The 60948-nt window shown below is 46.7% G+C and overlaps 1 protein-coding gene across 1 annotated transcript; it reads right to left on the bottom strand.

Annotated features, from left to right (window-relative positions):
- Positions 1–1800: 1800 nt before the first annotated feature.
- CYSTM1 (cysteine rich transmembrane module containing 1) lies at positions 1801–44203 on the bottom strand. Its single transcript, XM_030319617.1, has 3 exons — positions 44127–44203; positions 27937–28158; positions 1801–1984 (listed from the first exon to the last, which is right to left on the bottom strand). The coding sequence occupies exons 2-3, from the start codon at positions 28136–28138 to the stop codon at positions 1872–1874; spliced, it is 315 nt and encodes a 104-aa protein (XP_030175477.1). The 5' UTR covers positions 28139–28158; positions 44127–44203; the 3' UTR covers positions 1801–1871.
- Between the last annotated feature and the right edge of the window lie 16745 nt (positions 44204–60948).

The following is a 60948-nucleotide window of genomic DNA, read 5'->3' as shown; positions in this document are numbered from 1 at the left end:
CCTAGAAAAACCCACGCTTATATGGTCAATTAATTTATGACAAAGGAGGCAAGAATACACAATGGAGAAAAGACATTCTCTTTGATAAATGGTGCTGGGAACATTGGACAGCTACATGCAGAAGAATGAAACTGATCACTTTCTTACGCCATACACAAGAATAAACTCAAAATGGATTAAAAACCTAAAGCCATAAACTACAAGAAAACACAGGCAGTAATCTTTGGCATCAGCCTTAACAACATTTTTCTGGATATTTCTCCTGAGGCAAGAGAAACAAAAGCAAAATTAAACTACTGGGATCACATTAAAAGAAAATGCTTTTGCACAGCAAAGGAAATCATCAACCAAACGGCAAAGCAGCCTACTGAATGGGAGAAGATATTCGCAAGTGACATATCCCAAAAGGGGTTAACACCAAAAAGCTACAAAGAACCCATACAACTCAACACCCAAAAAATAATTAACTCTATTAAAAATGGGCAGAGGATGGGGCGCCTGGGTGGCTCAGTCGGTTAAGCGTCCGACTTCGGCTCAGGTCATGATCTCACGGTCTGTGAGTTCAAGCCCCGCGTCGGGCTCTGTGCTGACAGCTCAGAGCCTGGAGCCTGTTTCGGATTCTGTGTCTCCCTCTCTCTCTGCCCCTCCCCTGTTCATGCTCTGTCTCTGTCTCAAAAATAAATAAACGTTAAAAAAAATTAAAAAAAAAAATGGGCAGAGGACCTAAATAGACATTTGTACAAAGAAGATGTACAGATGGCCAATGGACAGATAAGAAGATGCTCAACATCACTAATTATCAGGCAAATACAAATGAAAACCACAATGACGTACCACTTTATACCTGTCAATATGGTGATCATCCCCCAAAACAAGAAACAACAAGCACTGGCAAAGATGTGAAGAAAACAGAACACTTGGGGTTCTTGGCTGGCTCAGTGGAGTTGAGAGACTCTTGATCTCAGGGCTGTGAGTTTGAGCTCCACAATGGGTGTGGACAATGCTTAAAAATCTTTAAAACAAAGAAAATGCAACTCTTGTGCATTGCTGGTGGAAATGCAAACTGGTGCAGCCACTGTGAAAAACAGTATGGAGGTCTTTAAAAAATTAACAATAGAATTACCATATGACCCAGTACTTCTCCCACTGGGTACTTACCCAAAGAAAACAAAAACACTAATTGAACTATGTTTATTGTGGCATTATTTGCGGTAACCAAGACATGGGAGCAGCCCAAGTGCCCATCTGTAGATGAATGGATAAAGATGATGTGGCACATGTAAAAACACCCCCCCCCCCCAGAGACACGTATACTCACGTACATACACACAGCGGAGCATTACTGAGCCATGTAAAAGAACGAGGTCTTGTTATTTGTGACAACATGGATGGACTCAGTATTACGATAAGTGAAATAAGTCAGATAAAGACAAATACCAGATGATTTCAACTTGCATGTAGAATTAAATAAACAGTCTTAGAGAGAAGCGCTGGTTGCAGGAGGGGAGGTGGGTGGGGAGGATGGGTGAAAGAGATAAAAGGATTAAGAGGTACAAACTTCCAGTTATAAGTTAGTGGCAGAGATGAAAAATACAGCATAGGGAATACAGTCAGTGACAGCATATTAATGTTATACAGTGACATCTGGTGACTGTACTTATTGTGGTGAGCACTGCACAGTGAATAGAACTACTGAGTCACTATGTTAAAAAGACAGTAAGATGCCACTTCACACCTGTCATAGGTGCTAAAATGTAAGACTGTAGGTTAGGTACTTTTAAAAGAAAGAAAAAATGGAAGTGGTGCAGCACTAATTGTTTATTCCAGTAACAAGGCAGTGGGCCTGGAGGGAGCACTTGGGTCCCAACTGCTCAATTCAAGTTGTCCAGGAGGCAGCAGCAGCACAGAGCAGTCCAACACGCAGCCAGGGCTGCTTGACACCCGGTGTCCACGTCCATCTTCCTTTCCTGTTCCACCACGTACACTGGGGGCAAGGCAGGGGCAGGGGAGAGAAAGACCTAGTCAGAGGGGACTGCGAGTAGCAGCATCCTATGCAGGTAGTATTTAGCACAAGCCACGGAGACTCCCACCCTCTCCAGAGGGTCAGAGCCATGCCTGTCTGCTTCCCTGCTCCATCTCTGCTCCAGTGTCTGGCACACGTCAGGCATTCACTAAACATTTCTTAAACGTGTGAATGAAGGGGACGGCTCAGCAGCTGTCAGACCACTGTGTCCTGACGCCTCCCCTGCCCCAAGCTGACAATGAAACCCAACCCGGCACCTAACTTGAGGCTTGTCCAAAGTGGTCCAGTTTGCAGTGAGCCCTGTTCTCAGCCTGGTGTGGCAGGCACTGGCTGAAAGCTTTATGCATTATCTCATTTAATCCTCACAACGGCTCCAGCATCGTTTCTAATTCTGTGTCACCAGCATCATTTCTAATTCTCAAACACTATCAGCAAGTGTGAACTGGCAGAACCTATTTTATTTATTTATTTATTTATTTATTTAAAAAAAATTTTTTTTAACGTTTATTTTTGAGACAGAGAGAGACAGAGCATGAACGGGGGAGGGGCAGAGAGAGAGAGGGAGACACAGAATCTAACACAGGCTCCAGGCTCTGAGCTGTCAGCACAGAGCCTGTCGCGGGGCTCGAACTCACGGACCGCGAGATCATGACCTGAGCTGAAGTCGGCCGCTTAACGGGCTGAGCCACCCAGGTGCCCCTGAGCCTCCCAGGCACCCCGGCAGAACCCCTTTTAAAGAGATAGGGGGCAGTGCATATAGTTCTGACTCATAAAATCCACACTGAGGGTTTTTCCTACAGAAATAATTGTCCCAATGTTCAGATATGGGTATAGTGTGTCTGCTATATCAAAACCCCAAATTAACAATGACCTTAGTATCAATGGGACACTGATTAGCTAAATCAACACATACTGTAAGACAGAAAACTAAACAGTCTTTAAAAAGAACTAGGTAGGGGTGCCTGGGTGGCTCAATCAGTTGAGCGTCCGACTTCCCCTCAGGTCATGATTTCACAGCTCTTGAGTTCAAGCCCCGCGTCGGGCTCCGTGTTGACAGCTCAGAGTCTGGAACCTGCTTCGGATTCTGTCTCCTCTCTCTGCCTCTCCCCCGCTCCCACTGTGTCTCTCAAAAATGAATAAACATTAAAAAAAAAAATTAAAAAGAACTAGGTAGTTCTTCCATGTTGCCAACAAATTAAGCAAGGTACATGGCATGCCTTATTTGATCTGTACGAAGAAAAGGATGCACACATATACACAAATAAGTTTCCAAAAGGATACAAGAAACTTAAAGGTCAGGATGTGGCAAGGGGTAGAGGATTTTACATCTGCATTTTACATTTTCCTTAATCCAGGAAAGTGAGTCTTTGATTCCAAAGCCACACTCAAAGCTTGCTTCTTCTGGACTGTCACTGCCGAGTCCTACTGGCAGGAGGGAGGACCTGTCCATTTTCAGCACACCTTGGACCCCTACTAGCCTCTACCACAAGTGTCTGGGGGCAGTGGGTATTGACCACCCTGGCTCCCTGGTGGCACCCACCCCAGTCCCAGACTGTCTTCCCCGTGTCACTGTTACTTAGTGCCACCCTCACCCCAACCCTGGCCAAACTCCACCTAACGTGTGCTCCCAGTTATTTTTGCTCCTCTCATAACCTGACTTTGCTCCTGTGACCCATAGCCCTCCCTATCAGTGATGTCTTCAATGCAATTCTGACTCCTCTCAGGCCTTGCTGACTCTCTCAGGGCAAACCCAGTGAGCACCATATTCAAATCACTGCTCCCCACTCCCTCCAAGGAGCTCGGAGACCAGAGAGCACCCCCGAAACTGGTACAGTTCCTAAGGCTGAGCCCCGTGCATCAGAAACAGGCCACTGCCAAGGTTCCTCCCTCTCCACCATCACCAGCTGGTGGCATTTCAGAAATCACCAAACCCCAGCCTCTTCTGTTCCTCCATGTTGAGTTTGGGTTTAGGTTTGGGCAGGTGTCAGGAGCCCACCTGAGCCCAGGCCTAGAGAAAGAGGGCACCAAGGGAGAAGGGACAGCCAGTCCCTATGTACACCCCAGAAGATTCCATGATCTTCCAAGGGGCGTCTTCAGGTCCCTTGACAACCCCTACGGCTCCGCTCTTTGCTCACTCCTGGAGGTGAACATCATGCTCTTTCTCTTCTGGCTTCCTCAGCAGAGCCCCTCCACCCACCACACCCCTGTCTGTCACACCTCAGCAGTATACCTGTCAGAAACTTCAGTGCCTACCCATCTGACCCTGAAAATAGTGCCCACCTCACCCCTTGGCCCTCTTTTGACACTGGCAACAAGGTCACTGGGCTCGTTCATCTTCCCTTTCCTGGAAACATCCCCTCCACTCTTCTGCTCTGCCTTTGGGGCCTTATAACACCCCAGATTGTTGGGACATGGGATGGACGCCACCTCAGCCAAGGTACCAGTCCACTGCTCCTAGATTCCACCCTCATCATTCCTGTCTTTGTCATCAGACTGAAGTCTGTAGAGCCCTGCATATTCCCACGTGAAGAACACACTGTGGTCCCATTTTACAGAGGAGGGAACTGCTCAAGAGAAGTCTACGTGGTCTGTCCAAAATCAGCTAGAAGGTAGCATTCACATGTCTATTTCCTGACTCTCCTCTCACGCAGCACACACCCACTGTTCTGCACATACCTGCCCAGCATGTCACTCCTTTGCTCAAGGAGCAAGGTTCCTCCTTCCTATAGCACTTTCTCCTTGGCTATCTGGACTGTTCACAGTCAGACTGCATGGACCCCAGGGGTGTGTATCTGCCCTTGTTCAGCAGCCCTGCTACCTAGCCTGTTGAGGGCCTCAGGTGCCTTGCCTTGCTTTTGCAGACTCAGCTGGCCTCACGTATCACAGCTCCTTTCAAGAGACCTTTGAATACTGTGTGAGAGGTGGGGCCAGTGCTTCCTCTCTGACTGTGGGGAAGCCACCTCTAGGCACATGCACAGTGTAAAGGGTAGTACTTGAATGACTGATAATCCAAAGAAAAGTGTTAATTCTACGTGGTGAATTTCCTCTGGGCTTCAAGCACCAAGGCCTGTATTGGGGTGGGTGCAGAACTGTGGTCCCTGGAAAGCTGGGACAGGACAGCTCTGCGGTGAGGAGGCAGGAGCCCACTTAAGGTTGTACACACAGAGCAGAGAGAGGTGCCCTGAACCTCCTGCAATACTCACTGCCGCGGTGGGCAAGCAGTACCACCTGTCCCGTGGACAGACTGCCCAGCACAGACCAGGCCAGGCCACGCAGGAGCTCGATTTACTCTATGCCCCACCCTCCAAAACCCAAAACACAGCCTGCAGAGGGCACTAGCTGTGTTCTCAGAAAAGTTCTGTCCCTGTCTCCCCAGCCTCCTCTCTTACAGCTGGCCTCAGCTGTTCCAACATCTCTTCCCAGGAACCTGAACCTGAGGTTCAGCAGAAGAGTGAGAGAGATTGAGAGTGAGAGTGAGTATGTGTGTATAAGGCAGCAGGGTTCTCAGATTCCAGACATGGGAAGTTCAGAGAGTAGCAGAGAAGGCACCCTTCCCACCTGACACTGCCTCTCCAATTCTGGTCACAATTCCCAAAGACACCCTGTTCCAATTTAGTATTAGGCACCACAATTAGGATTTTAGAACAAAGATTTTCATATGACGTTATCCAATTGGATTTAAACTAGGCTCATCTACACATTGGCCACATAACCTTGGGCAGGTGACCGCTTCTCTTAGCCTCAGTTTCCTCTGCTGTAAAATAGGACTACATTGATAATCTACACCCCACCGATTGTTGAGAAAATCAGGAGACCAGGCACATTATAAAATACTTAGCACAGTGCCTACCACATTGTAAAGCTTTCGATCAATGTTCCCTGATATTATCACTATTATTCAAGTGACCATGACCCTGCAGGCAGACCCCTCCCCTGACTTAGTGGGCCTCTTTCAGACAGGTCCACATAGGCAGAGAGAAGGGGGCTCTCACCTGACTCTGGGGAGAAGCATCAGAAAGAAACCAGAGGCCAGGGAGCAGAGTCACAGGCTGTTCTGGGAGCAAAGGACCCTAAGGCCAGCTGGCTCTTCACTGTCTGGAGGACAGGACAGGTCCAGCCCCAGGCAGGCACGTGCCCAAAGCCACTCTGAGGGAAGGGGGTGAATGAACAGAGCCAGGCCCCACTTCTAGCAGACCCATGGTGGGAGAACATAAAATGTTGGAGGGGGAAATGCCAGGAGCACAAGGCCCTGCCCTGACCCCAACTCATGTACATACATACACCACCCCCCCCCCCCCACACACACGCACTTTTCTTTTTGCCTCAAACACATGGCATCAGAGCTCAGGATCAGGGGGACATGGTCACATCTTTGGCAATTATGACCTTGGGAAACTCCAGCAGGGCCCAGAACAGAGCAGCTTCCAAGAGCAGGGGACAGGGAGCTGGGATCCCAAGTCTGGGACAGAAGGACCTGGCCAGCATGGGAACAAACAGGACAACAGCACAGGGCCTGTAATCCAAGGGCCAGAGACACTTGTACCCTGTCAGGCTCATGCCTAGTGACAACCCATCCCCCCGACGGGAGTCCTGGGCACACTGGGCTCTGCGGCCACCCATTCCAGCAGTGAAACCCCACTGTGGGTTTCACAGGCACCTCCAGCCCTCAGGCTGTACAGACAGTGACATCTGTGAATGCAGACAACAGCCCACCTCCAGGATCTGTCTGTGTGCTCCTTGAACCAGCTCTTCCTTCTCTGTCCCTGCCCGAGGAATGGCTCGCCTGCCCCGGAGCAGAGGAGCATCCCCTTTCCTCCACGTCAGCTCCAGGAATAGCTGCCTGATTCATTACCAGGCCCCTCCCAGGGTTTAGGACAGAGACCTAACTTGAGGTTGGGTTACTGTGTGAACGGCTCTTCTTCCACGCCCCACCCACATCTTTCTGATCCTCTGAGAAGCATCTGATCTGCTCTCTGGCAAACTTGTCCCTTCATCCTCCAGCATCTAAAGCACAGCCAAATAAAGCAACTGTCAGGAGACTAAAACAATGGCCACAGTACTAAGCATGTATTGATGCCTTCTCTCAACTCATCTCCAGCCCAGACTCCTCTACACTCCCTTCCTTCCTTCTTGATTTAGGCTCCAGGGCGGCTTGCTCTGACTCGGCCCTCCCCTTCACCTCTCAAAACCTCAGTGTCCTCACCTGAAAAAAGCAGGGTTGACAGTGCTATCTGTAAGCGAGGCCCCAAAGAGATGAAAATGCATTGACAAGATACGGCTTGATCCTCCCCTTCCTGGGCCCTGCAGCCATGTGCCAGAGCAGAGGGTAACAGCCCTAAGAGCAGAAAAGTAGCAGAGAATGTTCTCCTCGTTCTCCTGCTGGGCCAGACGCATGAAGGCCAGAGCAGGGTGGATGGGAACGAGGAGCATGCAGTCTCCATTAACCTGCACCAGCAAAAGCCTCTCAGCCAAGGATAAATGGCTACAGTGCACAGAGACAGGGTCCTGGCCCCATTTTATAAGGGCTGCATGGCCCACGGTTTTATCATGTCGTGGGCTCAAAGTCCACCGGGGCACTGATTCTTTACGTCCTTAACTATGCAAAAGAGCTGTGGTTGGCTCAAGTGTGGATATGGAGAATTTCTATTAAGAAATTAATAAAGAGAATAACCATATAACCATCAAGAAAAAAATTCACAACCAGCCATCTCTACTTCCTAACTGAACTGACCTGGCAGTCTGGCCTAAAGAAGTCTCATCAAGAGGTAGAGACCCATGCCAGGACCGCTGAATCCATCAAAAGCCCATTATCCCCCAGGTGTGTACACCTCACCAGTTGCCAAGGGCTGTTGGACTAGGTTTAAACTGGTACAGGGAAAACCAGTCCCTGTGGCAACCCCAAACGCCAAAGTATTTAGAAAAATATTGTACTCCCCCATGAAAAAAATTTACATATAATTCTAATAATGTTAAATGCTGTATAAGATCTGGATGAAATAAAGACAAATTACAAGAACCAGCAGAGATGGGAGAGAATACTGTGCCTCACAAAGCTGCCACGGGTGGAAGAAAAATGGTCTCAACAGCCTCAGTTGTCAGTGGGCTCAGGGTTTCAGGTCCCCAAATGGAGCCAGATCAGAGACAAGGTCAAAAGGCCAGCCCAACTTGGGTCAGGAGGGGCAAAGTCAGAAAGAGCATGCACCCCTAGAGCAAGCCAGCTCTAATAAGGACACTACCAACGTCCACCAGCAAGTGACAAGGGTGCCCCCACAATCACAAAGAAGTGGCCAACTAAGTTGGAGTTGTAATGCGCAGTAGAAGCCTATCAAATATCAAAATGAAGCTTGATGTTACAAGTGGTGCTTAAGTTGGAGTCTAAAATTAGATGGTGAGTAAAGCTAACTTTTGGTCTGTAAGCCTAGCCCTCAGTGGAGAAGGGCAATTTATCAGAAAATGACCTTCAAAGACATCTTGCTGCTTGTGCTTTAAAACTTTGACCCATATGAACTGAAAGCATGAACTTGAACAGGTATTTATGCACCCATGTTTATAAGCAGCATATTCACAAAAGCCAGAAACGGAAGCACCCAAGTGTCCACTGACGGAGGAATGGATAAACAAAACATAGTTAATACATATGATGGAATAGTATTCAGCCTTAAAAAAAGGAAATTCCAACACATGCTATGACTTGGGCTAACCTTGAGGACATGATGCTAACACATATATGGCAATCACAAAAGGACAAATACTGTATGACTCCACTTACAAGAGATACCTAAAATGGACCGACTTCTAAGGCAGAGAGTAGAATGGTGGTTAGGAGTGGCTGGAGACGGGCTTATTGTTCAACAGATATAGAGTAAGTTTTCAAGAAGATGAAGTAAGTTTTGGAGATGGATGGTGGTGATAGCTGTACAATACGACTGTATTTAAGGCCAATGAACTGTCTATTTAAAAATGGTTAAAACGATACATTTTATGTTCTGAGTATTTCACCATATACAAAAACCCCTACATTCTTAAAAAAAAAATTTTTTTTTAATGTTTATTTATTTTGAGAGAGAGAGAACGTGCACGCAGTCAGGGAAGGGGCAAAGAGAGAATCCCAAGAAGGCTCCGCACTGCCGGCACAAGCCTAACACAGGGCTCGAACCCACAAACCACGAGATCATGACCTGAGCTGAAAGCAAGCACTGGATGCCCAACCGACTGAGCCACCAGGCACTCCCCAGACCCCTACATTCTTTAATGCTTTGCTTACTCATGAGGACTCCAGGCACCTCGCCGCCCTGGGAAGGAGACACCAAGGCTGAGCTTCGCAGCAGGCAGAACTCCAAACACGAGCGGTTCAGGAGCACTTACTCCCACAGCAGTTTCCCGCGGTTGGGTAGTGCCCACCGACCCTGGGCCCTCCGGGGCCAGCCTGGACCCGGCCAGCAAGAGGCACATCGTGCTCATAAAAAACCCAAGTCCACTCTGCCTGCCATACGTCCACCGGCCTTCCTCCCTAAACACTCCCGCAGACGGCTCCGATTGTGCGGCACCACCAGAGGATGTGGCAGACACTGCTCAGTCTCCCTCCCACCTCGTGTAGCCTGCCTCTCATTTTTCTGACACAGCCCTGCAGGGGAGTCCAGGAACAAAAGACACCGTACCCGACTCCGGGAGCTCACAGACCACTTGGAAAGAAGAGCCAGAGACCCATCTGAGGAGCCACACAGGGACATGCCACACTGGGTGGGACCAATAATAAACACAACTGGCATTTGGAATCAGGACATATCCTTTCAATCAGCTACAGGGAAAGTCATGTCCATCTTATTAGTGCCCCATCGTCATGTCTCTTTCTCTTCCACTAATGCAAGAAAATTTAAAGAAAAGATGGCTACTGAGTGTCTCATCAAGAAGTGGGCGTCACTTTAGTTTGGACCCGGCTTCTGACTGAGTCATCACAGCCCGACTCTCCTTGCCCCCAAAAGATGGCAGACAAGGTGGTTAATGCACGATCTGCCATTTCATACCCTGCTAAGAAGCTGGAAAGATGCCTGGAACTAGGGAATTGCAGAAACAAAGCAAGGAGAGAGAGATCAGAAAACAGAAACTCCCAATGTCCCTGGCTCTTGAATATGACAATGACTGTTATGACTTTGAAAGCTAAAAAGAAATCAGGAAAATTATTATTTTCCAGGTTTTCAGGCACTGGGTTACAGAAAAAATTGGAGAGGTAGTATATTAAGGGGAGCTGGCTCTTTGGGACTTGTCCAAAAGGGCAGAGATGGCCAAGGAGGTAGCTGCTGGGTTCTACCAATTAGTGTCCAGGCACAGACAGGCACAGGTTGCTCTGTTATCAGCAATGCTTGTCTGACTCACACTGAATGACGGCCTCAGGAGTTTCATTCAAATAGGACTTGCTGCATTTTGTAACAAGGTAAACACTGCCATATCGTTTTTACTGAACACAAAGTGTGTTTTTATCTTAGGTATACAGACCATAACTGGCTTCTACACGCACCAGATTCCTGTGTTACTGATTAACAGTTCTAGCAGATATATTTATGCAAAACACCCCAGGTTGTTTCTTCCCTCCACTGTCTGGATTAATTTTGCAATAGTAAAAGACTTGTGTTTTCAGGTGACTGTACCTCAGTTTCAGGCCCTGGTGAGAACAAGGTGAGTTCTCAGGTCAGGGATAGAACCGATGACCACTCTCAATAAACATGGTGCGGTGATTCAAGGCAGACCTCACTTTCTAAGGACTGTCCTGCCTCCCCAACTCCCTGCCCACCATTTCAGAGCAATAATGGTCATCCCTGTAGATCAAGAAAGAACTGTATGGGGTGCCTGGTCCCCACTAAGTCATCCACAACAATCTCTGCTGTTCTGTAACCCCAACACAGCAACGTCAACCCAAAAGGCAATGACAAAAAGTCCTCACCCACTGTGGTGAATGTGAGGCCAGAGAAAGGGAGATAGAGGTGTGGCCTTCCTTGTCTGTAGGGCTGTGACTAGAACCCTGCCAGGCTGGAGACAGGTCTGGGGTTTAGGGAAACAGCTTCCTTCTGTGGTCATCTGATGAGTTCTAGCTTGCTTGTCCAAAGAAGCCTGATAGAAAAAAGTCTCCAACATCATGACCAACTACCTTTCCACTGAAACCATGAGAGATATGCTAATCCTTGCTAGGAAAACCCTAAAGTGGTAAAATGAGTGGGCTTAGCCTTGGAGGCAGAGTGGCCATGCAGGGAGCCGCCAATGTGTCAGGAATGACAGAAGGCATCTGACCACTCCCCATCCACCGAACAGAGTTCAGCGGCCCAAAGCAGTGTGCTTATTTACAGCACCACCAGTGCGGAGAACAGGAGGCTTCTCAGCAAACTCTGGAGGTCCAGCACACTCAAGCCAGTACAATCATCACTGGCAGGAGGACCCCTCCTCAGGTCACAGCACAAGCAGACCCGAGTGACTGCTCCTGGGCCTAGCAGCTCGCCAAGGAACACTGGAGAGAGGAGGGGAGGGGGCCTTACAGTTGGATATCCTGGGGTCCACTCTGAGTGCCACCTGGAGGGCGTGATCACCTCTCCTGAGCTCAGGCTCCTCGTCTACAAAATGGGGATCATAACAGTACCTATTCCTTCACTGTGTTCTTCAGTAACTTAATGAATTAATCCACATAGGCCAGGGCCTAGTGTACAGCAGGTACTCAGTATATGCTAGCTGCTATTATTCCTCCCAAGACAAGAGACCTGAAGGTTGGAAGGCAGGGCTCCCTAATTGCTGAGCACCTGGCAGCAACATGGGCCCAGTGTAAAGCTGGTAGGGAGATCCTACAGTCAGTTTCCACTTTATAGGAGCAACCAAGATCTCTCTGAAGAATAAACACAGGATTCAGAAATGGGGTAAAAGAAGCATCTATTTCCCGTTGGTACTGCCCAAGCCCAACTGCTTGTGGACACCAGGCTGCTGGGCAATAACTGAGAAAGGCAGGGGCAGTGTCTCCTAATGATGTTTGCAAGCACACGGCCTTGGTACTTACCCATCCTCGCCCTTATCGGCAGGATGGAGCTGGTGACCACCCAGAACCCTCTACCACTACCCACCTTCTCCGATGCCTGACCAGGGGACTGGTCAGGTATTCTTTTTCAACCTCCAGGAGGAACTCTGGTGACCCTTAGCTCCTGATTCCACCTGGATAAAAATACTGAAGACTCCCTAGGGGTGCCTGGGTGGCTCAGTCAGTTAGGCACCTGACTTGGGCTCAAGTCATGATCTTACCGCTTGTGAGTTCGAGTCCCGTGTCAGGCTCTGTGCTGAAAGCTCAGAGCCTGGAGCCTGCTTCCAGTTCTGTGTCTCCCTCTCTCTCTGCCCCTTTCCCACTCATGCTCTGTCTCTTTCGCTCAAAAATAAACGTTAAAAAGAATTTTTTTTAATAAAATTAAAAAAAAAACTACTGAAGACTCCCAATGTCACTTGCAGCTCTATTTTCCTAGCCTAGCCCAAGGCACTCAGGAGTCCTGGCATATAGGAGATATGGAACAAACCAATGAATGAGTGAACAAATGAACCAACAATTTGCCTCACACATTACACCTTGGCTGGAAAAACCGTTTCCAGCCTGTCTTGCAAGCAAGCTGCAGGTTTGGGCTTAGCTATTCTCTGAAGCAACAGCAAAGCAGTACTAAGAAAAAATACGAAGGTCCTATCAGTTTTAAGCTCTAAAGGAAGGGGGTCACTCCCTCCTCTATCAGCTCAAACCCTTCAAGAGACCTCATTCAGCCCAAACTTTCTTGTAGTGGCTGAGAGAGCAGTCTCTGGTATGGTAACCAGCACTTTATCCCACAGGGGATTGAGCTGACCAGGGGGAGACCTTGGGAGTCAAGCGAGTAAAGGGAGCTCAGGGTCCAGAGGCTGGTTAGGCTAGGGAGAACGGGCCCCATGGAAGACACCTTCTCCCGAGAGGCCTCTGGAGAGCCTTTACTTCAGACGTACACACCCAGGGCATCCTGCCCATAGCCTTGAGGAGCTCATAGTTACCTGTGGCTGCCCAAGGGTACTTGGACAGGGCTTTTTTTGGGGGGGAGGGGGGGTGGGGGGTGCTGACCCTTCATGAACTACGCATGACACACATCCCACCCAAAAGCAAAAATCCATTTTTACCTATTAAGAACTCAAATACAATCTTGCACTCTCTCTAAAATCCTTCAGGTTGTCCTCCAGACAACCAAATGAAGTCATTTCAAGGGTAAATGGAAAAGCTCAGAGGGAACCGAAACACTACTGAAAAAAAAAGTCTACCGGCCATTTTCCCCCATCTTGCCCTAGAGAAAGCACAACTGAAAGGCATTGAGGGGCACCTGGGTGGCTCTGTTGGGTGAGTGTCCGACTTCGGCTCAGATCATGATCTCACGGTTCATGAGTCTAAGTCCTGCATTGGGCTTGCTGCTGTCAACACAGAGCCCGATTCAGGTCTGTCCCCCTCTCTCTGCCCCTCCCCTGCTCTCTCTTTCTCTCTCAAAAATAAACATTAAAAAAAATTATAGAAAGGCACTGAAAACATTCCCAGGCTACTACTCCCAATTTATGGTCTTTAAGCAGGTACGTCCTTGAGAAGAGGGGCAGATGCCTGGAACCCCAAGGAGAAAGCTCTGTCCACATCACCCCGCCCCTGCCAAGTACATCCCTAAAATCCCTAGAAGGAGACTGTGTGTGCCTGCACATGTGGGTGGGGGTGAGGGGGCGTTGAGTGGGGAGAAGGCTCTAGTTTCTTCTCCAAGCTGCAGAAAGCCTCTTAATTCTAAGGGCACCCTGAGGAAGTGTGCCACCTTCCCGTTCAGGATCTCAGCCTGGACACACAAGTCACCTTTGATCAAATGAGGAAAAAGGCCCTGAGCCTCGCGGTGGGAAGAGGAGGGGAACGGTACTGGCCTCTCAAAACCCAAAGAGCTGCAGCCCTGATGGCACACATCAGCAAGCTTCCTGCTGTAAGCTGATGAGCCTTTCCACAAGAGTCCAGAGCAAGGTGCATGTTTCCTGGAAGAGGGGAGCCAGGCAAGTGTGTACAGAAGACCAAGGCAGCCTACAGATACGGTCAGCACCCATTCACTGGTCTGTCTCTGTGGGTCTGTCAGCCGCCCCCAAACTGTCGGCTCAGCTCAAACAGCAGGGGAGCAGGGTCCTCTCCACTGCTGTACCCGCCACAGGCCAGCTCCTGCAGACACAGGTTCACCAGATTCGGGGTGTAGGCTTGCTACACCTGGCACGGTCCATTCGAATAAAACGCAACCCCCTTACCCTCTCTGTGGCTTTGTTTCCTCACCTGAAAATGAGACAATAGAACCCATCTCTTAGAACTGTTAGGAAGAGTATATGATTAATTCTTTGAAAAGCAGTAAGCACAGTGCCAGGCACAAAGTAAATGGACAATAAATTATAGCTGTTATGTTATGAACTAAATAAAAGGCAAAAAGGAAAAGAAAAGCAATCTATGTTAGAGTTTTACACTGTTTTGAGATTTTTCGTAACAACAATAACTCGGGGTGGGGGCACACTCCCGTGTGAAGTCAGCAGTGCGAGACTGACGTCTAAAATGGAGCCCTCGATGACAAGTGACCACCACTCCTTAACGTGCATAGTCTACAGGGCCAGATGCAGCAGATGATATATAGGACCTAAGGAATTGAAAATGAGACTAACATACTAAGTGAATTTCAAAAAGGGCTGCATTAAAAAAAACTAAACACGGCACAAAAGATTCACACCAAAATGTTAACTCCTATCTCTGGGTAGCAAAATTAGGGTATTATTTACTTTCTGTAAGTAAGAGCTATCTCTGCAATTTAAAAAGGTATTTTCAAAACAAGGCCATGTGTCTGTGAGAGAATGGCGATATAACCCAGGAGCAGCAGCTTGCAGTGGGGCAGATGCCTTAGTCGGGGTGTGGGAAAAGCCATTCTCCTGGGCCCCAATCATTGTGGATGTGGTCACCACAACAGTGTTAGTGGTTGTTGGGCTGAGCCCTCATCCAACGATGTGGACACTGAGCCTCATCTTCACTGTTAGCATTTTCATTATAATCATCCTATGCCGTGTCCTGCTTTTTAGAGCACCTCAACTCTGGGGAGCCACAATATAAGCAGAATATAGATTTCCCCCCCTATGGCTAACCACAGTGACCACTGGAAAGCAGGCGCTAGGTATGTGCAGGCACCGTGCCACCTGCTGGGGGTGCAGGTAGCACCCTGGAGCCGGCCTCTCCAGCACAGCAAATGCCTGCTACTACTTGGAGGGTATGAATGTTCTAGGGAAAGACTCCTGCCACCGTAGGTGACCCCACGCTGACGGGAAAGTCCCAACACCAGGGTCTTGGCTCCAATCCTAGGGACTGACCGGCTCTGTCCCACCTGCACCTTCCAATTTCCCTAGACGCCTTTTACCCAAAGCAGTCTTCCGGTTTTTTTTTTGTCCACCAAACCAATTTTTTCATGGTTATATCAATGTAACTTTAAAAAGCTTCTGTGAGAGGTGAAGGGAATGTATAGGTCCCATGTGAAGACTAGGTAAAAGGAGTATTAGAGCAGAAAACCGAGGCCACACCCGGGTGGAAAGGGGCAAAGAACAATGAAGCAAACTGGTCTGGGAGTAGGTAAGACTCCCAAGATCTTCTGTCTCCCCAGGCCAGCCAGGTGCGACCAACCGGCCTGCTGTGTCAGCAGGCACTGAGCACATCCCACCAGGCAACTCAGTAAACTGGATCTGCAAAAAGCAGTTTCCTTTTTATACTCCAATACCCCTGAGTGCTGGGCAGGCCAATGTTTTTGAAAAGGCAGAATAGAGAGTTTTGCAGAAAGTATGTGACCCAAACAGAATGCATCTCTCAATCCAAGAAAACAGAAAAACCTGAGGCCATCTTTAGGGGCCTATGGTTCCCATGTCTTTGTGACCAGACTGTCTTCACACGATGCCCAGGTCCATGACACCTACAGCAGTTCTTAGAGGGACTTTGTTAAAGCACTGGGCCTTGCTGAGCAGATCTGCCAAATTAAAGCCTGAAGTCACGATTGTGTGAAACAAGAGTCAAATTCGGTACCAAGAGCCCAGCACATTCACTCAAGGCCAATCTCACGTGCTTTCGTGAAAAGAACGGAATAGAGTTGCAGTTGAGTGTCCCCAGAAAGAACACGTCTTACCCGTAGAGCCCACTTCCTGTACCACTCCTCACCAGCAGCTATTGCTAATTTTGAAGTATTCTAAGGATATTCTCTAATGGAATGCAAAAAGAGCATAAAAGTTAAGAACATGGTGTGAAATCAAGCAGACCTGGGTTCATTCAGTTCATGGCTCAATGAGTTACTTTATGACTTTAGGCAAGTTATTTCCTCTCTCTGAATCTCAGTCTCCTCATCTTTAAAATGGGAAACCACCAAGACTGCTGTAGGGATTAAACGAGATAATGTTGACAGACCACCTGAAGAATAAGATCTAATCAGAAATATTTAACATTTGGGGCGCCTGGGTGGCTCAGTCGGTTAAGCGTCCGACTTCAGCTCAGGTCATGATCTCACAGCTTGTGAGTTCCAGCCCTGCTCGGTCTCTGTGCTGACAGGTCAGAGCCTGGAGCCTGCTTCTGATTCTGTGTCTCGCTCTCTCTCTCTCTCTGCTCCACCCCCCGCTTGCAGTCTGTCTCTGTTCTCAACAATAAACGTTAAAAAGAATTTAAAAAGAAAAGAAAAGAAAAGAAAGAGTTCACATTGATTTAGCACCTGACACAAGGGAAAAAGGAAGATGAAGGTAGAAAATTTGTTTTCCTCATTCATGGGAGGCCACGTGACAAAGGGAAGCACTGGGTCGGCTATGTGGGGGCCCAGGGGCAACATATCGTAACTCTAAGACTCTGGCTCCAGATCTGTAAACTCCGGGATAACTACTCAGCCTGAAGGACTACTTTGAGAACTGAAGCCAAGTCCACAAAGCTCTCAGCCCAGCATCAAGCACCTCACTAGGTACCCAGTAAATGGCAGCTGCGGAGGGGCATGGGCCTTGGGGTTGGATTGGGTTTTGAATCCCAGCTCCACCACTTCCTAGCTGTGCAACCATGAAAAAGTTAAGTTAGCCTTTTTTTTATGCTTCAGATTCTTCATCTAGATGATGGGGATAGTTAAGGCCTATCTCAGAGGGGTGTTCCGAGGACTGAATGAATTAATATATAACAGCGCCTGACACACAGCAACCACTGAAGTATTAGCTCTGTTCTTTAGCTAGCTATTTAATAATTAACAATTAACAGTAAATATTTAAACATTTGGACCACTAGGCGCGCCTAGGGTGGCTCAGTCGGTTAGGCTTCCGACTTGGGCTCAGGTCAGAGTCTCACAGTTTGTGATTCTCAATCTCGTGACGGGCTCTGTGCTGACAGCTCAGAGCCTGGAGCCTGCTTCAGATTCTGTGTCTCCCTCTCTCTCTGCCCTTACCCCACTTGTACTTGGTCTCTCTCTCTCTCTCTCTCTTAAAAGTAAACATTAAAAAAAAAGCCACTTAAAAATTTGGACCACTAGACTCAAGCTCTTATTGTTCACCTGTTTTTTTGTTTTTGTTTAAGATTTTGTTTTTAAGTAATCTCTACACCCAATGTGGGGCTCGAACTGACAACTCCGAGATCAAGAGCCAAATGCTCCACTGACTGAGCCAGCCAGGTGACCTTCTGCTGGTTTTAATATAGGGACTGGTATCAAACACCCAGATTCTCCAGTCTTGGACTAAAGAGAAGCTCAGAAACAAAGCCTGTCCAGCCAGAGGTCAAGAGGGAGTTCAATATAGTTCCAAGTTCCCGAGCCTTCCTCCTGGGCAGACCACTAGAAAAAGGCATATATTTTTCAGCTGCTGATGAAACTGTTTAGGAATGCTTTTCCTCCACTGGGTTCAAAAAACAATGAGCAACTTAAATTTTTCATTATGCAGACTCTACTGCAGTGGCCCTCAAAGGTGATTTGGGTCCCTAGGGGGGACTCTGGTAACGTCTGGAAACGTTCTGGTTGCTGTAACTGAGCAGCCACTACTGGCATTTAGTGGATAAAGGTGAAGATGCTGCTAAGCATCCCACAAAGCAGGAGACACCCCACCCACCTCTAACAAAAAGTATCCAGTCGGGGTGCCTGGCTGGCTGAGTCAGTAGAGCATGTGACTCGATCTTGGGTTTGTAAGTTCAAGTCCTCTGTAGGGTACAGAGATTACTTAAAAATAAAATCTTTTCAGAGAGCTTTTATTCATTTTTTTTGAGAGAGTGAGCAAGCAAGTGGGGTAGGGGCAGAGGGAGAGGAAGGGAGAGAGAATCCCAAGCAGGCTCCATACTGTCAGAGCAGAGCCCGATGCAGGGGTCGAACTCACAAGCCATGAGCTCATGACCTGAGCCGAAATCAATAATTGGACATTTAACCAAATGAGCCACCCAGGTACCCCAAAAATAAAATCTTAAAAAAAAATTATCCAGCCCAAACGTCAACAGTGAAGTGGAGAATCTTGCCCTATAGGGAGGTTGCTTCTGATCAAGTAAAGGAAGGAAGACAGTATACGCAATGCCCTCTGCACTACAATGGCAGCCAGGTACAAATGACACGTGCATGTAAGCAAGAACTGCCTGGGAAATAAAAATGCAAAAATGATTTGAGACGATGGCATATCTGGACTATGACCGGAATTTAAAAAATTGTTTTGTATGTGAGTTGTTACTATGTTTAGGGACCAGCGAAGAAGTGAGGGCCAGCACTCACGGAAGCAAAAATGACTCAACGCTCCATCTCTCAGTTGTGATCATTCCCATAGCTGATCGCAAGTATTGTTAACGGAGCTCCACCCCCTGCTACACAATGAATTTTCTGCTCGGGTAGCGCCTGGGTGGCTCAGTCAGTTGAGTGGCTAACTCTTGATTTTGGCTCAGGTCATGATCTCAGGTTGTGAGATCCGCCCCAGGTTGGGCTCCATGCTGAGTGTGAAGCCTGCTTAAGATGCTTGCTCGCTCTCTCTCTCTCTCTCTCTCTCCCTCTGCCTCTCTCACTCCTGCATGCTCTCTCTAAAAGGCAATAAACAAACAGACAACACGAGGGAGGGAAAGGAAGTGCAAAGTCTTTTCTGCAATTTCAAGCCCAAAGTTGAAAAACTTGAAAAAGCTCATTCCAGAGTCTCACCTGTCCCCTCTCCTGCCTCTCTCTAAACTCCTCTTCATCTTTCATCAGTCAATAAAACAATTACTGGGGACTCAAACAGTCTAATTAGACAAAGTCTCTGCTATCATGGAAGACCTTAATTCTATAACTACAGCTAAGATAAAAAAAATTACAAACCAGTGGAGGACAGAAAGCTGACCCAGACTAGGGGGTGGAAAGTAGCATTCAACGTCGCTGAAGTGCCACATGAGCAAGATGGGAAGGATTTAATAAGGGTTACTTGAGCCAAGAGAGGCGTCAAGACTTTTCAGTCATACAGAGGAAATACCATTTACGAAAGCTACGTGGGAAGAGAGGCCTGGCGAGGCTGAGGAAATGAACTGGAATCTGGTAGCAGGGCCAGAACATGAACGACCTCAAGCCTTTTGGAATCCTGGCCTTTATTCTAAGAATAATACCAAACCATTAAGGAGGGAGAAAGAAATGTTGAAACCCTCACCTTGTGTAGTTCCTACTCCGCCATGCCCAAGGGTTAGGGGAGGAAACTGCTGCCACCAAAACCTCTTTACCCTCAGTGAAATCAAAACCTCTGGCCTCTCACACAGAAACCCAAGCTAGTAGCAAAGCCTCCAAACTAAATGGAAGCCATCAGAACACTGCAAAGAGAAGGAACAGCTTCTCCTCCAAAGCAAGGCTCAACAAGTTCTCAGGTCAATGAGCCATAAAGACCCATGCCATCTCTGAGGAGGGAAAAGAGACCCTCAAGATGGCTGAGAGAAATAGTTGATGTCAGAGCCCTTGTCAAGAGCCACAAATACCAGGGGGACCCCAAAAGGAGCCCATCTTCCCTTAGTTGAGGGGCCGTGTTCAGGCTGCATCAGGCCACAGTCAACTCCCGTCTCTAGGTGTGCACTTTCATCTGCACAGGGCCTGGGGATTCATTCTGTCAGGAGATCTTTCTCAAGTCCCACGACCAGCTACTGTGCTGGGTCTGGGAAACGAACTGTGTCCATCTCCTACTCCTTCCCTGTTCATCTTCCTCCTCCTCTCTCTCTCTCTCTCTAGAGGCCACCATCCTTCTGGCCACTGGATCTGTCTCTTCCTCACAGCAAAGAGTATATGTGACTAAGCCCACTTCCTGGGTCAGAAACCACAGCTTCTCAATTATGACAGGCCTGGCTAATTGTTTTTTAAGTTTACTTATTTTGACAGAGAGGGTGCGAGCGGAACAAGGGCAGAGAGACAGGGAGAGAGAATCCCAAACAGACTCCACGCTGTCAGCACAGAACCCAGTATGGGGCTAGATCCCAAAAACCGTGAGATCATGAACCGAGCCAAAGTCAAGAGTTGGACACCCAAACGAACGAGCCACCTAGGTGCCCCTGGCCTGGCTCGAGTCTTAAAGACGCTGGCCCAGTCCCATGTGAAACATAAGGGCATTCTAAGGAATTCCATGCGAACACCATTTGGGCACCAGAAGACTCAAACGAATTACCTAGGGTCTGGGCTAAGAGATGTGAGAGGAAGGCCAAAGGTTAAATGGGCTAAACAAAGAGAAACTGAGGATAAGATGTAAAGGAGTGTTTTGTAAGGCAGCCAACTCTTGCCACGAAGAACCAGGAGGCCAAGATAAACGAGGAGACCAACAAGGAAGAAGCACAAAAGAGGCACCAAGTACGCCGAGTGCAGACCTCAGGCGATGAAGGCAGCAGCGGAGCAGAGCCCACTGGCGCGGACCACCTCTCCTCGAGCAGAGCCGGTGAAGCAGAGACAGGCTCCAGTGAAACTGAGTATGAGAACGCCCCACCACTCACTAGCTCCGACCTTGGCAAAACCCCTCCTTTGAAAGGACCCACCTCCCAGAGCAGTCAGGCCAATTAAACAATAAAAGATATACAGCGTTCAGCACCAGGCCCAGCACACAGCGGCTCTCAGGACCACTCCCAGGATTCTCCCCAGAAGAGGACTAAAAGAACCCCAGGTAAGGCCTAAAGGAGAATGACTCACAAGACACCTGGGCAGGTAGAGGATATCAGGGGGGAAGAGGACGCTCGATCATTCCACAAATAGTAGGAACTATTTGAGTGAACCTAACATACAAAGGGGCCGTACATATATGTATGTATAAAGGAGCTTATATTCCGGCAGGAGGAGAGAGGCAGCCAAGGAACACATAATAGTACTACATAGGGAAAGGAGATGAGAACAGGGATAGAGAGTGCCCGGGTGGGGTGCCTGTTTAGGCAAAGGGTGAAGGGAGGCAGCTGGACGGCCTCTATGACTACGTGCCTGCAGACTACGAGAAACGAGAACATATTCCTTTAGATTTCTGAGAAAAGGCAAAGCCCTGGAGGGGAGTGGACCTGGTGAGTGAACGGGCAGCCGGAGAGGGCGGGGCAGAGGGTGCAGGGGGCAGCTGGCTCTGAGAGGGCCTTGCTGGTCACTGGAAGGTCTCTGGCTTTTACTCTGAGTGACATGGAAAGCAATTAGGGAGTCTGAACAAACAGAAAGCAGACAGCAGGAGCGAGAGCAGGGAGGGAGACCGGCCATGTGGCCATGACTGCAGAGGGCGACTCAGGAGTTGTCCCAGGTGCCTCAGGCCAGTGGGGATGCTCAGGGGAGACCCAAGTGACACTCAGCAATTGGCTTTCCCACCTCGCCCCTGAAGGCTTCCTGTCTTCACCACCCCCATCCACCCATAAGCAAAAATTCAGAAAATTTACGTGGGCTGAAGGAGAAAACTAAACTTCCTCTCTGCCCACAAACGTGCCATAAACTGTACAAGGCGTATTACTTTATTCTACATCACAGTCCTGTCATCCCAGCTTTACAGAAAAAAACCCGAAGCCCCGGAAATGAGAGACACTCCACCTAGATTCCTAAGCCAGTGCTGCTTTTGGTGGCACCGGGCAGCGCCCTCGCTGGGACATTCTGTCATCTGATACCTGGCAAAGGCGGCTCTGAGCTGGACCTTATGCTGGAAAGGCTTCCCAGGGCAATGAAAACGCCCGATCGGAGTTTCTGATGAAAAAAGGCATAAAAGGCTCCAACAAGCCAGGCTGTAATTCCACACCTGAAGCCAATTAGCCAGAGATGCCAGACCATTAAATTCCTTCCTCTTCTATCCTCACAATGACTGATGAGAGCAGTGTCAGACACCAAGAAGAGCATCCAGAAGGAGAAATATGCCATTCGATCACCACCCTCCCCCCAACTGCTGACCTTGGACTAAAGGAGAGGCCACTTTGAACTTCTAGTTGGTTGGCCAATGACCCAGTAGGGCACTCCTGGAACAGACACTCTGCTTTTGCATCTTCAAATTACAAAGAACCGTACCAAGGTCACTTTCAGTTCCTGATTTGCAGGCCTAGAAACCCAGTTCAAAGGCCAATTGGGCTTTTGAACTCCATGGGGACATCCCAAGGACTCTGCTGTAATAGAATTTCTTTCATTTTAAATCAATACCTTGCCTGATATTACAGTCCTAACCCAGAAGAACATGTATAAAATCCCAGTATCTGGATTCGCAAGAGGTAAATAGCATGGGAAGGAGTGCAGAGGGAAAGGGACCCAGACAACTCACCTGAATTCACAACCACCTTTCGAAATGGCGGCATTTCCATTCCACCAACACACATTTACTGAGCACATACTATGTGGCAGCACTTCTCTAGGTGCTGTGGGAGGCAGAGGTGAAGGAGAGAAAGCCTCTGTGACGCTTCCAAGGGGAGGCAGGCATGCAAAGATCACCGCGGTTAAGTAACCTGCCCAGGTCCCTGTGTTTGTGGTGGCTGGGGGTGGGGTGGGGTGGCAGTGGGGGAGTATGGAATGGGCTGCAAAGGTGGGTATTTTCCTGACGTGGGAGTCTGAGAACTGCTGTGAAACATGCGGGCCCATAGCACTAGGATGAAATGAGGAAAAGCACTTAGCTTGGAATCACGACTACATCCTTCTTGAACTCGCTGACCCTGGGGAAGTCACTAAACCTCTCTGGGCTTTGGTTTAAATCTCTCTAAAAGGAGGAGGTTAGCTTACAAGGAATGGTTAAGAGGCTTCATCTCATCCAGTTCAACTGGATTCAAGCCTATTCACAGCCACTGCCTAGGGCACCGTGGTAAGGAGGATTGTGAGGTCACATTAGGGCTAAGCAGAAAGGACCACATGAGACTCCGAGGTCTGCCATGAGCTTGGAAGGTGAGTAACCAGGCGAGCACCTGAGGACCTCCACTGCTGATGATCTGAGGGTATCTTGAGGGGGTGTCATTTTGATTTTGGTGGCAGCATTTTAAAATGTCTCTTCTTTCACGACTTTCTCACCAATTCACAGAAATCTTCCTTAAATCGATTTTCTAAGACTGGAGATACTGTTTTGTTTAAATTTTCACTTTGAACAATTCTGTAACTACGGCACGGTCAACAAGAGCCTACCAGCAGTTTTGTTAGAATGCCTCACTGAACAGGAGTCTACCTATCACCACTGGGACTTGCTGTAGGGCTTGCAAAGGTCCCCCAACACATATGCCATTCTGCAGTGTGGCTTTGCCACTGTCCTCCCAAGCACTGAACTCTGTCTCGCCCCCCTTGAATCCCACCCACACAGACCCATGACTGCTTGGGCCATGGAGCGGGATCCAAGTGCTGTTGTGAGTCTTCCGGGCCTGGGCAGGATGGTTACACGGTGGTGATATAAGGTTTGGGGAAATCTGGGTGAAATCATTTGTAGTATTTCTGCATCCTTTTTTTAAGTCCGCAACTGTTTCAGAACTAGAAATTAACTAAAGTCTGTTTCCTTTTTCTCTTTTTTTGCACACGGACACTGAAGGAGTCCCACTTCCTGAGGCCACTGTGTTGTCAGGATGCCCAACTTAGTCCCACTGAGGAGCCAAGTGGAGGAGAAGAGGGAAAGAGAGACATCAGATGCAGGGTTCTGTGGGGTTTTTTTGGTATTTGGAAGAGCAATTATTTGTTATAATGAACCGGAAGTACAAGATTTCACCAAAACAGCAACAGTTGACAGAATATGGCTGAACTTAAATGAAACTTTCAAGGGAAATAAGAGTGTGAAACAAAGCCCATAGGAGTGAAGAAGTGCACTGGTTAGGAACACATGTAAAGATAGTAGCGTCTAAGCGTGGGTATCTTCTGACTCTCCCTCTGACTGCAGTCAGACTGCCATCACGCTCCCACAACCCTCTCCCTTCTGAAGCTTCTGCAAAACCACACGGCTTCTCTGTACTGCAGATACAAGCCAACCCAAGAGCACCCCTTTAGGCATGCTGTGTAGAGCCAAGAGGAGAGTTCATAAATCTCATAGCCAACCAAGGGCCTCGATTATCATCTATGTTCCAGCCCCAGGAGATGCCATGGGGAGCAGAGATTTCCACCCAAGCCCTTTCCAAAGTACAGAATCTCTAACTTGGGGTGGTTGTAACATAGCACTATGTCAACCTTTCACCTGTGGCAAAAAGCCTTCAATTCTGGTTTGGCAAGATCTAGCTATCTGAATGAGTCTTTTGGACCTATTCCTTGGGCTGAGGTTGGTTTCACAGTCTTCTTGGCTAAATGCTTTTGTTTCCCGAGTTCCTTTTTATATAGCATCCCTATTCTTATTTCATTAAGATTTATCTTCCCACATATCTGAGGCTATTAGAGACATTTCCCCCCCTTTTTTTCTCACAGGTTTTTTGTTCCTTGTGTCATCTCTGTCCTCTCAGAGTCCCTTTTTTGTGTCTGTGTTGGTCACTGTCATTTTGCAGCCTCTACTCAGGTCTCTGGCAACCCTCTACTGTTGGTTAATTTTTAAGGCTGAGATGCTGTCACTTGCAGTCTTAAGAACCTTGGCGAAACGTAACACAAATGCTGAAAGCCTGCACTAAGACGGCACCAGCTAAGTTGACTGAATTCAGACATTAAGGAGGTAAACTAGACAGAACACAAAAATTAACTTAATTCAGAGAGGAGGTGCTCTGAAAGAAGTCTGTATAGGCTGCAGCTGAAGCACATGGGATTGGTTACTTCTACCATAGAGGTGGGATACCAAAGGGGAAGCTTCATAGAGGAGTGACATTTTGTTTCACCCCTGAGGTGTGCAGGGTGGGGCAGAGCAGAAATGCAGGGTGGGCAGTCACAGGAGCAGCGTGGCAGGTGAGAGGCCCCGTCTACTTACAGATACCAGATGATGACACCCTTGACTTGAAGTGGATGTAATGACTGATGAGCCACCTGCTGGTCTTGGAAGGGATGGGTGTATTTTGTGCGTGGGGAGGGCTGGGGAAGACATAAACTGCTGGGTACAGAGTGGAAAGCAGTAAAGCGTCTGCCAAGATGGTCACCAACAATTCCTCCTGCTCTACATTCACATGCTGTTCCTCCTGAGACAGAGTTTAATTTACACGAATGTTTATAATAGCCATGACTTACTATTCATCACAAAAAGTAGAAACCCAAGCATGAAGGGATAAAGAAAATGTGATATATCCATACAATGGGGTGTTATTTGGCAACACAAAGAATGGAGTACTGACACACGCGGAGGAGCCTTTAACACGTTACACTAAGTGAAAGAGCCAGTCATAAAAGGCCATATTATAGGATTCATTTTATAAGAAATGTCCAGAACAGACAAATCTACAGAGATAAAACAGATGTATGGAGGGGGAAGGTTAAGGAAATGGGAGTGATTGCTAAAGGATATGGCTTTCTTTGGGGTGATGAAATGTTCTGGAATTAGCGGTGATGGTCATACAACTTCCGACTATATCTCTCAATAAAGTTGTTACCAAATCGGGGGGGGCGGGGGGCAGGGTATCGATGACATCTATTTCCCCTCCTATCGAATCCAGCCAGCCTTGTGACTTGCTTTGAACAAAAGAATATGGGTAAGTGATGGTGGACCACTTCTGGGCCTAGACATGAAAAGGCTGGCAAGATCGTACATTCACCCCCTTAGAAGCTAACCACCATGCAAACAAGCCAGGGTAGATGAGAGACAACAGGTAGAGAGGGGCCTCATGGAAGTAAACCAGGGCCCTACTCATGTGAATGAAGACATCTGGGACATACCAGCCCCGACCAGGCTGACAGCTGAATTAAGTGACCCCAGGAGACATCATACGAAGCCAACTCACAGAATCATGAGAATAAGTCACTGTTGTTTTAAGCCACTGAGTTTTGGGGTGGTATGTTATACGAGGGATAACTGACACACAACCTCTCCAAGCCTCAGATTCTACCTCTGTAACATGGGACCAAAGCTACAGGGCTCTTGTGAAAGTTACATGAGGCCAGTACTAGGTACTAGGCTTCAGAAATACTAGTTGTTACAGTTGTTATCATTAAATATCATCCCAGGAGACCCCAAATGTATTGCAAGTATACTCCTTGGTAAGCCTCATTCCCACAAGCACCTGTCACCTCCAATCACATGGTTTTCAAAAAACTGGTTTCCCAACAAAGAAAATCAAAAGATATTTTTACTACAATTTCTACAGTAAAAAAAACAAAAAACAAAAAACAAAATTCTGAACCATAAACAGACTTAGATTCTGCTTAGCTATCTACCCAGCTACCTACCCATTCAACACACCTTTATTAAGTCCTTACTGATTACCAGACGCAGATTAAGAATAACTAAGAAGACCTCCCTCCTTTGAATCAGAAACAGTTTCTACACAGAAGCTGTTGACAGAATGGACTACACACTTTCACTTCAGCTGAAGGATGTACCTGCAGTTATAGATAAATCTCAAATCATCCAGCTGGAGAAAAAAGTTATAGGCACAGATTCCAAAGCCAAACCATCAGGATTCGAATCTGGAATCTGCCTCTTCTAGCTGGCCAAGTCCGTATGCCACTCTGTGACTCAATGGCTTCACTGTAAAATGGGAACAACCTCATAAGATTGTTCCAAGAATTAAATGTTAATGTACATAAAGCTCATAAGAGACCACTTGGCACACAAGCACTCATTAAGAATTAGCTAATCTAAAAACCTGAAGGCACTGTAAAAGAGCAAACCAGAAGGTCATACAATAGTTCTGACAGTCACCAAGACATCTAGCACAGTGCTTCTCGAGATGTGTCCTTTCTAATCCACCACAGATTGAGACGTATTGTAAAATGCAAGATCACCTGCTTGAATGTCACAGCAATGTCAAATTACTCTACAAGTTCTTCTGTTTACTCGTACTTTCTGTACTTATCACATTCACAGACTGGCACTTATCTGCAGAGTGAGCTTTGAGTAGCACTGTTCTAGCGCACAAGAAGGACTCATAGGCCTGCTGAAAACTCAGCTAGCAAGTTCAAGAGAATTATGAAAACATTTAAGCAAAGAACATCAACCCAAGAGTAGGGACAAGAGGATGACTTGGAGGTCAACAAACCAAGAGAGAAAATAATCCCAGCAGGCCAAATCTAAAATACGAAACTGGGTGTCAGGGCAAGAACCCAATCAGTATTTCCCCCACCGGTACCCCAAAAGGGGCCATCAGAACACACATCGACCAGGAAGTCATCAGCCCCAGAGGGATAAGAGACATAGAGGAAGTAGAAAGAACTGATGCAGGCCTCCTGAGAAGTCCTTCTCAGGAGTTAGAAGCTACCTTAAGCGGTCACCAAGCCTTGGGAACGTCAACCACAGCACACAAAGGCTAGCGTGCCTTGTCTGCCAAAGAAAACATGCAAACATTTCCTTTGGTGACATGGGACTATGCACACGCACACCCACATACACATATACACATACCCAACTCCCAGTACCTGTGGTTTTAGGAGGCTCCTGAGGTCCGCCCTGCCAGCCATACTGTGGGTATCCTTGGTAGGGGTAACCCTGAGGAGGTGGGTAGGGTCCCCCCATAGGTCCTGGAGGGTAGCCCTCTGGTCCCATTGGTTGTTGTGGATAAGGTGGGTACGGGGCCGTCGGACCAGGGCCCGGATACGGTGGAGGGTTCCCTGGGTTCATCGGGGACCTGCAGAATGTACCTAAGAGACAAACAATGAAAATTATTCTCATCTAATCCGTGGAAATCATTAGGAAAAAAACTTCAACCCAAGAATAAATTTACAAAATCCCTTAAAGGATCTCAAACCTCTGGTAAACCTTCAGTTTTGCCCATTGTTTCTTTCTCACCATTCCCACAATTGACTAATTAGCTTATGTACCTGGTTATATGCCTTCTGCCTGCCTTCCTCACTAGGCATAGGCTGTGACAGCAGGGATCAGGTCACCTTTGGATCATCACTATGACCCTGGAGCTTAGCATGATGCCTGGTACAAGAAGAGGATTTTTTTTTTTTAATTCTCGGAAATGTCCACAAATGTGGCTGCATACATAGCTCTAGGAAGAAGGCAGAAAGTCTAACGGCACTAAACTTGAGTCAGACCAGTGGAGGCTGAACCAGCACTAGAAATCCTCCAATAAACAGGGCTGGGCCACGCTGGTTCCTCTAACAGGAAGCACTGCGGCAATGACCCACCAAAGACCCACGGCTCTCAGCAGTTGAACGGTGTGTCCAGGCTTCACTGGACTGAGGGCAGAGCTCTCCACACAGGATGCTGAGCATCTCCTCAGACCATCCAGGCTCCCAGGACCCTGGAGGGCTCACCAGGAACCCCCACATTTGTGTGTATAGGTTCCTGTTCTTGGTGGTTTGCTTCTGTGAGACAGGCCATTGCTTCCCAGCCCCCAAACGCTCGTTAACCATTCTCATGACTGGGCTTGAAGTCTGGTGGGCCGGTATCTCCTCTCCATCAACCCTGCAACCCTTGCAGTGCCTGACATTCCAAGGACTTCAGATTAAAAGTATCACTGGGGAATGCAAAGTACATATTCTGGATGAACGTGCTATCTGTCATCTTACTGCCTTGCACTGTTACCCACCTGCAATACTGATATTTAACTTTTTACCTATTCAGAGGTCTTCTATCCCCAATTAAAAAGTTAACAGAAGGAAGACTCTCATACTCAAAATTTAATAATTTCACTACTTGTTCTCCATAACATACAATCGATAAATTTGTAAGGGACTTTACACATATGTAAAGAACAAAATAACTATAAACGTTCCCTAGAAAATCCGGATTCAAATAACAGTAGACTTGGCAGGTCCAACAGTGGCAGGATGAATCCCACACAATCACATCCCCCTACACAATAGTGGTCACATTTCCAGTCAGGTATCCATCCATTCTTGCCTCCATACCAGCTCCAGGGTGAGACCAGGGCTACCTAACCCAGTCCAGGTCACCCTTTCCCCTTTGTGATCAAGACTGGTTCAAGGAATCCAGGACTAAGCCAGTCACACATGGCATCCCTCGGCCGCTGGGATCGGTTCTGAAGTGGTTTGAAAATTAAGAGCTTGGCGCTCTCCGAACACACTCCCAGCCTCCCTTTTCCCTGAACTCCGGCACACACTAAGTCTGGCAAGGACAGGGCTTCTGAGCCTTGAGGAAGCCAGCCTTAAGGTGAAGCAGGCACTTCAGAAAAGCAGAGCAAGAGAAAAAAGAAATGGGATTCCAGATGACTTTATAACAGTTTATAAAGAAAACAGGCTGAAACCTACCCTAACCTTTTAGACCTCTACAGAACTTCCAGGTCTAGGAACCAATAGTATAGTAGGCTAATGAACTCCTCTGAGCGACATTCAAGCACGCGTACAGTTATACAGTGCTGACCGCCTGGCACTGTGCTAAGTAGTGAGATACGGAGATAAGTGAGGCTCAAACCTATGCCTTGGGCAACTGGTTAACAAGGAAGACATAAGGAGAGTGATTTTTAGAAAAGTGGTAAACAGACAGCTAGATAGGAGCAGGGGCTTAAACCCAGCAGGAGGTGAGTGTGTCACTTGAAGGAGGTGATTATAAATTCAAACTTCATAATATGGAGGCAGAATGGCTCCAGAGTCTCTATTTTGACATCTGCATTCTGTCCCTCATTTTAGAGGCTCTTATTTTTCCAGGGGCCTAACAGGGATTCAGAAAAAAACTAGAGTTCTTTCCTTTCTCTGCTCTCTGCCAACATGACATCACACTCTGACCTGGGAATGGCTTTTGCCTTATCCTAATGCAGACTTCTACCAAGAAGGCTGTGGAAAACCTAGTGAGCGCTTGTTTGCAATAGAACTCAGTCTCACTGACCCTTTCCCCCCAATGGCTATTCCATTATTTACTTTTTAAGTCACAGAAGAACACAGTCATCGTAACTAAGCTTTCCAGAAATTCAGTATATGGGGAGTGGGGTCTCCTGTGAAAGGGCCTAATCCCATTGAAACAGTATTTTATCTTGATTAGTCCAACAAGACCCTGTAGTAATCATCATTCTCACTCTACCAAAGTCCGGACCAAAGTCTGCAGACATTCTTCTGAGAACAGTGACCCGTGAGAAGGAAAAAAGAACAAAGCGTATAAAACTATTACAGCTTCAGACTTCAATGTTTCATGACTCATCTTGATCTATCTACTTACATCTATCCCCATTATCCCCATGCTGTTCTCTTCCTGGAACCCTCAATAATGTATGTGTCCTCTCTCCTCCCTCCATCATGTTTCCCCCTCATTTCTGGGATGTACCTTTCTCCTTCTACCTGAGGAATTACTTCATGTCTAGGGGGGAAATCCCAAGAGGCACTTATAAAGAGCATACACCACGCAGGCACTCCAGCTACCGTGCCCCCTCCTTCTGTTCCTGTGTTCTGAAGACACACAGTCATCTTAAAGGGATAAAAATCTGCATCGATCTTCATTTTCCTTCAAGTTAAAAAATTCCAGTAAAAGGGAAAGCCACAGAAACAGCATCTGTGCTGAGATCAAAGATCGTGGGGCTGGCATTTGAAAAGCACGACTTTGCTTAATCAATTGGGAATCCCAAGTTTGTACAGAAGCCAACCAAAGCAAAAACAAAACAAAGGCTACCTAACACTGATACAGTCTAGTGCAAAACACTTAATATAATCAAAACACAAATGAGCTTTCAATTTAAGGTATGATACTGAACTCTGCACCATAAACATTTTCCCTTTATAAATTTGCTCAGGTGAAATACACACCCTACTATACCAGAGGGTGTTACACCAAGGGTCAAATGTAAACTGGAAGTTGTACTATTAAAGATAAGTTAGGGCCTCAAATAAGCTCAAATCAAGCAGCAGCCAAGATCCATTAATAGACTGCACTGAACACTGCAGTGTGGCGATCCCATTCCAGACAAGCTCCAAGTCCCAGGATTAGCATTCAGACATACAATGAGAAGACCAGCAACTATGCTTTCAGAAAGTGGTCCTGTAAGATAAGACCTCAAAGTACACACACGGGAAAGAATGGTATGTTTCAAAGTTGTTATTGTTTTTTAATTACAAGATGCCTGGTAGCCTGGCATTGACCCTGAAGAGAATACAGTAAAGAACTTTCCTCTGGAAAAACTAAACAGCCCCAATGGAAAAAATATTATTGATATCAGTATTTATGACCCCGTAAGTCTGCTCTCAGATGTGGACTAAAGTGTATTGAGTCCATAAGAACATTCAAAGCAGTTGTATTTATAATAGCCCCACAGTGGGAACTGTCCAAATGCTCATCACAGCACAACAGATAGCTTGTGGTATATACAACAGAAAACTGTCCAGCAAAAAAAAAAAAAAAAAGAAAAGAAAAGAAGAGAAAGAAAGAAAGAAAGAACAAATATTACATGTGGATGAATCTCACAGATGATGATGAATAAAAGGAGCCAGATTCAACAGACTTCACACTGTAAGATTCCATGTATATGAGGTTTGAGAACAGCCAAAAGGAATCTACGGATATTGACTGGAAGAGGCACAAAGGAAGCCTTCTGGAATGATAGAAATGTTCTACATCTTGAGCTGAGTCATGTTTATATGAATACTACAAAAACCCATTGAGTTGTACATTAAAATTCTCACACTTTAAGTTGTACAGTAACAGCAGACAGACAAAATTTGGCTAAAAGGAAAAAAAAACCCACTTATAGTGGTTTTCCCTGGGTGCTGAAACTATGGGCAATTGTTACTTATATTCTTTTGTATTTCTGAAAGTTTTAATAAGGGAACTTCTATAGTCAGGGGAAAAAAAGGTTTTCTTAGTGCCTTCTAACATTTTCAGGCTGCTCATCTTAACTTCTAGAACACCTCTGTAGGCCTCCTATCTATCCACTCACAGGACCCTGAAATCCCTTCCTACTACTAATTTAACCCTTGTTGGTAACCTCTTTTATATCTGCCCTTCACTAATTTTTGTAGTCATTTCTGTAATTATAATTCTTTTTTCACAGGCTACTTCAGGTCCTTAAGTTCTTTAAATGTTTTCTTTCTGCTTCAAACTAAGAAGTCACTTGGCTGAGTATCAGACACGGGAGGAAAAAATTCTCTTGCTTACATTCAGACCTCTTTGCTTGAAACTATTCTTATCACCAAAGCCAGAAGTCATGCTTATCCCTCCATCCTCACATATCCTCCTTCAGAATTTATAAAATTGTCTTAAAGTTTAAAAGCATGAGAGCAGATCTTATTCTAACGACCTCCTCTGTGTCTTTTTTTAACTCCTTGATTTGTTGGCCTTTTAACAAGATCTTTGTAAACAGAGTATTTATATTCTAGGTCCCTCACTTTTTCTTGATTCTCATACCCATAATTTTGGGTATGGTTTGTTGGGCTAAAAAAAGCTTTAGAATTACTGGTTTTGTGCCGCTCTATCCTCTGAGGCTTACAGTTTTCATTAAGTTTTAGCACTGGCATGTTGGTTTATTCCATTCATAGTCATTTGTTCATTCCACAAATACTTCCAGAAGCACCCACTGTGACCCAGCACCAGCGGTTCCAGGCACTACGGACATAATGGTAAGCAAGAACTTCCACTGGGGCTAGTGAGAGAGGCAGACATTAATGTCAGCAATTACAAAACCAAGCTGAGAAGGAGGAAGCACTTAGCACAGCAAGCTCAAAGTAGAGACAATAAGTCCTGGAAGTCAGAGAAAGCTACTGAGAGGAAGCAATTATCACATTGAGAGTTAAGCATAAACAGAAATCCCTGACTACTCACGCTTCACTGTCTGGTAAGAGACAACCGCCTGTGAGAAAGACCTGAGCACACTGGAGGAGGTGAATGGGTTCATTATGGCCAAAGTAGACAGGATGGGATGAGGCCAAAGGGTCAGCTCACAAACAGCCTTGCTAAGAATAAACCTCCATTTCACTGCAGCTTCCTTTTCTACAGTTATTACCTCTTGTAAAAGGATTCACCCAACTTTATTTATGCTTGTCTGGTACTGTTGGCAAACCTAACCATTTGTTTATTCAACGATAAACAGCATTCAACAATATTAAGGACACGACATCCCAGTACCAGGGGTATGAGGCAAAAAATCCTAGCTGGCTTGCTCTCACCCTTTGGTACTGCTAACAGTAAAAATAAAATGACTCTTTACATTTGTCTGTTATTGCATCAGATGGAAAATGCTGGAAGTTCTCCAAATTGCTAGGGTATAGTGATAGTTTGGCTATAAAGACAAGACAAAACTCACTATGGGCAGTCACCTTAATGAGTTCTGTAATTTTACTGAAACAGGTGCAAGAAGTGTGCAGGAATGGCCCCACCAGTACAGGAAGTTGTGTCGCAAACAAAGTGACTGGGCAGGGAGCACAGCTGAGAAGTAACAAATGGCCTCTACTCTGAACCCCAGAGCCCAGACCACAAGGACAGGCATTCCAGAACCATGGGCCTTCGCCTAGGGACAACCTACTCCTGACACGGACAACTTTACACAAGAGCCCCGGGGACTAGCAACAGCAGGGGATTGGCCTTTTAAAGAAGGTAGTGATGCTCCCAACAACAGAGCAACGCCAGGAGACCCGTGAAAGTTAGTTATCACAACATGGGCAAGATCTGTGATTTTATAACTTGCTCACCATTTCTAACACATTTTGCGGTACCACCATTTCCTAAGTTGGTTTTCTTTGGGGGGCAGGTTGGAAGAATATAACCTGTACTGTTACTTCATCATTGTCCAAACACCGATTCTGGTGTCAATTTCCCAAATATTAGCCATCCCCTACCTCATTCAGGATCGTTTGTTTGCCAGTTCTACCAGGTCCTGAGCTGCCCTCATATAATCCATGAATGAGTATTAGAGCATGTGTTTTGTGTCAACACTCTGGCCTGCAGCCTCTCTGTGGAGGACACAATGACACATATCTCAGAAATGGCACCTTTCACGGAACAAGGGCATCAAAAGGCACGTGAAAGTTGAAGAAATAATGGTGGATCATCTATCTCTGGAGGCCCTGTCCTAGAGTAATGAAGAGCTTCAAACAGCATCTAATTTTCCTTTCTCACACAGAATTTGACATAAAAACAAAAACTAGAGAGGAACCTAAAATCCTGCAAACTATTTAGCAACATGGTTTGGTAATGCCATTCTGGTTAGTGCTTTAAGCCACCATCCCCAACATTAAGATAACACAAAGACGTAAGCATATTCAACTTGTCCTGATGCATTAGTAATAAAGTCTAAAAAGTCATCCCCATGTTAATTATCCACATTACTATGTGGATATTTATGTGGATATTATATAATTATCAACATTATTTGAAAATATTACAGCCAATCAATCTCACCTCCCTCCAACATTAAACTTGGTATGCATATTTTATTTTTTTTCTTCTATTTAAAAAAAAAAATTTTTTTTTTAATGTTTATTTTTTTTTTTGAGACAGAGACAGAGCATGAACAGGGGAGGAGCAGAGAGAGAGGGAGACACAGAATCCGAAACAGGCTCCAGGCTCTGAGCTGTCAGCACAGAGCCCGACGCGGGGCTCGAACTCACGGACCGGACCGCGAGATCATGACCTGAGCCAAAGTCGAACGCTTAACCGACCAAGCCACCCAGGCGCCCCTGGTATGCTTATTTTAGCATTCAGCCAGCCTGGGAGACTTCGAGAAAATCCAGAGAAGTTCCCCTCCAGAGAGGTAACATATCAGCCGGTAACATTTTTTTGTATAAATCTTTCTATAAAGAACCTCTTGCTGGATCCATACTTGTTGCTCTATAAAATCTAACATCAACACTTACTAAACAACCATTAAAAAAAATAATTGCTACATGAAAATATCTATCGACAACTAAAATAGCCTAACTAAGCTGTCTAGGCATTGGTATACCATTCCTCCCTAATGTTTGGAGGAAACATCCTTTCTTTTTACAGAGTGATGATTCTGTTTTCTTACATATTCCTCAATAAAGGCATGTTTTTAAGTGAAGCCTTTAATAAGTAACAACACCCTATCCTTCGAACCAGCAATTCACCCTTTAGGAATTTATCTTACAGATATATACTAGTTCTGGAATGCAAAAAAAAAAAATTTTGAATGCACACAACTTCATACCCCCTCCACAGATATTACAGCATTTATTTATAATAGCTATATAACACCTCTCTCTCTCTCTCTCTCTCACACACACACACACACACATGCACGCACACACATGATGTATAACATCCCAAAGGGCCACCAATATGGGAATGGTTAAATAAACCATGGAACTTCCAAACCATGGCATCACTATTTGGCCTTTAAGAATGAGGCAGAATTACATGTGCTGATATGGAAAAACGCCGACAGACTCAAAACAGCAAATTGCAACACAACGCATTCTATTACCCCATTTGGGTTTAAAAATAAAGTTCTATTTCTAAACTTGAATACATTACAGTTATATTAATGAATATAATTATTCATTCAACTGTACTTTTTTGTTATATGTAATTTCCACACATATTTGACAATAAAAGTTAAAACCCCTGCTGATCATCTTTGGGTAAAGTCTGCCACATGGCTTTTAGGAGAAAAGAATCCATCTCCTAACTCCCTAAACGGAAAGCCATGCTTCCAACAACCATCTAAACTACCAGTGAGAAAACACTCTGTTCCAGTTGCCACATGGAAAGCTCCAGAGCAGAATCCACAGCTGCAAATGGTCTCATGGCTTCCAGGATCGCCTCGCCAAGGACCCCCTTTCCAGCCTTTATTGCTCATATACGGTTCTCTGCAGAAACCACAGGTCTGCCTGGATGTAGGATTTACTTCTGCCTTCAGCTTCTCGAAGGACTCCCCAAGGGTGGACCTCAGCTTGTGTGATAGCTCCCAACAACGCCAGCAAATCCTGACAACTCCCTCCCCACACCACTGGGACCCCCAAGTGGGGAAAAGTCACCTCCACCTCACCCAACCACTCAGCTCAGGGAGTCTGGTCAGTAACGGAGCTAAGATGCTATCTGAAAGCCAGTGGGGAAGTAAAGGTTGGCTCCTCCTCAGAAAAAAAGGTTGGGGACCTCTGAATTAAATCTAGTCACTGGGACATATGGGACAGCATTGTAACTCCCGGAACTTCAAATAGCCAGCCCTCAAAGTGACAATGGAGAGAAAATGAGGCCCAGCAAGAGGGAGCATGGAAAGAGAAAGCGGCAGTGAACAGAAGGGACAGAAAAAGAGGAAAAAAGCTATTAACACAGAAAGTGAGTTGGGGACATGAAAGGATAGGTTATAGCGGGAGAGAGGGAAAAGAGCCCAGCTCTGCCCCCTGCCAAGTTGAGAGGACACACTAAAAAGGGACAGGTCCATCCCTCTCAACAAGCCTGACAAGGCCACTTCCCAGGCCAGGTCCCCCACCAGCACAGCCCCAGAAAGACTGGCTCCCCTGCCCCCTCCCAGGGCATTAGATTAGGCTTTGTGGGAAACCTGAAATCCTGATGGCTCAGAGAGAGGCCCCTACAGCTTAATGTGCTGGCAATTGAACTAAGCACTCCTGGTTCCTGCCGGCTACCAGGCCAGTCAGGGCTTTGCTCTGCCATTAGCGCGCTCTCATGACCCTCTCAGAAAAGCAGCAGCCCAGCCAGAGCTGTGGGGTGCCTCTTAATGGGCACGAGGGAATCTCCCTTCACACCAGCAAGACACACTGCTGCCTGCCATGTGCCAACGTGGGCTGCCCGACCAGACCTTACCGTCCTGAGGCAGCGACGTCTCTCCCCTCCTTTCTTCATCTTTGTAACTTTAGAGCCACAGACATCAAGGCCAACAAAGGCTAGAAAAAACAAATGCTAGGTAACTCCAAGATTTCCGTCACTAACATCCACAAAGAGCTACTGTGTATGAGGACGACAAGGGGCTCAAAGTAGTGTAAGATAACTCATGAGTTCAAAACAAAACAAAACAAAACAAAAAAACTGCATCCACCCAGAAACAAACGCTTATATGGTCAATTAATCTACGACAAAGGAGGCAAGAATATACAATGGGGAAAAGACTGTCTGGTCTTTTGGTGCTGGGAAAACTGGACAGCTACATGCAAAAGAATGAGACTGGACCAATCTCTTACCATACACAAAAATACTCAAAGTGGATTACAGACTTAAATGTGAGACCAGAAACCATAAAACTAAAAGAAAACATATGCAATATATTTTTTTAATGTTTACTCTTGAGAGACAAAGAGAACATGAGTGGGAGCAGAGGAGAGAGGGGGAGAGAGGGGGAGAGAGGGAGAGAGAGGGAGGGAGAGGGAGGGAGGAGAGGGAGAGGAGAGGGAGGGAGAGGGAGGGAGAGGGAGGAGAGGGAGGGAGGGAGGGAGAGGGAGGGAGGGAGGGAGAGAGGGGGAGAGAGGGGGGAGAGAGGGGGAGAGAGGGGGGGAGAGGGGAGAGGAGGGGGGGAGAGGGGGGGAAGAGGGGGGGAGAGGGGGGGGAAGGAGAGGGGGGGAGAGGGGGAGGAGAGGAGGGAGAGGGAGAGAGAGGGAGAGAGAGGGAGGGAGAGAGGGAGGGAGAGGGAGGGAGGGAGGGAGAGAGAGGGAGGGAGGGAGAGGGAGGGAGGGAGAGGGAGGGAGGGAGAGGGAGGGAGGGAGAGGGAGGGAGGGAGAGGGGGAGGGGGGGAGAGGGGGGGAGAGGGAGGGAGAGGGATAGAGAGGGAGAGGGATAGAGAGGGAGAGGGAGAGAGAGGGAGAGGGATAGAGAGGGAGAGGGATGGAGAGGGAGAGGGAGGGAGAGGGAGAGGGAGGGAGAGAGGGAGAGAGAGGGATAGAGAGGGAGAGAGAGAGAGAGGGATAGAGAGGGAGGGAGGGAGAGAGAGAGGGAGGGAGGGAGAGAGAGAGGGAGGGAGGGAGGGAGGGAGAGAGAGAGGGAGGGAGGGAGGGAGAGAGAGAGGGGGGGAGGGAGGGGGAGGGGGGGGGAGGGAGGGAGAGGGAGGGAGGGGGAGAGAGAGGGGGAGGGAGGGAGGGGGAGAGAGAGGGGGAGGGAGGGAGAGGGAGAAAGACAGAGAATACAAAGCAGGCTCCAGGCTCTAAGCTATCAGCACAGAGACCAACACAGGGCTTGAACTCACAAACTGAGATCATGACCTGAGCCGAAGTTGGGACACTTAACCTACTGAGCCACCCAGGTGCCCCTAAATTTTTTATTATTTTTTTTAAGGCACTAATTTATTTGACATTGGTCATAGGAACATTTTTCTATGATGCGTCTCCTCAAGCAAGGAAAACAAAAGCAAAATTAAACTATTGGGACTACACCAAAATAAAAAGCTTTTGCACAACAAAAGAAACCATCAACAAAACCTGCTGATGGGAGAAGATATTTGCAAATGATTGCTCCAATAAGGGGTTAATATCCAAAATATAAAGATCTTTAAAATATATAGACAGATCAATCTTATACAACTCAACAGCAGAAAAACAAATCTAATTAAAAAATGGGCAGAGGATCTAAACAGACATTTTTCCAAAGACGACATACAGATGGCCGACACATGAAAAGATGCTCAACGTCACTAATTATCAGGGAAAAGCAAATCAAAACCACAAACAAACAGCACCTTACACCCATCAGAATGGCTGGAATCAGACAAGTAACAAGAAGTGGGGGTGAGGATGTGGAAAGGAGCCCTTGTGTACTCTTGGTGGGAATATAAACTGGTACAGCCACTGTGAAAAACAGTATGGAGGTTCCTCAAGGTAAAAAGAGAATTACCATATGATCCAGTAATTCCACCACTGGGTATTTACCCAAAGAAAACCAAACCAACCAACCAAAAACTAATTTGAAAAGATAAATGCACCCCTATGTTTACTGCAGCATTATTTACAATAGTCAAGATAAGGACAGGGCGCCCAGCTGGCTCACTCAGTGGAACACAGCACTCGTGATCTCGAAGTTGTGAGTTGACATATGCTCCCCAAATGATCCTGCCCCAGGTCCTGACACTCAAAGCTGACTGGTAAAGTACTGCAGGCGGCATCAACAATGTCAAGTGGCAGAAGTCTAGCACCTCCTCCCAGGTGGTCGCCTTCCCAAATAACTTTACAGTTAATTGTTCCCCATCCCTATCTTTCTTTGCACAATGAGCACGTGGTCTGATAGTTTTCAGTAATGATGTATTTTTTGGAACAACTCTCTGGGGACTAATGATTCTTTCAGCATAAACTGGAGAACTAAAGATAGGCACTATGAATACAGCATTACTCCCCAGGGAGTAAACTCAGATCAAACTCTCCTCCCACCATGACTACCAACACTCCCTTAAACCTTTTAATTGAAAGGGTTCACAAAAATATAAATCATCCCTTGCTTTCGGCAAAATCATACCACAGGCTTGCTGTCCATAGAGACTAGATTCAAACCATTTGTCTTCCTGGCTTTAGAAATGAGGATCCATCCAGTTTCCTAACTGGTTCTGAAGCCTACAATCAATACCAATATTCCACCTATGTCTCCTAAAACCTACTTAAGAAGTCAGTGAGTTCATTTCCTTTTGAAGAGTCCTTTGTAAACAGCACACCAAGTAGTGTGAACCTTTTTGGCCGGAGGGTCAACTCATGCCCAATCCCCTCGCTTCTATGCTGCTGTTTAATTGCTGACTCCCACTTTATAGCCAAGCCAATTAGCAGCCTTGGCCAAGCGCTGCCTGAGAAAAACAAGCCTCTCCGGTCAGAATTCCCCTCATGCCTAGTCAACAAATGCCAGAAGTCTAAGAGATGGATATTATAGTTCTATAGAGTCCCTGGGCACATCAGCAAGCATGTGGGTGTCTGACTGAGTAAGAGGACCAACGGACTGACACAGAACACGGGAATTTTAAAAGATGACTATTTCACTCCTCATTTAATTTAGGGAGCATTATTATCCACTTTTACCTCTGATGAACTTAATAACTAACTCCTTTAGAGTTGAAAGGATATTGGATAGAAAAAGCTCCAGAAAGCTCCACACCCAGCTAGGTTACTGGTTTATTCCAGGCAATCTAAGGGAAGCAGAAAAGAGTGGGGAACCATTTGAAATTATTTCCTTATCAAACACAAACATGGAGTTTACCCTCAGGCCTCCAGATCTTGATTATAAGTGTACTGATAAGCCTAAATACCCCAGGAAAAAAATAATAAAAACACCTTAGAGTTTGAATCAGGCTTTCACAAAAATTTAGAATGTCCATCTCTTTTTTATTTCACTAATCTCAAAACATCCGTTCATCCAAGAATTACAATTTTCAGGGAGAACAGCTCAGGGAGACTCCCCTTAGTCTCCGTCTCACCTCTCTTGACTTGTGGAGTCTTTTTTTTTTCAAATTTTTTTTTTAAGTTTATTTATTTTGAGAGAGAGCGCAAGCAGGGAAGGGGCAGAGAGACGGTGGGGGGGAGAATCCCAAGCAGACTCTACACTATCAGCACAGAGCCCGAAGCAGGGTTTGATCCCATGAACCTCAAGATCGTGACCTGATCTGAAACCAAGAGTCGGATGCTTAACTGACTGAGCCATTCAGGCGCCCCCTGACTTGTAAAGTCTTGAGTAATCCTTTTTGCCATCTTTGGCTTTGCTGGACAAAGCCAAAAGCTGAACCCACAACTGGTGACCCTGACGTGATAAGCCAAACCCGAAATTGGTGACCCTAAAGTGAAAGTGATAGCTTTGAGAGGAAGATTTTTAGGTGGCAGAATCGACATGTTCAGGAAAAAATGGGACATTGTCCGGACTTCGGACAGACCTCATCCCGGACAACAGTGGAGACTATGCCCACAAGTGACCAAGGCAAATGATGTCACCTGGGGACAACTTAAGAAGCTCGATCAACATGTAACCAAAGTAATGTGCCATGGCAGAGGGCCACCAACCCCAGAAAACAGGTTTTTAGCATATCTAGCTGTGGTTTCTCAAAACTTGGCTAAGCCCTCCAAATGATCTACACCATAGTGGCCTCCTCGAGACATCATGAATGACAAGAGATTGCCCTCCTCAACTCCCATGAACAAGATTCTTTAAAAAAAAAAAAAAAAAAAAGAGGGATATGTAGGAAATCAAATAGCTATGTCCTGGTTAAGGCGATTATAGGAAACACATTACACTGCTTTCTGGCCCTGCAGAGGACACCTGACCACTATCTAGTTAAGGCATATTTAGGGACTGGGTCCTGCCTGTGCTCATGAATTCCTGAGACCATGTTATCTATGGAATATCTCTTTTGTACTCTTGGGAATGCCTTGTTTCTTTGCACGCTTTCTATAAGTTCTTACTGGCATGTAGCCCCTGAAATATTGCACAATGTTTTCCCTATAACATATACCTAATATATACGGGAGCTTGTCAACAGTTCGGGGAGACTTCCCTTAGCCTCGCTGTCACCTCTCGACTTGTGGAGAAAAAAAAAATTCAGCTTTGGAGGAGCTTACATTGATGCTTTGGAGGAGCATCAATGTAAGTAATGAATTAATTACATTAATTTCATGTAAGCCTCTCATTAATTCTCCTTGGTATCTGGGCAGGGAGTACTAACCATTATCCCGTTTCAAGGTCGAGGAATGTTACCATCCCAAGAACGGTGGGCCCTGCCCAGGGCCTTGGGTGACAAAGGCCAAGGACTGAGAATTCTCCTTGGCTCAGTCTCTGGCCTATACCCCAGCCCTACTTCTTACTTTGGCTGAGAGCCCCTTAAAGGAGAGCATTCCTGTTCTTCAACACAGGAACAGCCAGCCCTGGGAGCTATCATAGCTTATGTTTAGGGAAATACACAAACTTTTTTTTCCTGACAATGAAGTCATATTCTCTACCAATGGGAAAACTTGTGGGGGTGGTACGCGTGAATGAAAGTGGAAAATTTCCCAAAACTCTTGGCCTACTTAACCGCCCTGACAGCACATAGTTATAGTGTGTGGGGGTTGGGGGCTGTTTCTTTCCAAAGGAAGCATGATTAGTTGGCTGGTTCAAATACTTTTGAAGAGATTTAGAAAATGGTTAACAACGGTTTAAAAAAGTGGCCAAGAAATCTAACCTCCAGAGATTCTTGTAAAGCATGGGACTCCTGTAAGACCTTTAAAAGTCACTATCATAACAAGCCCTACCACTTGTAATATTATAAGGAAAAACTCTTCAGTACATGCTAATGCGTGATAAACAGCCATTGCTCAGGTGACCTATCTTAAGCCTTCTTTTACAGAGAATGAAGTCACTGATCTGAAGTGAAGTTTATTTTCCCCAGGTGCCACCACTCTGGATTTGCCCTCCCTTGAGTGCTGTGCTGGTTTCTACATTTATACACAAACCAGCTGCGGCCACCTTCCCAAGTTCTCCGCAGTTCCCGAAACCACCTTTTACTGGACAGGATCCCTGGAGGTCCAATTCTATTTTCTGCAGCAAACATACACAAAACAAATTGGTAGCAAGGTTCAGTCACTTCATGTCCTTCCAGAAAACATAAGTTGTTAAGGTTTCGTATAAAATGGGGCACTTGGGTGGCTCAGTTAGGGCCCAGACTCCTGATTTCGGCTCAGGGCACTATCTCACGGTTCGTGGGTTTGAGCCGCATGTCCGACTCTGCACTGTCACCTTGGGATTCTCTCTCTCCCTCTCTCTGTCCCTCTCCTGCTTGTGTGAGCAATCTCTCAAAATAATAAACTTAAAATAATAAAGGATGGCAGTGCTGTGTGTGTGTGTGTGTGGTCACAGAATTAGTAAATTTCAGAGCTGGGAAAAACCATAAATCACCAAATCATTCCTTTTCAATAATCAAAACTTGTTTCTCAGGAAATTAAGACAAACATCCAATTAACACTTAAACAGCCTTAGGTGGAGAAGCCCACAAGTTGAGGGTAATAGATGTGAAAGGGGAACTCTTAGTTCTACAATTAACAAAGCATGGGACTCCTTTCAGTTTCCCCAATGTTCCATTTTCATGTTTTGGGCATTGATTATCCTGTCATAAATTTCCCCCATTAACTTTCCTACCAATCACTTGGGGGTTGGGTTTCACTTTGGGAATCAGAGGCATTTGTACCATACTCTGAAACCTCTGAAGGCCAAGTGTTGTGGACAATACAACCTCCGCACTTAATGAGACAGGCAATCTCACACATAGCCATTAAATCTGGTCTAAAGAGACAAGAGGGGCACCTGGCTAGATCAGTCAGTACAGCCAGCGACTCTTGACCTTGGGGTTGTAAGCTGAAGCCCCACGTAGGGTGTAGCGATTACTTTGAAAAGTAAAATCTTTAAAAAAGACAGACAGAGAGAGAATAAGAAAATGAACTGCAAATGGGTGTTTCCCTTCTCTTTGAGGATTTTTCAATCTGCTAACAATGGCTCGGGTGTAGGCAGGCACCTGGGTGCTTTCGTCCTCACCCGTTATAAATATTTCCTAAGCAGGGGTCGCAGAATCCCATCAGACCAGAGTTCTAGGTGTGGTCACCTCTTTCCCAGGCTGTCGTAACAGCCTCCTCAGTCTCCCCATCCCAGTGTTCTCCCGACCCCCAATCCAGCCAACGCTTCAATGGCTCCCCCAGAGCACACAAACCCTCAGCTGGGCACTCAAAAATATTTCCTAACCGGTCCTAACCTAATCCTCCAAACTCCCCCCCCCCCAACAGCCCTAGCACTCGGTCCAGTCACCCAACAGTCGTCGTTCCTTTACCTCTAGCGCAAAGCTCATGCTCTCCTTCCGCAGACGTCCCTTTTTCCTCCCTCCCTTCTCCAGAGGTCCTCTTCCCCTCTCTCAGCTTCTTCCAACCCCCAATCGCTGCAGGGAGATTAGTCCCCACCCCTCAGGACTCTGCTCAGATTTCACCTACCCCAACAGGTCCACTGAGATCCCAATTCACTCCCTCCTTTTCCCCGAAGCACTTTCTCTGAATACGCCGGACTCTGCTTCCACTCGTGGGGCTCCCAAGCGGCCTCCCGGCACCAGCCTCCCCCTTCCCCCCCCGCCCCGGCAGCTCCTCAGAAGTCGCTGCCCAAGGAGAAGAGTTGCACAAGCCTCTCGCAAAAGTCCCCCGGGACGGGGTGTGGCGAGACCCGCTCCGAGCACGCCGACTCCGGGCACCTGGAGGCCGCTTGAAATGCTGAGCGCCTTTAGTTCACGGCCCAGAAGACGGGCGGGCGGCGGCCTCCGCCAGCGGCTCGCGACCGACAACCGGATGAACAGCGGCGGGGCTCCCGGGTGGGCTTTGGGCCGGCTCCCAGCCCCTCCCCGGACACTGCGCACACCCCACCCTGAGTCAGTCCACCTCGCCCGGGTGCCCGCCGCTCTCGCGGCGCTCTTTGGGGAGCTCGGGGGCGCGCCAAACCCCCGAAGGGCCCCGCCCTCACCTCACCCGCTCCCTAGTCCCAGCCTGGTCGGGCCCGCGGCCGCCGCGCCTCACCTCTTCTCTTCTCCAACCGGTAGGGCACTGGTTTGTTCCGGACCTGATCCGACCAGATGAGACCGCACCAGATACACTGCACCTGCCACCAAGCTAGAGAGGAGCAGCGGCGCGCCTGACGTCACGGCCGCCCCGAGCGCCGCAAGCCCGGAGTCACCTGATCACCCTGGCAACGCGCGCGGGGCGGGGCGGGGCGAGGCGAGGGGCGGTGTCACAGCACGAGCCCCGCCCCCAGCCGCCTGGCCTCCGGGCGCCGACCGAGCGCTGCGGGTCGGTCGGTGCAGTGGGCAGTGGAGACGCCAGCCTGGCCTCCCTGTCCCCGCCTACGCTCCCGCCTCCGAGGCGGGTTGGACCTGAGACTCCCAACAGACACTCCTCTCTGGTTGGATCAGTTCGCCGAGACTCCAGATGATATCTTCTCGCCGCCAGTGCAGATGCCTGGAAGGCAGGCCTTGGGTCCCTGTTGTATCCTGCTCTGGCAGGGTTCGTTGTAGGCCGCTCCTCCTGGGTCTAGCTACTTCGGGGGATTATTTCCTGAGCTGTACGGGAAAGGACCGGGGCTAAGGCCGACTGGATTGCTCTCCGGCAACTTTTCCCCATAAACTTTACAGCAAGTAGTGCAGCCTTTGATACGGAATGTGGTTAAGAGCTCATTCATTCAGGCTCAGACTTCCTGTCTTAAGTCCTTCCTCTCTTCCAACGGAAAGAGAAAATCACCAAAACACTCCCTGAGCAAAGTCGAGGAGAAACCTAGGAGTCCAACTTGCATAGATTTTTTTGTTAGTCATTTCAGAAATTGATTTTCCTCCAGTGCCCTTCTCTTGCTGGCTATAACCATAGGCCTACACCTCTACTGGCTTAGACCATCAGCTTCAAAATGAAAATTTCACATCCTGTGGAGGTCCCAGTTTGAGAACCCCTGCTTATCTCACCACTTGACTTCTTCCTGATTGAGTTTCAATTAAGTTGTAGGATCATTCCCTGCACTGCTATGGACATTTCATATACATTGTCCTTCCCTCTCAGACTATGGGATTTTAGACCTGTAAAAATAAAAACCATAGCCCCTAAATGGTGTCACTTTGGCCAAGTCACAAAACGGAGGATTAAGAACGTAGCCTAACTACAGTTTCAACTTCTGCCATAAACATAGGAATTTTCTGATCAGCACCAATGAGGCAATCTGTAACCTGGTGCTCTCCATCCTTTAAAGGAAAATGAGGTAATCTGCCTTATACGAAGTCTTCTACTCCACCCTTCTAAAGGAAGGTGACCTGGTGTGAAAGAATCCTGTCCTTTCTTTTGCTAATAACTTCCTGCCCCAACCACCTTTTTATAAAACCTTGCATTTTATAGAACAGAACTCCTCTCTGTTTGGTACATGGGATGCTACCCGATTTTGGAATCATGTAATAAAGCCAGTTAGACCTTTAAATTTCCTCACTTGAAGGGTACCTGAGTGGCTCAGTCAGTTGAGCATCCGACTTTGGCTCAGGTCATGACCTCATGGCTCCTGAGTTCCAGCCCCAAATTGGGGTCAGTGCTGACAGCTCAGAGCCTGGAGCCTGCTTCAGATTCTGTGTGTGTCTCTCTCTACCCCTCCCCTGCTCACTCTGTCTCTCTCTCTCTCTCAAAAATAAATAAAAACATTTTAAAAAGTGAAATTTCCTCAGCTGAATTTTATTTAACAGACAAAAAAAGTTATTTTATCATCAGTTTATAGTGAGCACCTTTTGGCAAATGCCCAGCTGACTAAGGCATTGAAGATCAGGAGTTTATGGGTAATGTGTCTCATATTAAAATACCACCTGTACTGTTTATTATTTACTTGATAGTTGTGTTTAAGCGATACTTTTTTACTTTGATACACTTATTTTTATTTTTGAAGTTTATTTATTTTGGAGAGAGAGAGAGCAAGAGTACACCAGTGGGGAGGGGCAGAGAGAAAGGGGGACAGAGAGAATCCCAAGCAGGCTCCACACTGTCAGTGCAGAGCCTGATACAGGGCTTGAACTCATGAACCTCAAGATCATGACCTGAGCCAAGATCAAAAGTAGGACGCTTAACCTACTGAGCCACCCAGGCGCCACCACCCCATACATTTATTTTTCAGAGGAACACATATAAATGGGGGGAAAGACAGTTGTGAAAGGTAGAAAAAAAAAACATAGCTTCAGACAGAAAGAGTTGTACTAATAGAGGAGATTGAAAACATCAGCCCAGGTTCCAAGGGGCAGAGATCAGTGGGCAGGAAGATACTGGGAGCAGGGCAGGGGCAACCAGACCTGGGGTGTATGCAGAGCTGAGGAAGGGAACTCCAACTGGACATCAGGTAGGGCAGGGATAGAGTTGGGCCAGAATGAAGTTTGAAGGATATGGTGGAAGGAAACATGCTGGGAACTGAGACAAAGAAGGACTTGGAGAGGAAGGAGAAGCAGCAGTGGTTTGGGAAAGGGTTGCTGAAAGAGAGGGTAAGATAAAGAGAGATCTAAGAAGGGGTGTGAACAGCATTTTGAGAAGGAATGCTGAGTGATTCCAGTGTCTTTCCAAGGTTGGTAGGGGAACACAGCATTGTCTGTTGGCCTCTGAGGAATGAAGATCATACAGGCACACCCCCAAATCATATTTGGACCATCAGGGGGCAAGATCTACCCTTCAGAGAACACTGATGCTGAGGGAAGACCAGAGACTGCATGTCCATAACTACACTCTGACAGTAAGACTTTTTTGGCTGGAAAATTTTCCAGGCCCTTAGGGGGCAAGCATATGCCTCTGAAATTCTAATGAGGGCAGGGCAAGGTGAAGATGGGAGTATAAGGCAGGGACAACTGCCTTAAAAGGGAAGAAAGTTTCTCATGCCAGCTGGGACGCATGGGGGTTATGCTGGGGAGGAAGAGATGATGAGACAGGTTTCAGTAAGGCCCCTCCCATTTTACTGGGTTGGTTGGGAGTGAGAGGGCCTGACTATCAAAAGAAAAACAGAACATTCCCCACCCCCACCCCCACCTCCATGGTGAAGAAGTGCTCTCATGTGAGTCCAAACCCCAAGAGTGTTGCTGGCAGCATCCAAGGACCAGAGAGACGTGGCCAGGGAGTACATCCTATGTGGCGCTTTTCTAGAATTTGACCTCAAATCCCAGGACTCAGCAGTGGGGCCAGTGGTAGAAGTTGCTGGAATTTCACCAAGTTTCTTTACAACAGCAGTGAGCCTCCTTCCATCCCTAGAGATAAAGAAAAATGTCTGTGTAGAAGGCCCTGACAAAGCATATTTTCTGTAAAAGTTCATTAGCCACAGAAACTACAATGGCTTTTCCACATTTGTGAATTCAGGAGAACCATCTTCTAAGGATGGCAGAGGCAGGCATGATGCAGTGGTTGGGAGCCTGTGCTCTGAGATTTATCCATTTTGTGAACTTGGGCAAGTTACCCATTTTCTCTGAGCCTCAATCTAATCTGTAAAAGGGAGCTAATAACACCTACCTCATAAGAATATCATAAACTTTATGTGAATTCTTGATCAAAAGAAGAATCCAGATTCAAGATTTTTCACAAGGTCATTTTATTTCACTTTTTTTTTTCCTTTTTTAAGTAGGCTCTACTCCCAGTGTGTGGCTTGAGCTCACAACCCTGAGATCAAGAGTCACACACTCTATCAACTGGGCCAGCCAGGTGCCCCTTCACAAGGCCATTTTAAAAACCATCATATTTCCCTGTATCCCATTTGTTCACTCAACAATTGGATGAAAAAATATTTCTTTAGATGCCTAATGTGTACTCAATGCTGTGATAGATACTAAAGGAAAGGTGTTCCCTCACCTTGTCCTCCAGGCATCTGCCTCCTGATGGGACAGCAAGATTGCATGAGACCTGGAGGAACCCTGTGAAGTTGAATGCTCAGCTAGGTGGTCATGCCCTTTTGTGCCCGCAGCATTCAAGGAGAGGGAGGCCATGCCAGCTACATTGGCCAAGCTGGGATACACAAAAGGCAGGGTGTGGAGCAGAGCCTTGAAAGGCAGGATTTGGAGAAGGGGGAGAAAAGAGAGCATTCTTAATCTTGGTCCTGTCATCCAGATGACATGAGCGCCTGGGACAGGGGCTCAGTAAATATTTGCTGAATGAGTGAATGAGTGAATGAATGAATGGCTAAACAACTAAGCAAAGACAACAAAATCACAGAACAGTGGGCACAACTGTAAGACCAGCCTAAGTGGACCAAGGAAATGGTAGAGTTGTGAGAAGTAAGGTAGAGACAGAGCAGATTGTCGAAGAGCCTTGGAGATAGCAGAATCTTCTGGTAGGAACATGGGCTTTGGAGCTGGAGTGACAGGTTGCATTTGGACTCCATCACTTACTGTTCATGTGACTTAAGCAAGTTACTCAACCTCTCTGTGTATCAGTTTCCTCATCTGGGAAAAAATAGGGATAACATTAATAGCCATAGCATCATTTTGAGAATTAAATGAGATAATGCATGTGAAACCGTAGCACAGTGCCCAGCATGCAGTAAATGCTCCAAGTGGTTAGCTTTTATTCTTGGTATTAGCTTTATCCGAGGCCAGGAGGAAGAGTATACATTCAATATGAAAACTACAGGGAGCCACTGGAGCTCCTTGAAGCAGGAAATGGGGATAGGATGCAGTCTTTTGTAAAGAATCATTGGGCAGCAGAATTCAGGCTGGTCAGAAGGTAAAGGGCAACCACGGCAAAGATGCAGCCGCAAAGGGTAAAGAAGAGCTGACCGAGGACTGGAAACAAGGCTTCCTCAAAAAGAGAAAGCCTGGGGCGCCTGGGTGGCGCAGTCGGTTAAGCGTCCGACTTCAGCCAGGTCACGATCTCGCGGTCCGTGAGTTCGAGCCCCGCGTCAGGCTCTGGGCTGATGGCTCAGAGCCTGGAGCCTGTTTCCGATTCTGTGTCTCCCTCTCTCTCTGCCCCTCCCCCGTTCATGCTCTGTCTCTCTCTGTCCCAAAAATAAATAAACGTTGAAAAAAAAATATTAAAAAAAAAAAAAAAGAGAGAAAGCCTGCCGCCAATAGCTCATGGATTTGTGGAAGTTGGAGCCTGGCATGCAGAAGTGCTCAGTAACTCTATGAAACGAACTTCTCTACAAGCTGTGCAAGCTGAATGACATCTTTCTAGAGCTCACAGGCTTAATGGCAAATGCTAGTGGGATTCCTCTACGTCAAGAACAAAGAGGTTTTTTTTTTTAATGTTCATTTATGTTTTCAGAGGGACAGAGAGAGTGTGAGTGGGGGAAGGCAGAGAGAGAGGGAGAGAGAGCATCCTAAGGAATGCTCATAAACTGTGAGATAATGACCTGAGCCTGCGATCATGACCTGAGCCGAAAGCAAGAGTTGGATGCTTAACCGACTGAGCCACCCAGGCGCCCCAAGTTCAGAGAGTTTTAAAACACTGGAAAAGTCCACTAAGACCTGGCCTCTGGTTTATTTCAATGTCTTCCCATTATGGGGGCAGACAAATGAACACATGTGAAAGGAAAGCCAGTGAATGTGGCTAGCACAAGCACAAAATCCAGCGCAAGGTGACCAGATTCTTTGTGTGTGTGTGTGTGTGTGTGTGTGTGTGTGTGTGTGTGTCAGGGTATTAAAGAAATGAGAAAAAAATTATGTTTCTTCTACTGTTTCTTAGCTCACTGCTCTGCCAGAGTCTAATGGAATTTGAGGTCCATGTCAAGGAAAAAGAGGCAAACTCATCACTTTGCTTCTGGCCATGGATCATGGTTTTTGGTTTTTATCTGAGCAATGGGTCTCACACTTTTGTGCCTCCTTTTCTGACCTACATTTTCAAATTCTAATTTGTTATTCAGGAATATCTCCATTGCAATTGACTAAAATGCTATTCAAATTGGTTTAAGAAAGAAGGAGAGGGAGGGTGCCTAGGTGACTCAATTGTTAAAGCATCTGACTCAGATTCGGCTCAGGTCATGATTTCACTGTTCATGAGTTTCAGTCACACTTCCAGTGAGCTCAAGCCCCTCTTCAGGTAAACACGAGCCCCGCTTCTTCTCTATATATCTTTCTCTCTCTCTCTCTCTCTGCCCCTCACTCACTTGCACCTTCTCTCTCTCTCAAAAAAAAAAAAAAAAAAAAAAGGAGAGAGATTTTATTTATCGGCTCATGAAACCAAAAATCCAGAGGTGAATCTGAGCTTCAGGTAAAGCTGGATCCAGGCATTCAAACACTGTCACCACTGTCCCAAGGAATCTCCTCTCTTGCTCTGTCTCTCTACATTCTCCAGCAGTGCCTCTGGCAGGGTCAGAATTATATTCTCACAGCAAAAAGTCCCAGCAAGCAAAAAGGATTACCTTTCCCAATGGTCTTTTTTTTTTTAAATTTTTTAAAAAAGTTTATTTATTTATTTTGAGAGAGAGAGAGCAGGGGAGGGGCAGAGAGCGAAGGAGAGAGAGAATCCCAAGCAGACTTTGTGCTATCAGCGCATAGCTGGATGTGGGGCTCCATCTCACGAACTGTGAAATTATCACCTAAGTCGAAACCAAGAGTCAGACTCTTAACCAACTAAGCCACCCAGGTGCCCCTCTTTCCCAATAGTCTTAAGAAAAGCTCCAGTTTGGAGTGTTTTTTTTTAATGTTTTTTTATTTATCTAGAGAGTGTGCATGCAGACGGGGGAGGGCCAGAGGGGGGGGGGGAGAGAGAGAGAGAGAGAGAGAGAGAGAGAGAATCCTAAGCAGGCTCCATGCTCAGCACAGAGCCTCATGCTCAATACCACTACCATGAGATCATGACCTGAGCTGAAATCAAGAGTCAGAGGCTTAACCGACTGCAACCCCCTCAGGTGTGCCCCACCCCCTCCCCCTCAACCCCCCCTCCCCCACACACATTGGCGTCTTAGTGTTTGCACTGGCTTTGGGTAACTTGCTTTTTTCTGAATGTGTGGCTGGAGCCAAGAGATGTGATACCTTGGCTACTTCCATGCTCTCCTCTGGAGCTGGGGGTGGCGTTAGCCACCACCCAATTCCACAGTTGAAAGTGTAAAAACAATGGCTTCCCTAGGAAAATTGAAGTTTAGTTACCAAAACTAGGAAGCATGGATGCCAAGCAGACAAAAAACACAGCTGACCCCTACAGGCCACAAATACCCAAGCCACAAGCTTATGAAAGGCTCCTGTAGACAAAAGTAATACAACAGTCCAATAAGCTAACATTGAATCCAGTTGGTAGTCAACCCATCTTCTGTATTTCCAGGAAGGTTGCATCCGATGGGGAGCAAATTCCAGCACTCAGAGGTTTTAGCCTTGTTGAGACATGGCATAGAACCCGCCATTGGTTTTAGCTAAGTGCACTCTCCTCTCTGAAGTATTGTTTCTGAGGAAAGTGCTCCAGGGAGCACTTCATGCTTTAAATGTTGGTACAGTACCTCAAGAAGTTCTCAAGAAGCATCACATAAATGTGTGCATTTTTAATTGTGACTTTTTGGAGCACTGATTCCTCAAGTGACCTGGTATCGGATAATGATCTTAGGATCCCAGTCCTGGAGGAAAACACATTTTTCTCCTAGATGGTGACTCAGGGGATTACTGCAATAAAGTTCCCATCAATGGCTCTGAAGAAAAGCCCTGAAATATGCCAACCTATGTGTCCATTTGCATTTATACATATAAAATGGACTGCTAATAATAATTTAGGTCATGACATATGAAGCATGAAAACTCAGGGCAACATAAACCCGCATATTCATTTAGTGCATTTGCTAAGTGTCTACCATGTGCCGGGGACTATCCTAAGCTCTGGGGATGCAGGAATAAACAAAACAAATTTAGAGAATGCTTGCATATACGAAGCTTGCGTGTGTAATAGGTGTGTCCATTTGTATGCATCTTCCAGTGGCCTCTGTTATTGACAGGAAATAGACACCAACAAACAAACCTGGCAAAGTCTCAGTGAGTACCTCCTCTAGCCTAGACTTTCTGTCTCTGCTCTTCATACCTTAACTGCATTATTCTCTTCTTCCTAGGGATTAAAAACAGGCATCAGAGAGATGCAGACACCTACTCAAGGGGCCATGGAAAGTAAGTGGTAGGGTCAAGACTGAAACTCGTATCTCCATATTTGCCTTTTAACCACTACCCTCTCTTAGGGTGTGGATGGGGGGGATGATGGAGAGTGGTGGGGACTATGGCAAACTGGAGAACAACCTCTGTGCAAAGGGAGCCACTATTATGCAGCTCCAGCCACATGTCACAGGGAAATGTGGCCCACCATAGCTAGGTTTTCTGATTTTTCAAGAGGAGCCAGCAAACAGGATTTTGATGTGAAAACTAATTTTTAAAATACTGTGAAAACCAGAAACAATCTGTCTGGGTGTAATTCAGGCCCTGGGTCTGTCCCTCTACTAGAGGTCACACTGTGTCCAGGAGGGTCTCTGGGGAGGTAAGAGTCCAGATAGCAGCTCCGAAACTAAATGTGGGCAGAAAGCTGCAAAAACAGCTGTGATCCTTGCACAAAATATTTCTCAGGTTGATTTTAGAAGACTAAGGTAGAAAAACGGCGCCTTGTTTACTAAAAAAAAAACAAAGTCCTTAATGAAAGGTAAGAGTGAGGAAGCAGCTGGAACATTCCAACCTCCCCCCTCCCCCACCATGTGGAGGAGGTTGGCATAGAACCATCCTGTGGTGGGTTGACAGGCCACGCTTATCTGAAAGGGAAAATTTAACTTCAGGGCGGGCTTCGTGTTACATCTGAGGTCCTAATAATGATCATTATGCTGTCAGCACACAAGACATGGTTCAAAATAATTCTCCTCCTAAAAGTCACATTCTACTCGCTTCCTGGCCCTTCCTTGCCTCCTCCACCCTGTGGCCTCCCACGCTCAGCAAGCCTTTCCTCTTGTCCACCCCATTTGCCAAGGGTTGACAGGCAGGGGACACTGGGAGTTCTCATCACCGGGTGGTCTGGGGCTAGAACAGAGTTGGTGGCAGCTTCTCTTCCTGTCCTGGCTTTTAGGGGGGCGGGAGGGAGCACAGAAGAGCTTCAAACGTTTAAAAAACATTTGCACCATCCATAGAATGAAATTCTCTAAGACAATAGTTTTACTTAAAAAGTGTAAAGGAATTCCCATCCTCCAGATCTTAACAAGATCAGAAAACCTCTGTTTACTACAAGAATTGTTTCGGAGAGGGAGTGAAATCTGGCACATGAAAAATCCCATTTCTGCCCGCTCTCAAGATAGTAACTTTGCAGCCATATGCCATGAGTATTTCATCATAGCCAAACAGTACTGTGGTGCACTGGGGACAGATTTGCTGCTGCCGCCTCCTTCTGTTGCTGGAAGCATGTGGCACTGCCGTGAGAACCTTAGAAGATCAGGCAAGTGCTCCTGGCTGGGACCTCATACCTCTGTCTGTACCATGAGGCTTTCAATCCCAGCTCCTCTGGGCCCCGGGAGCCTTTTAAAGTAAAGGCCTAGATACTTTCTGAACAGGATGAGACAGAGAAAACTTGTACTCTGCCTTGCTCCCTTGCTTGGAAGATCATTTAAGATTAAGGAATGAAGTGACCTGGGGCGCCTGCGTGGCTCGGTCGGTTAAGTGTACAACTTTGGCTCAGGTCATGATCTCCTGGTTTGTGGGTTTGAGCCCCGTGTGGGGCCCTGTGCTGACAGCTCAGAGCCTGGAGCCTGTTTCAGATTCTGTGTCTCCCCCTGCCCCCCTCTGCCGCTCCCATGCTCATATTCTGTATCTCTCTCTCTCTCAAAAATAAATATATGTTAAAAAAATTTTTTTTTAAATTAAAGCAAATGAAGTGACTTTTCCCACTTGTGGAGGCGAGGGCAATGCTATGATTAGGAGGGTCCAGAGACCTGTCTTCCAGCCCTGGTTCATCAGCATCCTGGTCTTGGGACCCAGAACAATTTACTAAACCTTTTTAGGTCTCAGTTTTCTCATCTGTAAAATGGAAATAATAACAGGACTGAGCACATCAAGCTGTAGTGAAGGTTGGTGGGTGCACACAGTAAAAGCTGCTCTCTTTGCACAGAACTCACACAGACTTCACCATGGACTCCATGAATCCCCATCACGCCCTGCCATCCACAACCTAGGAGAGGATACATACGCACACATAGGCTCAGTCTTGGCCTGACCGCTAGTTTCTGAGGCATCTTGGACACATAATCAGGAGTTACACGTGATGACCAGGGCCACTTTATTGTAATTCTTTAGTTGCAGCAACGAAGATAACAAGCTACCTTTGATCCCATTACATCCAGAGCCTTCTTTTAGATGTCACCTTTGCCTGAATTTCTGAACTGCTTTGGCCAAAGTCCAGATGAGAATGTGCTTGTCCTGCCTCCTGCCCCAGGCACCTGGAGAGGCCAAAATGGCAGCTCCGTAGGTATGAAGTCTACCAGCATCAGACTGGGTGTGGCACTTGGCGCTTTGTACACATACACATTCCTGGGCTCCATTCTAGACCCACTGCTTCTGACTCACTGGGGCCAGGGCCTAGGCATCTTCAGGTAACAAGCCCTCCGAGGGAGCGGCACACATCAAAGTTAGCATTTAGGACCCTCTGGCGCCTCAAACTGCAGATCTTTTCCTCAACCTGTTTCTCCTGATCTGTCCTACTTAACCAGATCATCGTCCCCCAGGGAAGCCAGTCCTCAAAGCCAGAAACCAGGAAGTCTCCCAGCTTCAGGACAGGCCCAGTCACCTCGTAGCGGAGTGTGGCCCTTCGCCTTTTACCACCTGCTCCTGTTCAGGCCTTCCCTTGATCTCACTCCAGAAACAGTGGTCTTGCTTTCCAAGCCTGCCCATTCTGGACGTCTTGATCTGATATGTAAACCTGGGGGTGCCTGGGTGGCTCAGACCCTTGATCTCAGCTGAGGTCATGTCATGATCTCACAGTTTGTGGGTTCAAACCCTGTATTGGGCTTTGCACTGATGTGCGGAGCCTGCTTAGGATTCTCTCTCTCCCTCTCTCTCTACCCCCACTCAACTTAAAAAAACGTTTCATAAACTTTTAAAGAAATGTAAACCTGGCCCTAATACTCCCTTACTTAAAATTCTTTAGGCGTTTTCCATCCTCTGCAGGACACAAAAGCCCCTCTCCCTACAACCTCAGATCTCCTGCCACTTCTATTCCTACATGGAAAACTCCAACTAAACTTACATTATGCTCAGGCCTTGAATGTTCCATGGGGCTGTGCACCTCTGGATTTCTATGGACACAGTTCCCTCCCCTGCAATATCCTTTCCCCTCTGCTACTCTTCCTTAAACCTCAACTGAAATGTCACCTCCTCTAGGACGCCTTCCCAGATGTTCCCAGGTTCCCAGTTCTGACTACTCCCTCCTTTATTTCTGTACACACCCCAAATATATCACCCATAACCCTGTATTGCTTTTATTTGCTTCTGTGTTTCTGCCCCACTAGACCATGTGCATTTTATCCATTTCAAATTCCAAACCTTTATCAGGGCTGATAAAGTCCTTCAGGATCAGGCTCCTGCCCACCTCTCCACCCAGTCTCCTTGCACTCTGCCCCACCCACTTCACCCAGTCACACTGGCCTGGGGACTGTGGCCAAGAGCACCAAACTCCTTCCTGATTCTGGGTCTTTATTCCTGAGGTGACCTTTTCCTCGAGTGCCCTTCCCTAGATCTTTCCCTGGGTGTCTCCATCTTAACATTGAGATCTCTGCTCTAGTATCACCTCCTGAAGAGAACTTCCTTGCCCAGCCATCAGAAGTAGTCTTTCTTCCCCATTTTCCTCTCTTATAATACCATAATATCTTCCCTCTGGAACACTTATCACAAGCGATCACTACTTCTTGTTTAAAATCAGCCTTATTGGGGCGTCTGGGTGGCTCAGTCGGTTAAGCGTCCGACTTCGACTCAGGTCACAATCTCACGGTCCGTGAGTTTGAGCCCCGCGTCAGGCTCTGGGCTGATGGCTCGGTTCTGTGTCTCCCTCTGTCTCTGCCCCTTCCCCGTTCATGCTCTGTCTCTCTCTGTCTCAAAAATACATAAAACGTTAAAAGAAATAAAAATAAAATCAGCCTTATTGAGGTATAACTTGCATAAACAAAAGGCATCTGTTTAAGTTCACAGTTAGACGAGTTATGACCCATATCCATATATCCACCACTCTACTTAAGATACAGAGTATTTCCATAACTTGTACAATTTTCCAGACCCCTCTTTCCAGTCAGTATTCTTTTTTTTTTTTTTTTAATTTTTTTTTCAACATTTATTTATTTTTGGGACAGAGAGAGACAGAGCATGAACGGGGGAGGGGCAGAGAGAGAGGGAGACACAGAATCGGAAACAGTCTCCAGGCTCTGAGCCATCAGCCCAGAGCCCGACGCGGGGCTCGAACTCATGGACCGCGAGATCGTGACCTGGCTGAAGTCGGACGCTTAACCGACTGCGCCACCCAGGCGCCCTCCAGTCAGTATTCTGTACCCACTTATGGCCAGCCCCAGACAACCACTGCTCTACTTCCTGTTCCCATAGCTCCATTTTCTTGTTCTAGAACTTCATTTAAATGTAATCACAAGGTTGTACTCTTCTGTCTGGCTGCTTTCAGTCAGCATAATGTTTTGGAGGTTTAGTCATGTTGTAGCACTTATCAGTATTCGTGTCTTTATTACTGAGTATGAATATTCCACAATATATCTATTGGCCTGTTGATGGACACCCGGGCCATTTCCAGTTTGGGGCTATTATGAATAAAGCTATTTTGGCAATTTGCATGCAAGTCTTTGTGTAGACATCCATTTTTATTACCTTCGGGTAAATAACTACATTGGATATATGATAGAGAGCTTTAAGATGGTAAGTGTATGTTTAATTTTATAAGATACTGCCAACCTTTTTTCCAAAGTGTTTTTCCATTTCACACTCTTACCAGCAGTGTGTGAGAACTCCAGTTGGTCCACATCCTTGTCAACACTTATTACCAGTGTTTTCAATTTTAGCCATTCTAATGAGTGTATGGTGTCATCTCATTGTGGTTTTAATTTATATTTCCCTAATGGCTAATAACACTGAACAAATTTTTCAAGTACTTATGAATATTTGTATATCTTCCTTTAAAGTATTTTTAGAAATCTTTTGCCGTATTTTAATTTGGTTGTTTGCTTTCTTTTTATTTACATATTTCTCCGTATGTTGTAGATGCAGATTATTGTCGAAAATATGAATTGCAAAACTCTTTTCCACTCTGTGACATATAATGCTGTCTCTCCTCCCTTTTTTATGATTGGTTCTACCTGTGATCTAAGAAAACTCTGCCTATCCCAAGGTCATGTAGATTTTCACCTCTGCTTTCTTCTGGAAGTTGTATAGTTTTTCTTTGTTAAATCTTTAGTTCTTGGATGTATTTTAAGTATGTTGGGAAGTAAGGATTGAGATCCACTGTTTTCCAGTTGGATACTCCGTTATTCCGGTACCATTTGTTGAAAAATCTATCCCTTCACCTGTAGGTATTTAAATTTTGTTTTCTTTTTCAAATTCTCATTTGTCTCTCCCACTAGACTATAAACTCCATATATTTGTTTTAATTTAATCTGGGCTCTTTTCCACCCCTGCTACCTCCTTGCAGGTAGAGGAAGCAGAAGAAGGGCTTGCTTGCAAGTCACCTCTAGGGACTTGATTCTAGGGAGCAGTGGAGCACTGCTCTAGGGAGCACTGATTCTAGGAGCAGTGGAGTGGGACAGTGGATGAGAAGGAAAGAAAGCCAGGACATGTGTGCTATGGAGCTGGTCACTGCTGTGGGCAACTGGGGCTCCGTCCGCTGGGACCTGCTGAGTGCACTTCAAAACTTCCACCGAGTGTCAGAGAAGGGAGCCTCTATCTACTAACTCCAGCCCCTAACCTCCTCACAGTTGCAGGCCCCGGTGCTTGCCGTGGGCAGAAGGCAAGAGCTGTGGGGGGCAGCTAAGCCCAGGGGCTTCCACCTGCTCCAAGCTGGTTGCCAGGATGCCAGATGAGTAAAAGGTGGGTCAGAAGGATGAGAAGACGGTCACCAGAGGTTTCTGATACACGCTCATTCAACAAGTATTTATCGAGTGTCTCCTCTGTGGCAAGCATTGTGTTGAGCAGTGGAGATAGTCATTGAGAGCCAATCCCTGTCCTTATGGGGGAGACAGACAGCAACCAATTCAGTGACTGACATATATTATATCAAGAAGAGGTAAGCGCTATGAAGAAAAATTAAACAGGCTAAGAGAATTATGAAGAGGAGGGTGGGGATATGGCTCATTTTGACCACCAGGAAGTTTCTCAGGGAAGTTGATGTGACAGAGAATGAGCCAGGTGGATACCTGGGCAAAAACATTCTAGGCATATGGAACCACAAGTGAAAAGCCTTGTGGTGGAGAAACATGGGAGGTCAGGTCACTGGGGCTGGAGCAGAGCGAGGGGCAAAGCCTGTAAGATGGGGAAGAGGGTCTGGCAGGCCTTAGATACGAGTTTGAATTTTATTCTGACTCTGATGGGAAGCCACTGGAGGGTTTGCAGAACAGTTACAACTCGGGCTTATGTATGATATAAAAGCTATGTGGGGAGCACCTGGGTGGCTCAGTTGTTTGAACGTCCCACTTCAGCTCAGGTCATGATCTCACGGTTTGTTTGTTCGAGACCCACATCGGGCTCACTGCTGTCAGCCTGTCAGCACACAGCATGCTTCAGATCCTCTGTTCTCCTCTTTCTATGCCTCCCCCACTTGCGCTCTCCCCCAAATAAATAAATATTTTTAAAAAAAGGTGTGTGGGGTGCCTGAGTGGCTCAGTTGGTTAAGCATCTGACTTTAGCTCAGGTCATGATCTCATGGTTGGTGAGTTCAAGCCCCACATCAGGCTCTGTGCTGACAGCTCAGAGCCTGGAGCCTGCTTTGGATTCTGTGTCTCCCTCTCTCTCTGGCCCTCCTCTGCTCATGCTCTGTCTCTCTCTGTCTCTCAAAAATGAATAAATGTTAAAAAAAAAAAGTTTTAAAAAGTTATGTGGGATACCATTACACATATATTAGAATGGCTAGAATTAAAAAGAAAAAAAATTAAGTGCTAACAGCTAGTGTTGACAAGATGCAGAGCAATGGCAACTCTCACACAAGCTGCTGGGAATGCAAAACGGTGCGGCCAGTTTGCAGAAGAGTTGGCCAGTTCACATAAAGATAAACTTACACTTGACTGTGCAACCCAGCGATGCCGCCGAATGAAATGAACCTTACGTTCACATGCAAAGCTGTACACAAATGCCTGTGACTGTATTTACATAATCGCCAAAATTGGAAATAATTCACATGTCCTTCAACTGGAGGCTACAGTGTGGTACATCTGTGTTAGAATACTTCTCAGCCATTAAAGCAAATGAATTGTTGATAATACACAAGACTGGGGCGCCTGGGTGGCGCAGTCGGTTAAGCGTCCGACTTCAGCCAGGTCACGATCTCGCGGTCCGTGAGTTCGAGCCCCGCGTCAGGCTCTGGGCTGATGGCTCGGAGCCTGGAGCCTGTTTCCGATTCTGTGTCTCCCTCTCTCTCTGCCCCTCCCCCGTTCATGCTCTGTCTCTCTCTGTCCCAAAAATAAATAAACGTTGAAAAAAAAAAAAAAAAGATAATACACAAGACAACCTAGAGGGACCTCAAGAGCATTCTGCTTAGTGAAAAAAAGTTCAATCTCAAAAGGTTGCATACTGTGTAATTTCACGTACATAATAGTCTCAAAACAACAAGACTATAGAGTTGGAGAACAGATTGCAGTGACCTGGGGACAGGGAGGCAAGTAGCGAGAGCGGGTACATACAGACAGGCAGCACCAGAGAGTTCTTCTGTGGCGAGGTAGCAGTCCACCCCTTGACTGTGGTGGTGGAGATGCAGATCTGTACACGGGACTTAAGTGCATAGAGCTATGCACACGTCCATACACACAAATGAGTGCAGGTTATAAATGGTGAAAATGAATCAGGTCTACAGTCTAATTAGCAATAATGTACCAACATCAATGTCCTGGTTTGGATATTTTCCAACAGCTCTATATGAGATGCCACCCATTGTAGGAGGCCGTCCAATGGATGGATCTCTTAACTTTCTGCATCTTCCTGTAAGTCTATAATGTCTTCA

Source organism: Lynx canadensis, chromosome A1 (genome assembly GCF_007474595.2).
Source record: "Lynx canadensis isolate LIC74 chromosome A1, mLynCan4.pri.v2, whole genome shotgun sequence".
In the NCBI taxonomy this organism is placed as follows: domain Eukaryota; kingdom Metazoa; phylum Chordata; class Mammalia; order Carnivora; family Felidae; genus Lynx; species Lynx canadensis.
This window is presented reverse-complemented; position numbering and strand designations above follow the sequence as displayed.

Bases quoted from the DNA above. Each gene is read 5' to 3' on its own strand.
- CYSTM1 (XM_030319617.1), bottom strand. From the start codon at position 28,138: ATGAACCCAGGGAACCCTCCACCGTATCCGGGCCCTGGTCCGACGGCC. The intron at 1,985-27,936 runs GTACTGGGAGTT...CCTTGCCCCCAG, and splicing joins GGAGCCTCCTAAAACCACAG to TGTACGTGGTGGAACAGGAA.